This window comes from Vicia villosa, linkage group LG1 (genome assembly GCF_029867415.1).
Source record: "Vicia villosa cultivar HV-30 ecotype Madison, WI linkage group LG1, Vvil1.0, whole genome shotgun sequence".
Lineage (NCBI taxonomy): Eukaryota > Viridiplantae > Streptophyta > Magnoliopsida > Fabales > Fabaceae > Vicia > Vicia villosa.
The window spans coordinates 209785008-209857096 of record NC_081180.1 but is presented as its reverse complement, the minus strand read 5'-3'; the positions used below and the strand labels follow the sequence as shown (position 1 = coordinate 209857096).

At 36.3% G+C, this 72089-nt stretch overlaps 1 protein-coding gene and 1 long non-coding RNA gene across 3 annotated transcripts; both read left to right on the top strand.

Moving 5' to 3' along the window:
- The first annotated feature begins 14714 nt into the window (after window positions 1–14714).
- On the top strand, window positions 14715–32317 carry LOC131644833 (integrin-linked protein kinase 1-like). 2 transcript variants are annotated; one of them, XM_058915428.1, is made up of 12 exons: window positions 14737–15278; window positions 17354–17428; window positions 17534–17629; window positions 17711–17796; window positions 17881–18001; window positions 18152–18231; window positions 18342–18404; window positions 18530–18636; window positions 18788–18873; window positions 19852–19973; window positions 20239–20350; window positions 20593–20951. In XM_058915428.1, the coding sequence occupies exons 1-12, from the start codon at window positions 14961–14963 to the stop codon at window positions 20698–20700; spliced, it is 1374 nt and encodes a 457-aa protein (XP_058771411.1). In that variant the 5' UTR covers window positions 14737–14960; the 3' UTR covers window positions 20701–20951. The 2 variants fall into 2 exon arrangements, with proteins under 2 accessions (XP_058771412.1, XP_058771411.1); XM_058915429.1 differs by lacking the exons at window positions 18788–18873; window positions 19852–19973; window positions 20239–20350; window positions 20593–20951 and adding an exon at window positions 31912–32317 and having other exon boundaries at window positions 14715–15278.
- Window positions 24392–31905, top strand: LOC131644834 (uncharacterized). Its single transcript, XR_009296725.1, has 3 exons — window positions 24392–25121; window positions 28410–30373; window positions 30527–31905. It is a non-coding gene; the product is annotated as an uncharacterized LOC131644834 (long non-coding RNA).
- Window positions 32318–72089: the final 39772 nt, after the last annotated feature.

Genomic DNA, 72089 nt, shown 5'->3' with positions numbered 1-72089 from the left:
CTTCCATAGACCCATGTTCTGATTCTGCTTCGACCATCTTCTGATGTCTTGCCAGACCATGTTCTGATGTTGCATGCTGAACCCTTTGAGACAAAGCTTCTGAGCGCTGAATTATGCGTACTCTTTATATAAATTTCCTGAAAGGGAAATTGCATTGGATTAGAGTACCATATTATCTTAAGCAAAATTCATATTATTGTTATCATCAAAACTAAGATAATTGATCAGAACAAATCTTGTTCTAACATATTAGGGTTACAAGCGAAGCTTAGAGATTTGTTTTCCTTACCCTTTTATGCATGCTTTTGAGTGATGTAGAAATACACCATTAGATCCTTCCGACCTTCTCTGTCACGACACCATGAATCATTAACACATAATTATACTAAAGATATTAATGGATCAAAGCTTAACTCAATCACTCTTAATATATTTCCACTACTTCTCTCTCTACTTTTAATACTTGCTCTAAGTAAAAAACTGAATTCAACTCAACTCATATTATTATTTTATCTACTTATGCTTAAATTGAAAGAATATAATTTATACAAAAGTCACATCTAAGTAGTAAACACTGATACTCTTATATTTATTATTTGTTGTAATAAAAACATGTATACTTGCATGTGATACCTTTGAGAAGCGAACAATTGCCTTGACATTTTTTTCGTTCTTCAACTTAATCAAGTTGTATTTCACCCTTCCATTACTATCAATCTAATCTTCACGAAACTCGATCTTTATCACCCTTTTGTTATCAGTATCAGGAAGTAATTCATTCAACTTATTAGTCACATTGGTGAGAGATATGGTGCCATCTGGAAGCTTGAGTTCAATCGGAGAGTTGTTTCCATTATAATACACTTCTATCTTAATCAGAAATTGAGGAAGAGGCATTTTTTTAGATGTATTTTTATATAACATATGCCCATATTTATACAAACGAAAATTCATTCTAGACCACACAAATTTCTCAGTGCAATCAAAACCCTCCAAATATGCCGACAAAATCATGATCGTTGAAAAATTATAAATGAATACAATACCAGAAATTTCATTATACCACTAAATTTCTAATATTCAGTGGTAAATTTGAAATTTCTAGAAAAATTACCAATTATGGAAATTTCGAATGTACTACCGGAAATTTCAACTATTAGAAATTTTGTTTGCTCTATCGGAAATTTTGTTCGGAAAAATTGTCCCACTCCACCAACGACATTTCTAGAATAATGAAAAATCGAGGTGCGGGGTATAATTTGGGGGGTGGCAAGTAAAATTCTCACCCCTATATCACAAAAGAACTCGAGCCTAACAAGAAAAGAAAAAGAAGCCATGTGGGTTCAATAGACTATTTCTCAAAATAATTGGCAATTTCTTAATCCACCCCTTGATACTCTTAAGCACCTGACGTAATTTCATTTATGTCCCCTGCTCCCAGAGATACATATCCGAACGCACATTGTTTTTTGCCAAAATTTGATTTTTTTCTGGAGCTACATATACAGGAGTATTTTAAACTGGTAAACGTTGAGAAAAACTTCAAAATAATTCAATTTAGGGAATGTTCCAGATAGATACCTATGGAATCAATAAATATGGGGTATTTCCGTGGATATAGATAAAAAAATACCCTATATTTATTGGTTTCGTGGATATAGATACGGAAAGACACTAGGGCGGACGTTCAGACTCACAGATTACACCTCGCTCGATGATATCATTGATGAAATTCAATATTGCCTACCTTACAGAGACAAACGAAAGGTTGTGAAGCTCGAGTATCGTTCACCTTCAATTGACAATGATGGGAACATCGTTTGCCACAATGTTGAGCTCAAGAACCGAGAGGATGTTTTGTCAATGTGGCGAGCGTATTTCGGTTTCGAAGAGAAAATCCCACTCGAGTTGGTAGCGACGGTACGAAGAATGGTCGAGCAAATCTTAGAGATGTGCAAGCGTGCGTCGGACTATTAAAATATAATATTTAATTTTCTGTTGAAATCATCAATGTAATGCCGATTTTATTTTATGAATGTTGATTTTATCGTTTCAATGTTGATTTTCTAGTATTTTGTTTTTGGTTTTCTTCCGTAAATATGCATACGGACGTATATCGTAAATGTAGCTCCGAAATTTTTTAACTTTAAATAAAAAGAGGTGCGTCCGGAGATACTTTCTCCGAAAACAGAGAGGTATTTTTGGAAGCGCACTTGATGTCTAAGAACCCTTAAGAGGGTAAGAAATCCTTAAATAATTTATTTTATGAAACAATAAGTTTTAACTTAAATAATTTATTAAAACAATAATTTTTAACTTAATTATAAAAAAATAATAATAAAATATCTAAAATAATATATAATATAAATAAATTTAAATTAATTTTTTATTTTATTAAAAAACAATAAAATTCATTGAAAAGAAAAACTAGAAGTGGAAAAAGGGGCATGCCCGCTCGTTTAGGTCCGTCCCGTAGAAATGGGATGGGACGGGACAAATATACTTATGAATACAGACCTAAAACCTTGATCCGCTACGCGCTAAAAGTGTTAGCGTGGCAGGGCGCACCTGTAGGCATCGCTCTTTTTATGTTTAAAAATACAAAAAAATTATATAAATACTCTGTAAAAACCTCCATAGACATCGCTGTTTTTATGATTAAAAATAAAAAAAAAAGTATATATAAATACATGTGTCCGCAAAAACCTCCACAAAAAGATGGAACTAATGTGAGAGCCTAAATCTTTAGCCCGGACAATGTCCTACACCCAAAGAAAAACCGAAATAGACTAGTACAAAATCAAACTAGTTTGGCGTGTTAGTATTTATAGTGGAAAGTTGGTGATTCCTTTTATATCCACAAATCTTTTTGATAATTCAATGATAGTTCCCCACTTGATAACGCCCTTTTTTGGATTGAATTGAAAAAATATAACAAAAAGTAATAATAAAAAACCCTACCCATTATTCTTTCTCTATCATTTTTCACTACCCAGTCTTCAAAATCTGATTTTTCAGTTTCTTGGTTGTTCAATTTTTCGATGGAATCGAAAAACCTACTAGGTTTAAGCTTGGGAAACAGTCGTCGTTAGCACCGAAACGAGATAGGGAGGAGGATGAAGTTCATCATGAGGGTGATGCTACTATTGATTCTGGAGTTAGGTTGATGTATTCGGCGAATGAAGGTGATGTTGATGGGATTCGTGAGGTGTTGGAGTCTGGTGTGAGTGTGAATTTTAGGGATGTTGATGGACGTACTATTCTTCATATTGAGGCTTGTTAGGGGTTGACACATGTTGTTGATTTGTTGCTTGATAAAGGGGCTGATGTTGATCCTAAAGATCGATGGGGGAGCACGGTAATTCTCTTCTAATCTCCTTAGTTAGTGATTTTTTAACTACTGATTTAGTTTAGTTGACTTATTGGTAAAGATTCAGTGCAAAGTTTACTGAGGTAGAGGTGTGAAATTCTGCCATGTGTCATTAGTGTAAGATAGATTGGTTGAGGTTTTGATACTGACTTGGTATAGGGTTGTTATTCATTTTCAAGGAATGTTGATATAGGAGAGTAGAGAGAAAAACATGTAGATTCTGTGGTAAGGAGGGGAGGGTAGATAAGATAAAGGGGAGTCAAAGAGCTAGAGTAGAGAAAGATCTAGAAAAATTATACGAGAAGTTATTAAAAAAATCTAGAGATTAACAATTTGGAGAGAAACATGATTCTGGATAGAACATTTTGGCGGAAGTTGAACCATATCGCCGACCGTATTTAGTAGGATAAGGCTTAGTTGATCCATGTAGCCAACCGTATTTAGCATGATAAGGCTTGGTTGTTATTGTTGTTGTTGGTATAGATTTAATTTGCATTGCAATGGTCTAAATCTGGCTCTAGCTTTTTGGGCAGTTTTTTAGTTTCACATGGGATGAGATATGACATGAAAATGATTTTATAAGTGGTAGGGCATCCTTTCCTTACAAGCTGATTTTGTTGGAAAAAGTTAAACACATTCAAGTTTTAAGATCGAATAAGAGTTTATCCCAGATTCGTTAGATTGTCTGCTATCATGAGAAGCGATACAACCTGAAAATGAGTTTAGGTTGGAAGACACTGTCACCTTGCAAGTCAGTTTTTTCCAGGGTAAAGTTTGCCTCCTCCCCCCCAATACTCTAATAAATGCCTGAATACATCTCTGTCATAATGTGTGTTGAACTCGGATGACTGTCATTGTTCAAGAGATAATCATACACAATAGTTAGATTGGTAGACTATTGCCAGTGTTATCAATGGCGGATGGCCAAAATCCCGCCATATCGGCCGCTTTGCAGCCCCGTTATTGCAGATTAAGGTGGAAAAACCCGCAAAAGAGGCCGATATTTACCATTGCGGCCAGCCCAAAAACCGCCATGTATATCCACCATAGCGGTAATGGCTGCACATAATGCCAAGACGGATTATGTTGCTACTAGGAGTCTTTGGAGAGCCTTCAGAAGGGAGATACATTCTGACTTTCTGAAGCTTCAAAAAGCTTGTGAAGCTGAAGCTCCTGGTCCTTTTGGTTTCTTAAGGGACTTTGAAGATAGCTATGTCTTTCCCATCAGGAGTTGGAAATCTCTTGAAGAGAAAGAATTCATTGATGAGCTCGAGGAAGTGCATCCACTTGATATGGTTGTGTGGAAGCCTCATTACATCGTTCTGACTGGAGACTTTCACACTATATTCAAATGGCTTAGGGAGAATCCCTTTGAGAAAGCGCCAAATATGGTATATCCAGAAGTTGAATACCCATCAGAAGTTGAGAATCCTCTTATGGACAATAGCTTTGATGCTTCTTCTGCTGGACCTTCTGTTCTGATGAACACCATGAAGGTTCTTCAACAGAATCAAGCTGATCTTGCTTCTCGTCTTGACAAGCATGAGGATACTTATAAGGATTTCAGAACTTTTATGAAGATGCAGACAGAAAGCACTACTGAGATTCAAAACCTTCTGGCCAAGATAGCTTCTAAGCTAGGCTAGTCGTTGCGAATACAAGACCACACTCACAAAGGTATTTTTGATCCATGGCAAACTCCACAAGCAAACAAGCAACAAGGCACAAGCAGAAGAACTCAAGGAAAAGCAAGTATTGGCCACTCAAGACAAAGCAGGTCGACCTGCTCTGTATCTAGGTCGACTCAATACAAGTAAAACAAGAAGGATTCAGAAAAACAACAGACAGGTCGACCTACTCACAACCCAGGTCGACCTAAATTGGTGAAATTTACACATCCTACTGTTAGGTCGACCCACACAACAACTAGGTCGACCTAAACTGAAGAAAAGTCCCCAAAACGTATCTCAACAGGATTCTGGTCGACCTAAGCCTTCAACAGGTCGACCTAACTGGGAAGAATTTCATCCAAAGTTAATTTAGCTCTGTTAGGTCGACCTAAGCACTACAAGAGGTCGACCTATTTGATCAAAAGTGCCAAATTGCTGATCTGCTACGCTCCAACTGATCAGCTCTCATATATATTATCTAAGGTTCATTATTGCAGTTCTCAACACCAACAACTTAAAGATACACAAAGGCTTCTCATCTTCAATCATCGACACAACTCCAACACAACTATACACAATCATTTTTGTGTTGAGGGTTTGCGTTCAAGATCGATAATGTCCATGGAACGGAATTGAAGATTCCTAGTGGGTGAAGATTTATGGGGTTTTTGGTGAATAAAACCCGAGGGTTTTGTCTTCCATGGATTGGTGAATCTTGGGAGTTTTTATCAAGAGTTTTCCTCAAGGATCCATCTGAGTGTGAAGATTGAAGAAAAAGGGTTCAAGGCAATTCAAGACACTGCAGAAAAGGGATCAAGTGAAGCTCTTGGGATATCTTGATCTGGCTCAAGATTAAGGGGGAAGAAAATTCAAAGGATCGATAAATTTGGTTTATTGTTTATCGCTTTGTTATTTTCTTTGTATAAACTGCTTTCAACATTAATGGAAGATTTCCCAATTTCAATTTGGAATTGGGGGCAGACGTAGTCGTAGCGAGGACGATCGACGAACTGCCTGAACAAATATCGTGTTCTTGTCCCTTTTATCTTTTCATTTACGTTCTGTTCATATTTGGTTATAATTGCAAATTGATCAATGATTCAAGTGTTAAAATTGTGAATTAAGAACTTGCATAAACATCAAAATTCACCACACCTTGAATCACCATCAATTTGAACATTATCACCAAGTGTTTGTATTTTTGCTTCTTCCATTATCACTGCATTGCAAACCAAAGTTTATCAAATTAGAAGTTAATCGATTTTTTGTAGTAAAACATATTGATTCGATAACATATCATTTCTTTGTTAATCTCAATTATCTTGTGGTTTTATCACATATACAACCCTTGCAATAGCGGTCTGGAATAGACGCAAGTCGATTCAGAACCGCTTTCGCTTTAGTTCGAAATAATTCCGAAAAACTCTGAGAGATCTATTCACCCCCCCTCTAGATCCTTAGGCCAGCGTCTAACAGTCGTAGTGTGTCTTGGTCTTATATGTTTTTTTGTTTCTTGCATCAGTTTCTTGCATCTGCTTCTATCCCTCTTGTACTTCTGATATATTTTTTTAATCAATGAAATATTATCTTCTTCACTTTGTCATACCCCGAAATTTGCCCGATCAAATATACGTCTGTTAATCCATCAAGGTTCAAAATCAAGAGTCATGGGGTTTGACATTTCTATTGTCAAACTCGCTCTCTTATAAACCAGGTTGAATTAAAACAAAGGCATAATTAACGGGTGTTTAGGTCCCAAACGTTGGGCCCAATTATTACAAGGGTTGTACCATTTTGGGGGTATTTTTGGGTTTTACTAATATTTGTCTTGATTATTATTATTTTTATCGACTAACTATCAGTATTTAGCATTATTAATTCTTATTAATATTAGAATTATTATTAGGTAGTATTAGGCTTTAATTAATTAGGTTTATTATTTTTAACTAAGTTTTATTAATTATATATTATTAGAATTAGTATTAATATTACTATTTAGAGCTAATATCTATTGATTAGTATTATTATAAAATTATTATTATTATTAGTGTCAATTATTGCTATTTATCATTATTATTCTACTCATTTAAAATATTAAGTAGAATGCAAAAATTATGAAATAAATAAAAAAAAAGGCTTTGTTGTTAAAAATCCAAAGATTCCAAGGAATGCCCAAAAGAAGAAACGTGAAAGAAATAGAAGGGACCAAAAATAGCAAGTTTGAAATCCATGAAAATTAAATCTTGATTCTTCAATTGAAAAGGATTTTGATTGAGTTTCTTGACCTAATTAAATGATATATAAAGAAAAAGAGCAATTGCATACGGGGGGTTTTTTGGTTGACAAGGGTGGCCTCCAAAAAAACGCGATGAAGAAAACTTCAAAAAGTGGGAGAAAAGTTGGTTTTCGGATTCAAGGATTTAGACCGATTCCAGAATTTCTATTGATCCAAACACACTCCTGAGTCATCTCTGAGGGTATCCCGATCCTTTTCCAGGCCCAAAGCTCTCGGAGTTAAGACCAATTCGTCACGGTTTGGCCTTCCTTTTGAAGCTTTCGATTTCATAGATTTAGGCATTGTAAATGTGATTTAATCGCTTTTTCGTGTTCATAATATTGGTTGGAATGTTTTAGAATCGTTTAATTGAAGTTTCGCTGCAGATTCATTGTTTCACCATTGCTAGGTTTCTAAGCTCTCAAATTGGGGGATTTGATTAGAGGCCGAATTAGCCTAAATTGATGATCCCATCATGATTAGGAGATGATGATTACATGATCTGGGCTTTTATTTGGAGTTTATTGGTGTTAATTCGCGGGATCCGGAGAAGGAAGCTTACGGCGACGGAGGAAAACCGTGGCCTAAAGGCTCTGGGTTTTTTTCTGAAAAAAATACGACAACGAGGAAGAAGCCCAGATGACGCGCGCGTTCTGTTTTGAAATTTTTAACTATTTTTCTTTAATACGTATAGTATGTAGCACGTGTATGGATCAACGTGGAGGATTAGCAGAGATGGCTGAAGCATATGGTTACAAATCCAAGGTCCTAGGTTCGATACCCAGGATGTGCAATTTATTTTGCAAAGTATTTTCTTGTGAATCCCATGTGTCTCACACGCGAAAGACCACCGTGAACCCTCGCTCAGCACCGTCAGATCCGTACCAAGCAAAGATCCAACGTATCAATGTTGAAGGCTCACCATGGATCATCAAGGGAATACCACACAGGATTGCTGCCCAGGTTTTTCAATAATTCTTCTATTTTCATTTTATTATTATTAAGATTAATGAGTCTTTTGCATACGCACGCATTTGCATTTTCATGCATTCATACATTTACATTGGCATTTCTACCTTCGCCCGTATCCACACTTGCCGTGCTAGCCGATTTCTCGAGACTCACAAAGAAAAAGGATCGTAGATCGGGGTCGATTGAAAAAGAGTTATCTGTATTAGAATTAATTCGCTCGAGGCGAAGAAATTCGACTTAATGTATTTACCACGTTTTTAGCGGTAGCGTTTGATTATCGCTCAAGGCATAAACCAATTCGCGTGAATTTTCATTGTGTTTTGAGTAATTGATTGGTGTGACATCGAGAGTCGACCAATTCAAAGATGTGATGAAATGTGAAATCCATCCATGGTATTTATTTGCGAAAGATTGAATTTTTTTATTTGAGAAAAAAATTAATGTACTCCAAAACCTAAGTTAAAGAAGTTAGTAATGGTAGAGAAAAATAATTGAAGCCCAATAGCCTAAGTTATAAACCAAAATAAAATCTAATTGACATTCCTTAAAATATTAGTAACATAAAAAAAAAACTAGCAGTGTGAGTGATAGTATGCACCGCCCCACCACTTGTCCTTCTTTATTAAATTTTTATAATGATTCTAGTAATTTACCCGTGCGTCCGCACGGATAAAAATTACTTAGTAGTATAAAATTATACTACAAATTAAGAGTTAGATTTATGTATGTTTATGTATATTTAGTTGTTTAAAATTTAATTGGTTGTGTCCCATGACATTTTATATTATATGATTTTGAGATAGATATTGTAAAAATCATAACAAAATGAAATAATAATCTTATGTAGCAATGAATGTATATAGAATTGTCATTCATTTGTGTATTTATATAGAATTGTTAATAACAATAAAATAGGTATCGTGTTGATAGTACCCGGTAATAAAAATAGAAAATTTGGCATTTGCAAATAAGAATTTTATGTCACAAATAAAGACAATTGGTAATTAAAATAAAATAGATATTTTGCTGATAATGCCCCGTGAGAAAATAAAAATTTTGATATTTGAAAATAAGAATTTTATGTCTCAAATAAAGACAATTGTTAGCTAAAATGAAAAATGTATTTTGTTGATAGTGGCCCGTCAGTAAAGTAGAAATTTTAATTTTTTTTTTAATAATTATGGATAATATTTTAATAATCATAAAATAATTATGTTTTCATTGAGTGAATTTTTACGTGTTCCTTTTCGTCTATTAAGAAAGATTCAATTTGTTAATTTATTTATGTTTAGAAAAATAAAAAGGGAAAAAGAAATTGAGGGGAAAAAATTAAAATAAAAGTGAAAATATTGGAGAGAGAACATGTGAAATAAAGGTGAGACAAAGTAAAATTTAATGGTCAATACACATGTCACTTGGGCATTTGTTTGAAATGTTATAATATTGGCTTGATTATGAAAAGACAAAATAAACTTTTTTGCTTTGTAAATTTTATATGAGTGAAGGTCATTTTTAGTAGAATAGTGGTATCTTTCATTAATGGTTAGATAGTAGATGACAAGTGGTATTTAATTTTTTTAAAAAAAAAACAACCTAACATATAAACCAATGTATCAGACCTGCTAATATTTTCGTTTCCCTCACATTTACTTTTTCTTCAACTTTTTCCAAATTGCTTTTCACACAAAATTTCATCCAAGCAAACTATGCATTCATAAGCAAGAACAAAAATTGAAGCAAAAAGGAAAAGAGATCCATATCTGAATCGATTGTGCGGCCGATAAGAGCAAGGCTAGTGATGTGGAGCAATTGCGGTGACGCAAAGAACAGTGGTCGGCGTTTGGTGCGGATCGGAGAGTTCGGATCGGAGGGATCTGTTGCTGGTCATATGGCAGTTTTGCGGTGTCGTCGTCGGCAAACTCAGCAACTGATATATTGCTTGCTATTAGAAGTAGAATCGGCTAACTGAGTATCAGAGTGCGTAACATTATGTTAATACGTAAGCTACGACAACTAAGTAACAGCCATCGTCATTACAATAACAATTATAAAATGGTTAATAATAATAATAATAATAATAATAATAATAATAATAATAATTATTATTATAATAATAAAATTATTAAAATTAATTAACAATAAAAAGGTTAGGTTAGTAATAATAAAATAAATAACCATAATAATAAAATTTAAAACCTAAGGCTAAATTAGAGTAAATTTAAATTTTTTTAAAAAAATCCGCAGCAGAGTCGCAAGCTGTAGCAACCTGCCTAAAAATTAGAGCCGTCACCCGCTTTATTTGGGCAAGTGAGAAACCCTTAAAATTAATGAAAGATTGAGATTTGGGTAAGTAGGTTAATTAGGAAAAGGGAAGGTGTTAGACACCCTTTGCGTCCCTTGTACTCAAGGGCACCCATTTAGCCTTTAGGTTTTTTAGGTTTTCATTGTACAAGAAAGAAGGTTATAACAAATGTATACGAGAAAAAAATATTATATTAAAATTAAAATATAACCTTTAGGTTTTGATATGGTCATCGAGACAACAATGACCAATGGCCACAAACCGTGTAAGGCGAAAATATGACCTCACCAAAAACATTTTTAAGGGAAAAAACACTGTAAAAGGTTCTTTAAAATAATTGCAATTGTTCATAAATTTAAAAAAGGGTGGCCAAAGGGATAAAACCTTAAAAGTTTTAATATGGTCATTGTTAGATCGAGACAACATTGGCCAGAAACCTCTTTTTTATGGGAGGCTGCCCATTGTCAGATCGGGCCATTGTCAGATCGAGACAACAATGGTTAGAAACCCCTTTTTTATGGGAGCCAGCCATTGTCAGATCGAGACAAAAATGGCCAAAAACCTTTTTTTAGGGGAGCCGACCATTGTCAGATCGAGACAACAATGGCCAAAAACCCTTTTTTGCCAGAAACCCTTTTTTGGGGGAGGCTTCATAGGTAATCATCGGCCGTAAGCTTTGAGTTTGAGTTGAGATATTTGAGTTTGAAAAAGGGAAAGGGTTTGTCGGTCAGTTAATCGACAACGGCAGATTAAGGATGTTTAAGTCAAACCCTTAAAGGGAGAAGAAAAAAAGCGTAGAAAACGTAGTTGTGTGAAAAACGTAGTTTTTGAGTGTATGTGAATTTGTGAAAAAAAGTACGTGAAATTGAAAGAAGGTCCTGGATAGGATTGTCAAAGATCCTATTTATAGTGTTAGAAAATTAGGTTAAAACACACAAGAGAAAAAAGCCCAATTCTATCATTTTAGAAATTAGTAACAATAAAATAATAATAATAATAATTAGTATAATAATATTGAATAATATTTATAATTAGAATAAATAATAACTATTTGTATAATAATATTTATGTTAATAAATGATAAATTAGACTAAGTTAGTATATTTATTTTGATAAAAACAGACTTAGTTAAATAATCAATTAAAATTGGTATATTAAACTAATAATTTATAAAAAAAGATTTAATCTAACAATTCATAATAAACTCAAGTAAAGTCCTATATTTTTTGAAAAAATATGTATATAAATGTTTTTTAAAAAACATGCATTAATTTATTAGTTATATTTACCCAAAAAATAATAAAAACCTATTACTTAGTAAAAAATGTATGTTAAACATGCACAAATAAAAAGCTAATTTTAGTGGGCCAATGTTAAATTGGGTCCACACAAATGTTCCACATACCCCAATTTGAGAATAAACCCCGTGTAAAAATAAATTTAGATGGTAACCGATAGAATAAAAGACAGGATAAATTTTTGGGTATGACATCAGCTGAAACCAGCTTTATGATCAGTATCGAAGAAGATGATGAAGATCAAGAAGAAGCAACCAGCAAGAGCGTTGTCTCTTAATATGCTTATCAGAAGATCAAGAAGATCTCATCCAGAAGTTCAAGAATAGAAGACTACAAGATTATGTATTATTCTTGTAATTAATTGTAAAACACATAGAGTTGCTGCTCGAAGTGTGTTATATCTTAGGAAACTTCTGATAGAATGTTTAGGCTCCAGAAGTGACTTCTAGTCAGAAAGTCGTAAACATATGTATTAAGAATAGGAGACAATATGCTTAGCTGAGAAGCACCTTTAATCTCCAGAAGATAGATGAACGTTATATCCTGCTAGGATCCCTAAACAGTTCATTATCAGAAGTTAGTCACAACATTTGGCTGTGCAGGAGTCAGTCACAGCAGGCAGTTGTGCATGTTACTAGTGTGATGAACGTTATATCCTGCTGGGATCACTGAACAGTTCAGTCAACTAGGGGTTAGTCACAATAGGTTGGTTGTGCAGGTTTAGTCACAGTGGATAGACTGTGCAGGGTGCTTGAGTCAATGGACGTTATATCTCACGGAGATCATTGAACGGGTAATTGTCCAGATGGTTAGTCACGACGGAGGATCGTGCAGGTGTAATCATGATTTGGTTATAGTGGATTAAGACCTTTGTTGAGAGGCAAATCACCTGAAGAAGGTGGACTGGAGGTAGCCTTAATTAGAAGGTGAACCAAGATAAAAATGAGCGTGTCTTTTACTTTTTGCACATGTCATTTTAACTTAGAACTTCCAAGCTTTAATCTACAGAACTGTACTGAACTCGTCAGAAGTTCTGATATGCTTTAGAAGTTAAAATGAACATCGTATTGGTTATGTAGTTCTACACTTCATGCTTCCGCAACATCAAAGCATAATCCAATAGATGATTAAGTGAAAGAAAAGACATTAAGGAAAAGAAAGAGAAATTTTAATTGATAAAGAACACAATTCAATCTCCCCTTTCTTGTGTTTTTTCTCCACCTTTAGCAAGTAAAATTCTCACCCCTATATAACAAACAAACTCGAGCCCAACAAGAAAAGAAAAAGAAGCCATGTGGGTCCAATAGACTATTTCACAAAATAATTGACAATTTCTTAATCCACCCCTTGATACTCTTAGGCGCCTAGTGTAATTTCATTTATGCCCCTTGTTTTCGGAGATACATATCCGGATGCACCTTTTTTGGTCAAAATTTGGTATTTTCTCTAGCATATACAAAGGTATTTAAAACTGGTAAACATTGAAAAAACTTCAAAATAATTCACTTAGGAAAATATTCCGGAGAGATACCTCCGGAAACAATAAACACGGGGTCTTTTCGTGGATATAGATACAAAAAGATTCCATATTTATTGGTTCCGTGGATATATAGATACAGAAAAAATACTAGGGCAGACGTTCAAACTCACCAATTACACCTCGCTCGATGATATCATTGACGAAACCCACTATCGCATACCTTACGGAGACAAACGAAAGGTTGTGAAGCTCGAATATCGTTCACCTTCAATTGACAACAAAGGGAACATCATTTACAGCAACTTTGAGCTCAAGAACTGGGAGGATGTTTTGTTGATGTGGTGAACATATTTCGGTTTTGAAGAGAAAATCCCGCTCGAGTTGGTAGCGACGTACGAAAAACGGTCGAACAAATCTTAGAGATGTGCAAGAGAAATGTAATATTTAATTTTCTGTTGAAATCATTAATGTAATGCCGATTTTATTATATGAATATTGATTTTATCGTTGCAATGTTGATTTTCTAGTATTCTATTTCTGATTTTCTTCCGCAAATATGCATACGGACGTATTCCGTAAATGTAGCTCCGAAAAATTTTGACGTTGAATTAAAAAAAAGTACGTGCGGAGATACATCTCCGAAAATAAAAAGATATTTTTGAAAGCGCACTTGATGGCTAAAAACCCCAAGAGGGTAAGAAATCCTCAAATAATTTCTTTTATGAAATAATAAGTTTTAACTTAAATAATTTATTAAAACAATACTTTTTAACTTAATTATAACAAAATAATAATAAAATATCTAAAATAATATATAGTGAAAAAATATTAAATTAATTTTTATTTTATTTAAAAAAAAACAATAAAAATCATTGAAAAGAAAAACCGAAACAAACTAGTACAAAATCCAACTAGTTTGACGTGTTACTATTTCTAGTGGAAAGTTGATAATTCCTTTTATATCCACAAATCTTTTTGATAATTCAATGACATTAGTTCCCCACTTGATAACGCCCTTTTTTGGATTGAATCAAAAAAATATAACAAAAATAAAATAAATAATTAGTACTAGTTTCTTAGAAATCAAACGAAAAAAAATATAGTAGTGTTATAAATATTTTTTAATAACGGTTAATAAATTTCCATGAATATTCTTATGAGATCTTAACATTAAAATATAAGGGAAATAATTCAACTTATGTAAACTTTTTTGGTGTATATGTAATTATAATTTTCATATTTATGAGACCATATTAAATATCTATCTACCCTACACGGAAATCGTCGGCGAATTTTAGACATAGCCGCCACAGCGCATGTTAGTCACAGTCCCATACCCTACGCCGCGTTGTTTCAATCACCACTAGAGCTGGCATTTCACCATACACGTCACGCGCTAAATCAAACGCGTAAAATCCACGTCTTCCTCTTCCTTCTCAAAATTTCAAACATTTCCACGTTGAAACTTCGATCACAAGTTGCACACATAGTTTTCAACTAAATAAAACCCTACCCATTATTCTTTCTCTATCATTTTTCACTACCCAATCTTCAAAATCCGATTTTCCACTTTCTTGGTTGTTCAATTTTGTAATGGAATCGAAAAACCCTACTAGGTTTAAGCTTGGGAAACAGTCGTCGTTAGCACCGGAACGAGATAGGGAAGAGGATGAAGTTCATCATGAGGGTGATGCTACTATTGATTCTGGAGTTAGGTTGATGTATTCGGCGAATGAAGGTGATGTTGATGGGATTCGTGAGGTGTTGGAGTCTGGTGTGAGTGTGAATTTTAGGGATGTTGATGGACGTACTGCTCTTCATATTGCGGCTTGTCAGGGGTTGACACATGTTGTTGATTTGTTGCTTGATAAAGGGGCTGATGTTGATCCTAAAGATCGATGGGGGAGCACGGTAATTCTCTTCTAATGTCCTTAGTTAGTGATTTTTTAACTACTGGTTTAGTTTAGTTGACTAATTGGTAAAGATTCAGTGCAAAGTTTACTAAGCTAGAGTAGAGAAGATCTAGAAAAACTATACGTGAAACATGATTCTGGATAGAACATTTTGGCGGAAGTTGAACCATATCGCCGACCTTATTTAGTAGGATAAGGCTTAGTTGATCCATGTAGCCAACCGTATTTAGCATGAGAAGGCTTGGTTGTTATTGTTGTTGTTGGTATAGATTTCATTTGCACTGCAATGGTCTAAATCTGGCTCTAGCTTTTCGGGCAGTTTTTTAGTTTCTCATGGGATGAGATATGACATGAAAATGATTTTATAAGTGGTAGGGCATCCTGTCCTTACAAGCTGATTTTGTAGGAAAAAGTTAAACACATTCAAGTTTTAAGATCGAATAAGAGTTTAGCCCAGATTCGTTGGACTGTCTGCTATCATGTAACCCTTTTGGGCCATCCCTAGGCACACTTCAAATGTCCAGATGTCCGGTCTTGGGTGTTAAGAAGTTTATAAGTGACAAGAGATACAACCTGAAAATGAGTTTAGGTTGGAAGACATTGTCACCTTGCAAGTCAGTTTTTTTCAGGGTAGAGTTTGCCCCCACCCCCCAATACTCTAAGAGTCTTGATTTTATGTTGCCTTGCTAGTCTTGTACTATGGATTCACTCTTTACATTGTAATGACTGGATAAATGATTAGGCTCGATCTTGAGTTCCTAAGAATAAATGCCTGAATAAATCTCTGTCATAATGTGTGTTGAACTCGGATGACTGTCATTGTTCAAGAGATAATCATACACAATAGTTAGATTGGTAGACTATTGCCAGTGTTATCAATGGCGGATGGCCAAAATCCCGCCATACCAGCCGCTTTGCAGCGCCGTTATTGCAGATTATGGTGAAAAAACCTGCAATAGAGGCCGATATTTACCATTGCGGCCAGCCCAAAAACCGCCATGTATATCCGCCATAGTAGTCATGGCGGCGCAATTTGATAACACTAACTATTGGACGTCTAGATTTGGAGAAATCAGAAAACACACATTCTTACTTCCTTATATAATGTTTCGTTGATTTGGATTATTTTCCATCTCAATTCAAGGCGATCACTGATCTCAATTCCAGCCCATCACTGATGTTGGCCGTCGGTGAAAATTAAATGGCTTGTATTTTAAACTTGATTTAGTGAAGTCAGAATAGCAGCCATCCATTCTTCATTAGCAGTTGAGATATTGACTGCAGTGACTTCAAAATTTGGCGACTGCAAACAATCTAGGTTCATGTTTCATGACACAGTTATAAGCCTCAGGAGAACCACAAACCTTTGAGTTCTATTGCAGCTCCCCAAAATTTTATTTGAAAACTAATTAAATGAAAAAAATAAAATAAAAATAGGGAAAAGGAGAGGAAATTAGATATCCCACTTGCCTTACCTGTTAGAATTAGAGCCATTGTAATGTTTTATGCACGCATCTTGTTTATTGCGGGGAGGTTGGCTAAATCATTAGCTTTGAGATCTTGAGGTTCTTTTGAAAAAGGAAAAGTTAAATGATTAACTCTATATGTGCGCAGCCTTCTTGGCAACTTAAAATGAAGAAGAGTGGTGTGTGCGCAACATTCATTTGGCAGTGTGATTTTATATTTCATATGATTTTAAAAAATTGTTTTGTTTCACATGGTCTAAGTAATTCTCTCCTTAAAACACCTTTGTATGATGGGAGTGTAAACATCAAGAGGGTATAACTATTGTGAAAATGAAAAAATGTCTTTCATCTAGTGCTTCAAATTGTTTTGGGTTTTTTTCAGTTTGAAATATTAATCATGAAGGTTCCTTATCTTAGCTTCATTGCAATGAAATTATGTTTGCTGTTTAGCTTGTATCACACTTCTGCTGATTTTATCATAGGATATTTCACATTTGTAACAACAACAATCATGGAGTCTTCTGTATGGACTGAATTAAAAAAATAACTTATTGCTTTTATGTATATAGTTACTGAACTGGTTAGTAATTTCGTGTCTCTTAAACAGCCACTTGCAGATGCTATATTCTATAAAAACAACGACGTGATCAAACTATTGGAGAATCATGGAGCAAAGCCTCTGGTATGTGTAAAATTGAGGATTGTTGCACTTATTTATCTTGACTTATCAGTCTTTTCTTCTGAATTCTGCTAATGAGTGCCAATAAATGTGAATATACTATTTCAGATGACCTCTATGCATGTTGATCATGCACGTGAAGTCCCGGAATATGAAATCGATCCTAAAGAACTTGATTTTACCAACAGTAAGGAAATAACAAAGGTAAACAAATCGCTAGTCAATCTTCCAATTCCATTGCATATACAGGATTCTTCCATCCTCTGATCTATTCTTAAATGACAGGGAACTTTCTGTATTGCGTTGTGGCGTGGGATCGAGGTTGCGGTAAAAAAGCTCGGGGAAGACGTCATAATTAATGAGGAGAAAGTGTGAGTTGTATATGAACCTTGTGCAGAGATAGTTTGGTTCTGTTATATGCTTTCACGATAATTAATATACTTTAGTTCTAACAGGAAGGCTTTCAGAGATGAGCTTGCTCTGTTCCAGAAGATTCGTCATCCAAATGTAGTCCAATTTCTTGGTGCTGTGACTCAGAGTAGTCCAATGATGATTGTGACAGAATATCTTCCCAAGGTTTTGTTTTGTCCTATTTTCTTTTTATGCATCCAAGGTTTTGTCCTATAGTCTCAAGGGGCATGATTTTGGGATGCTAGTTTCATGTAATTCCATCGTAATATGATAGAAAATGTTCCTTTCTAAATCTCATTTGCCCATGTTGTGCAGGGAGATCTTCGTGATTTCATGAAAAGAAAAGGAGCTTTAAAACCAAGTACAGCTGTTAGATTTGCACTTGATATTGCTAGGTATTTGACACACTCATGCCTTAGATTTTATTTTTGTTATTCTCTATTGTGATGTTTGTCTTTTTTCTCTATTAAAGTGTCACTTAACACCCCTTTTTTATATTATGCAGGGGAGTGGGTTATTTGCATGAAAATAAGCCATCACCCATTATTCACCGTGATCTCGAGCCTTCGTAAGTTTCTTTGTTGAATTATTGTTTTTCCTTTATTCTTATATGTGAAATTCATATGTCTGGATGAATCGTATGATATATTTACACATTTTTTTCATCAATGTTGCTTATGAGTAAGCTAACAGTAATATATTGCGGGATGATTCCGGCCACCTAAAAGTTGCAGACTTTGGAGTTAGCAAGTTGCTAGCAGTTAAAGAAGACAAGCCTCTAACTTGCCAAGATACTTCTTGTGGGTGTTGCTTTTCTTTAGAATTATCATTAATGCACACTTGAAATATCTGAATGTCTAAATACTATTTTCTCTTATTCATATATAGGACATTGTGATATTTTTTATGCACTAGTTCTAAAACTAGGAACTTTGTTATTTTTGTTAATAGGTCGCTATGTGGCTCCTGAAGTTTTTAATCAAGAGGAATATGATACTAAAGTGGATGTATTCTCATTTGCACTAATTCTACAAGAGGTAACTAATTTTAGCATTTCATCTTTTTATGGAACTATACATTGTGCGAATAATATATTTACGTACATGAGAATATTTATTGTTTATTAATATTATTGTACATATTTCTCTATAAAACTGAAAACAAAATACTAGACAGTTGTTACTGATACGAGACTAAAAGCGCATATTTGTTAAACAAATAAAATCTTTGAGGAGCCAAAACCAATTTATCTTTACTTTTATAAGAAATAAAAATATATTTAACCCTTATTTATGTGAACAATTCTGAGTATATCATGTGAACAAATGCATTTCTTAAATCTTGAAAATGGAAACGGTAGCTCCCTTTCTAGAGGAAGAGAATGTAATGTAACCACTGTTGTCGATGGCGGAATATGGAAGGTAAAATATACGCCATATAAGCATGCCATTGCGGTCTATCATATATGGCGCTGCCATGGCGGGGTATCCCTTCACAAATTTCCCATGGAAATTATGAAAAAAATCCACCACCCCATGATGTCCATTTAACAACAATGAATGTAACGGAGTGGTGTTTGTTGATTAATGAATTTTGGGTGGGAGAAACAAGACTCAAATCCTGGAAATGATGTGTACATATTTTGACTCTTCTTTCTTGGATCCTACTGATCTATGTAGAGCATCTCTCTTTCTTCTTTCTGTCTACATTATATTATATATTTTTTTTTTTGATCAATCTACATTATATTATATTATGCCATGCAAATTTAAATCTCCTTAATTTGATGAGTTGGTTCCCTTATTTCCTATCAAATTCCAATCATTTCAAGTTTTCAACTATAAGATAAGATGGCATGCTCTTCTGCTATTGCTCTGTGACTGCTTTTTGGCTTGATTTGATGAGTTTGGCTTGACACATTATTGGTGTGATATGGAATTATTGTAGCTTTCTTGCAAATGAGTACCTTCATAACTTCATGTAATCATTACCGATGTTTACTTGCCCCACTTTAGATGATTGAAGGCTGCCCTCCCTTTTCTGCAAAGCGTGATGATGAGGTTCCTAAGGTTTATGCTTCAAAAGAGAGACCGCCCTTCCGAGCTCCTACTAAGCATTATTCTCACGGAATTCGAGAGTGAGTTTTCTACTATACTTTTTTGGCGATATTTAATACTATCTTCATCCTTTTCTATAAGCACCTTAGGTATTTTTCACATATATTAAGAAAAGTTGGTTGTATAATTAATATTTACATTTGGTTTATAAATTTTACTAGTTAGATGTGATCAAAGTTCAAACATTACTAATTAATATTTACATTATGTATATAAATATTTTCATAACTTTTCTGCCAAATTTTACATAAATTACAATTTGTTGCTAATAATATCTGCTTACAGGTTGATTGAAGAGTGTTGGAATGAGAATCCAGGAAAGAGGCCAACATTCAGACAAATAATAACAAGGCTGGAATCCATCTACAATACAATTGGTCAAAAAGGACGTTGGAAGGTGACACTACTATCTTTCTTACATTATTGACAATTTGATACTGTTTCTTTACATATCGACATATACTAGTTCAAAACTATTTGAAACTTGGTTGAATACTGAATTAGACACTGTTTGTGTCGAGATATACTATTGCCAATTTCAAGTTTTCTAGCATGTAAAAGATTTTACTAATTACAAAATATGTGGAGGAATTGTAACACTGATACCATTTGCTTCTATGCTCCTTGTAACATCTGCAGGTTAAACCATTGAGGTGCTTTCAGAATCTGGAAGCTTTGTTGAAGAGAGATCGTTCTAAATTAAGCAGTCGGGGCAGTTCATCTCGCTCCTCTACTAGCCGTATATGAAGGAGGAAGATTGATGTTATTCTGTATAAACTTCAATATTGGATTAAAGATACAAAACAAATTTCATTTCACTTGAGATGGAGAATTGCAATGTTTTCTCATGTGTATTCCCAGGTGCATGATTGTGATTTTAGATTCCAAGATTCTTCAATAATTTGTATCCAAGTTCATGATATATATGGCCATAGAATTGCTTGTAAGCAGTAACAAAAGAATGTATTCTAGGAATTTGCTATATGTCATGTACATTATGTACTATGCCTCAGAAAGAGATTTTTTTGTATATACAATTTTCTTTTCGGAGTGAAAGTATTTGTATGCACTTTGGTATTTACAGGAATTTACATCATTTAAAATTTGACACACTCTTCAAAACATAATAATTCAAAACTTATATTTTTCATAGGAGCATAATTTTAACGTTCACTATATAAAACTTTTTAAATACAACATCTCTATTTTTATATTCCATGGGTCATTTTCCTTCTATTCATCTAATTAAAAGTCATGGATTCCTATTGATTTACTTCTTTTATGTCTCCATTAATTCATACATAACTATAACTATGACACCTAATTTAATTTCTCTAGAAATGAAATTGACTTTAGGCTCTTAATTAAATTGATGATGTATTAATAAGTTAAATCGCTAAAAGAAAAAGAAAAGAAACAATCAATTTCTTAACAATAATTATAGAGATACAATTTATTATCTAATTTGAACAGGTCTAAGGCCCTATAACTGCAGCATGGAGAAGACAAATAATTCATCAAATCGTGAAGTAGGAGTGTTATTATGGGCTAAAGCACAAGAGAATCAGATCTAAAAACTATTCAACATCTCTCCTCGCATCTTACGCTCGAAATTTAGTAGGTTGTTATTACCACTCTATTATATAAAGAATAAGCGCAACATTTTTTAAGTTCAATTAGAATTCAAACTTCATTCATTTATCTTACTCTCATATTGACTCGAGCATTGAAGTACTAACCTTGCAGACCAGCTTCGTTCTCACTATATCAAAAGCTTAAGTCCACCGTTGTGATATGCTACCTTTGTTCTTTGATCAATTCTGGTTCCTTTGCAGAATAATGGCGCCGTATGTGGGAAAGGACATTAAATTCCCTCGTTTCCACATCAAATATTCATCTCTCGATTCATCAAACCGAAGCTTCTTCAGGTTAGTGATTCAGATTCCTTAAAATCGATCACCAGATCTTTATTCTCAATTTACTGTGACTGTAGATCAACTCCAATGATCACTTTCTCATGTTTCTGATCTCCAGATCTTTCAACAATGGCAGGTCTAGTGGCACTCACTCTTCTGTGCTACGTGAGGCCGCTGTAGTTGTTTAAATCGTGATAAATCGACCGCTTCCTCCTCAAAACAGAGCCGATCAGGCCATTGCGAACACTCTGCTACATCAAATTCGTCTCTAGAGGTACATCAAATCGAGGATTTATCTAGGGGAAGGGAAGCATGTCAAGACAGTCGACTCACAATTCCTTATAGTTCTCTATAAGAGCACCTATAACTGCATACTCAACAGACCTTTCACGATGGCTCTAGATATTATAACTTCCCTGATTCACCTTAAGTTGAAATTCCATATTCTTCATGATAAACCAATTAAAGTCAATGTCGGCCTCGTGGGAGTCAAGAGGATTTACCAGAAATTGCAAACAAGATCAAAAGGAAAGAGAAAGCGAGGCCATGGAAATCAACATAGCATCCCTCACCAGTCAGCCAAGTGTGGAACCATGTTTGTAGGTTTAGTAATCAAAGAAGCTCTGTTGAAAAGCCAACTAAAATATAATAAGAATATAACTAATAAATTAAGTTAAATAATATAATTCTACTCTCTAATTAATCATAATCCTATCATTGTCGCCGGGTTCACTTGAACCTTGTCATCAAGGTTCTAAAATAGCCTTAAAATAGATAATGTCTTGAAGAAACCAAAGCTTTAACTCCATGATATTAAACCCAACATTTGTTCACCTTGAAGAAATAAACCTAATTTATCTTTGGACTAAATAATCATCTATGAGAGAGAAAACAAGCCTGTGATGTTTTTTTTTAAGAGACATAAAAAGTGATGCACGTACTATTTTGTGCAGTAGTATGATTAGGTGGTAGATAGTGTTGCAAGTTCTCTTTGAAATTAATGGACTGAAAGACATAATGAGTAGAAACCCCAAAAAAAAATTTCCAAACATTTTTCTTCTTTTAAGGGCTAAAAGACTCGGCTCATTTAACAAAATAAGAGGAAAAAACTTTGTAACCGTAGTTTGAATCCAGATTTCAAGTGACGACTCTGTAATGGAAAGACAATCGACACTAGAGCGTGTTTTTGAAGGTGAAAACAGAGAAGATAAATTGTTAACTGGAGTCGCAAATTATTTCTATTCATCAGTTTTTCCTCTATCCCATGGAAGCCATTGAAGTGAAAATGACATCAATTTTCCTCTATCCCATGGAAGCCATTGAAGTAAAAATAAAGTAGAGAAACTTTGTAATGGTAATAAGGAAGAAGATGAATAGGTTGAACCTCTTGAATTTCTGATTTTGAGATAACGAAGTGCAGCAGAACAAACATGTAAAGTTCCGCCGGGATAAAAAATAAAGAGTAATTCTTGTGAAAGTGACACTGCTATAGTGACGGCGCACGCCTTCGCCATTTGATGCACCACTGTGTTGATGAACATTGTACTGGTTGGATTTCTTTTTTTCTGGTGTGTTTTTTGTATTGAAAGATATTTTTAGATAATTGATGGTTTCATTCACGTTTTTTTCTTCTAGTTTTTCTTTCTTCGAGTGTGATTCTGATGTTAAACCATACTTTAGAGAATGAACGATTTGAGTCGTAATTTTTTGGTCAGAATTTGGTTTTTCTGCTACATATACTTTTGATATATTTTTTTTTGTAAGCAAACTGTGATGCCTTGAGAGAAAGGCCAAAGGCTTGAATTTGTTCTTTCAACTCTTCTCTAGATTTGGTTGAGATCTCATAAGTTTCAATCAAATATTGTTTTAGAGTTTCTAGTTGTGAATAAAAATCTTGAGATGAAGGTGTTGAAATATGGTTAGTTGTTTTGTGTGTGACAATGGACTCATAAGGATAAGAGAAGGTGAATGGTGGTTGTTGATGTGGAGCAGAAATGATGTGTTGTTGTTGGTACGACATAAAAGTTGAAAATGGAGGATTTAAGGATGGGTAATAACATGTAGGATATGGGTTACCGGATGGTGGAACAAAAATGAGATAAAATTGATGGTTGTAGGAAGAATATGTCATGTAAGGAGATTAAGTGTAAGAATGAAAGCACCAATGTTAGGAAGTTAATATAAAACCCTAATAAACTAAAGAAAAACTGTAAAATAAAAGAGATAATAAAAGCTAACTAAGAAAATAAATTTCATTTTTTTTCATTGATATCCGAAATGTGTCAAAGACACTACATTATATAATGTCACTAATTGATCTATAATGATTATGATTAATTAGAGAGTAGAATTATATTATTTAAGTTAATTTATTAGCTATATTATTATTATATTTTAGTTGGCTTTTCAATTATTATTTAAGTGGGCTTTTAGTGTTTAGTTCTTTTGTTAGAGTATCACATTATATAATTAAGTGTCTTTGACACATTTGAATATTAATGAAAAGAAATAAAATTTATTTTGTTAGTTAACTTTTATTATCTCTTTTATTTTCCAACTTTTCCTTAGTTTATTAGGGTTCTATATTAGCTTCTGTTACTTCATCATCTTCAAAAGCCTTTGCTTATCCCTTGTCCCTATCTTGCAAGAAAATTTGTCCAAATACTAGTGTTATGCTGCTGCACAAAAGCATCCTTGCTGTCCAAAACAGCCCTGCAACAATAGACAAAACAGTCTACAAACTTACTACATAACCACCACCAAACTTGCCCAAAATGTTACTACAAAACCTGCATCAAAAAGTGATAGATCAGTATACTAAATCAGTTCAAAAGCTCTCCCGTTTCCCCCCAAAACTCCCCACAATTCTCCTATAAAATTACATCATTTACAGTAGGAAGAGGAGGAGAGGAAATACACACCAAAACCCTAGTCCTAACTCTCTCCGTCTCGAATCCTCCAAGCCCTCACTCTAAGTCTCTGCTCACTCAACCTACCTCAAATCACTCATAACAACCATAAAATCACTGACCTGCAGTCACCAATAACACAAACTGATTTACACAGAATCACAACAACTCACGCATCAACTTCGACGATTTTCCAGCAACAACACAATATTCATATCGCACAAAACTCAGCCACAACAACGCACAGATTCGCAGAAAAAGAAGCAAATGCACAAAGGAATTAGAAGAGAGAAATTAAAAATTCGAACCTGAGCGGATTCGTCACTACCGTAACATCCGGACGGTAATCTTTCGATCCCTTCTCAAAATCATCGCATAATTATTGTTGTATATCATGTGATATTCTGTTTGATTGTTGTTTTATGTATTGTTCACCATAACTGAAAGCAAGAGAGAGTTCGATTGAGGAGAGGATTAGGGTCTTCTTTTCGTTGTTATCGTTTCAAGCAGAGAGATAGAAGAATGTGAGCCGTTTTTGTTGTTCTGGCTTTTTGGTTCGATTTTTGTTTGAAAAGTGAGAAACAGTAGCAGAGAGATGATATCGAATTTGAGAGAATGGAGCTTCTGTTTTAGAAGAATCAAAGATTTGAGAGAGAGTTGAAGAAGATGAATTCATCGCGAGAAAGTATTTGCTTTTTTTAATTTGTTTCTTTTTTTATTAATAATAAATTATTAATCGTGAGTTATGATAGAGATTAAGGAAAGAGAATTAATAGGGAGTGAGAGAGTGAGGAAGCGGTCAGAAAAGGGAAGGGAACAAGTCGCATTTAATTTACATTAATTCCCTTTTAATTTATGTTGATTTCTGTTTATTTGGTCTATTTAAATTCCTTATAATTTGCTACAATTCAGTTCCGGTGGGTTGTTGTTCAGATTTGTTCTATCTTCTTCAAAATCTGCTGGTGTTCTTTCTTTGGATTTGAATCCTTGGATTCCGATTTTGTTTATTTTGTTCTATTTCACAACCTTGTCGCTGCTTTGCTGTATTTAGTTATGATTTGTTTTGATTTAGGTTTGTTTAGCTTAAAAAAGCTTTTATGCTTGCTGTGATTTAGTACATTATTTAGTACAGGAGTTGTTGGCATTGGTTCCTGTAGATTCTCACGGCTCATTTTTTTATGCTATCGGATTTCGTTCTTGTACGCAGGTTCGCTAGGTAGTGTCGGTTGGGTATGTAGTATGTTTTTACCTTTTTTTACCATTTTTGTAATAGTTGTATTCTCTTTAGAATACCAACTACTTTTAATTTGGTTTGACTGAGTTAGGTTTGGTCCTCTCAATATTTTGTACTATCATTTATTTTATTTAATATATAAGTGGCTTAAAAAAAATTTGAGCATGTAATTAAATATATTTAAAAAAAATCAAAATTATGAGACATTAAGGGGAACGTAGAGCTCCATTCCATGTGTTCTCTCCATTGTCAATTTACTTTTTCTTTTTTTATTTCTAAGAAAATATTTAGATGGACACAACTATAACACGTGGATTTACACACAAACAATCACATATTTTTATTAATTAAATAATAAAATTAAAATTATCTCCCTCCTCCATTATCACAACCACCTTCTATCTTGGCAATTAAAAACGAAAGTAAGTGTCCATGCAAGAATTGCTCTAATGATTAATTGTATTTGGTTTTTTATATAATTTTTTATATCTTCACTGGTCCATTTTATTTATTTTACTTTTTTTTTTTATCTTTATTAAGTGTTTTATTTTGATGTCTTTTCTATTTCAATTTTCATTTTATCTTTTATTTAAAAAAAAAGTGATTATCTCAATATGTGTATAGCCTTCTTGTCTCTTGTTCTGAACTTCAAGTGGAGAAGAGTGGTGGGTACGCAATATTCATTTGGCAGTGTGATTTCATATGATTTTCAAGAACTGATGTTTTGTTTCACATGACCTAACTAGTTCTCTTCTTAAAACCAGGGCCGGCTTTGGGCCAGGGCAAACAGGCCCACGGTCCAGGGCCTCAATTCCATGTTTTTATTTTTTTATGAACTCATGAACTTTCAGAAAGATTATACTAATATAAACTAAATAAATCATATATAAATTTTTTCAATTTTTAAAAAATAAATTTTGAATAATATATATAAGTGATATTTATTTTATATTTAAAAAGATATATCATATGATAAATTCATTTATTATTTAAATTTATATGAAAAATATAATATATTATTATTTGCGTTTAATTGTATTACTTTTTATTTTATAAAAAAATATATTATTAAATTTTATTTTATAATAATAAATTAAAATTTAAAAAATTTAATATTTGTTCAAGGACTCTAAAAAGTTGGGACCGACCCTGCTTAAAACACATTTCTATGATGGGAGTATACATATCTTAATATTAATCACGATGGTTCCTTATCTTAGCTTCATTGCCAATGAAATGATGTGATACAGCCTGTATCACATTTCTGCTGACGATGGATAAGCCTGTATCACATTTCTGCTGATTTTATTATAGGATATTTCACATTTTATAACAACAACAATAATGGACTTGTTATTAATTTCGTTTGGTGAGTGTAAATTGAGGATTGTTGCACTTATTTATTTTGATCCATTAATCTTTTCTTCTGAATTCTGCTAATGAGTGGCAATAAATGTTAAGAAGTGTGGTCGGGCCTAACTCAACCCTACAAAACCGGCTTGTAGGGTGAGGATTGCCCCCACTTATAAGGACATGTTCAGACCATATATTGTCCGATGTGGGACTCTTTAACACACTCCCTCACGCCCAGGACTAGACAATTGGAGCGTGAAAATAAATGGTGGGTGGTCCGATAGCGGAAACCATAGAAGATGTTTTTTTTTTTGAAACTATGTACTAATTGATAATGATATGCACAAGAGTTTGATATATGACAAGAAAGATGCAGGGATGTTGGATAACCACGTAACACTATTGTTTAACTAGGTGAGGGCAACACAGGATCCTTTATCTTGTACAATTATTGTGATGTAAATGGAGTAAGACAATCATAAACACCACGTAGTATTTGAGAAGAATCACTTGTGGGTGTCCTGGGTTGAGAAGATTCACTTGTAGGTGTCCTGGGTTGAGAAGAATCAAAATTGCCCTCTCTTAATTTTTGAAGTGCTACAAATGATTCTCTTGTGGCAGACATGGCTTCAAAGTAGCAAGTGCAATATGCCAAAGCTACAGGAATAGGTCGAAGCATTTCCCCCCAAACTGAAGGAGGCTCCTTAAAATTCCTACTCCAATGCAAATCTGACAAGGATGCTGTCAAGGTACCATAGTCGCTAGCTGCCTTCTTCAGTAGTTCAGAGAATTGTCTCTGATATTCTACTTCAACAGGAACACCTTCTATGGTTTCCGCTATCGGGCCACCCACCATTTATTTCCACGCTCCAATTGTCTAGTCCTGGGCGTGAGGGAGTGTGTTAAAGAATCCCACATCGGACAATATATGGCCTGAACATATCCTTATAAGTGGGGGCAATCCTCACCCTACAAGCTGGTTTTGTAGGGTTGAGTTAGGCCCAACCACACTTCTTAACAATAAATGTTAATATTCTGTTTCAGATGGCATCCAGGCTTGTTAATCATGCACGAAGTCCCTAAATATGAACTTGATCCTGTAGAGCTTGATTTTACCAACAGTGTGGAGATAACAAACAATTCCGTTGCATGCACATGATTCTTCCATCCCATGATCTTTTCTTAAATGACAGGGGACTTTCTGTATTGCGTTGTGGCGTGGGACCAAGGTTGCGGTAAAATAGTTTGGTTCTGTTATATGCTTTAACAATAATTAATAATTAATATACTTGAGTTCTAACAGGGAGGCTTTCAGAGACGAGATTGCTCTGTTCCAGAAGATTCCTCATCCAAATGATGATAAAAAGTGGTTTCTATCTCTTATACACTCTAATTTTATTGTTTTACCTGGAACATGGAAATGAGTTTTTGATGATAAAAAGTGTTATTGTTTTTATTTTAGTTTGATACCTTTCTGTTTTTCAATGACTCATTAACAAGGAACATGTTATAATTTTTATAAGATGTTTGTAATGTTTTATTTTTTTGTTTATTTTCCAGATAGCTATTTTTGTAATAATTTGCGAATGACTTTACTTACAAATGCATCTGTTGCAAGAGTTCAATTCATAGTTGGAGTATTCAGAGCTTTCAAAACTAAAGGTTTCGGGTTTTAAAAGATTAGCAAAAAAGTATCCATAAACATATCACCAAGCTAGTTGACTCTAGCAAGTCAAAACATATAGTTTTCTTTATTTTTCATTTGAATTTAACACTCGTTTCCTATCTCGTTAATTTTCTTTATGTTCAAACTATTTGAGTTCTACATTGAGTTCCAACCTCAATTAACCTCAATTTGCGCGTAGCCACCCTGAGCATCTCTTTTCAGAGACAACGACATTGTTGTTTTCACAGGCTCGACTCCTATGCGGCTATGAGACTTGTGCATTTGTCGAAAAAGTCAAAGCTATGAGACTACCTTTGTTAGAGAGTTTACTGAAGGATGAGCGGTGAAACCACAATAGAAGTAATGAGGTGATCCTCTCTATCTATATGATTTTGACAAAGTTTGCAAAAACCGATACAAATGATGAATATTTCACTAAACTCATTCCTTTGGTGAGGAGTGCAAACAAGTGGATCAGGTAATTCATAATTCATGCTATGCATTTGTCTTTTTTTTAATTTTGTTTTTAATTATGAATTATTAAATTAAATCTTATTAGTTACTAATATTATTTTGAAAATTAAATCTTATTAGTTATGAATAAGATTTAATTTAATTATTCATAACTAAAAACAAAATAAGAAAAGAGATAAATGCATATGATGAATTAACTGATTTGTATTGGTTTTTGCAAACTTCTCCTAAATATTCATCATCATTTGTATTGGTTTTTGCAAACTCCTCTAATTTGCACTTGAGTGTAATGAAATATTCATCATCATTTGTATTGGTTTTTGCAAACTTCTCCTAAATCATATAAATAGAGAGGATTACCTCATTACTGATTTAACCGTTCATCTTTCAGCGCACTCTCCAACAAAGGTAGCCCCATAGCTTTGACTTTTTCGACAAATCCACGAGCCTCATAGCCATATAGGAGTCGAATAAAGGAAACTGTATGCTCTGGCTTTGCTAGAGTCAACGAGGACCGATATTTTTTTGCTAATCCTTTGAAACCGGAAACCTTTAGCTTTGAAATATCTGAATATTCTTGAATTTCTTGGAACGGTTGCATTTATAAGGTTCGGTCATTGGCAAATTATTACAAAAATAACTATCTGGAAAATAATAAAAAATAAAAATAAAACATTACAAACATCTCATAAAAATTCTGACATCTTCTTGTTAATGAATCATTAAAAAACAAAGATGATTCAAACTAAAACATTAACACTTTTTATCATTAAGAAATCCTTTCTATGTTGCACATAAATCAATATAATTTCTTGGTGCTGTGACACAGAGTAGTCCAATGATGATTATGACAAAATATCTTGCCAAGGTTTGTCCTTTTTTTTTGCATCCAAGGTTTTGTCCTATAATCTCAAGGGACATGATTTTGTGGTGTATTGTAGGATGTTAGTTTGATGCAATTCCATAGGAATGTGTGTGATAGATGTTTCTTTCTAGATCTCATTTCCCCGGTGTTGTGCAGGGAGATCTTCGAGATTTCATGAAAAGAAAAGGAGCTTTAAAACCAAGTACAGCGGTTAGATTTGCACTTGATATTGCTAGGTATTTGACACACACATGCTTTAGATTTTATTTTGGTTATTCTATTTGCAAGTTGCAACATTGTATCACGAAATCAGCACTTGGTCCCATTCAAGTGGGATGTGCTCTGATGTTCAGCTGATCAGTCGAGTTGGTCATAAGATCATCTCGATATTTGTTTCAATCCTCCCTCCATATCTCTCAGCCTAGAGAATCTCATCTAATGAGTTTGATTAAAGAGAAAGACCGAGCGGAAGAGATATCTGCTAAAGAAGAAAGTGTGTTAAGAGAAATGCTTCAAATTCTCTGCCCCTGTGCCCAGTGTTTCCCGATATAGGAAAAGTAGTGTTTTAGGAATAAGAAAGTAATAGAAATCAAGAAAAACTATATAAAAGGTAAGAAGCTAATATATTATAATTTAAAAAAAAACATAATTAATTACATAAATATGTGTTCATAGGCTGATTAAGTGAAGCCCATGTTTAATTTGGCTAAGTAATGGTCCAATCTGTTTGTCCAGTAACTTAAGTGTGTGAATATCACGCACAAAAAGAAACAAGTTATTAAATTAAATTATTCAATTAAATTATTCAAATATTGTTCTTGAACAGGTTTCTTCTCAAAAATGTTCTGATTGCATGTCCTAAGAAGCATCATGGCTTTAACATTTATCTCTAGGTTTATACTTTCTGGATAAAAATATGCATTATGTTGTAGAGATAACTTTTCAAAATTCACGTATGTGAATCATGTTAAGATGAGACATCTACTTGGTTCTGATTCTTTGATGTCTCTACTGCGATGTTTGTCTTTTTTTCTCTACTGAAGTGTCACTTAACACCATTTCTTTTTATATTATGCCGGGGAGTGAGTTACTTGCATGAAAATAAACCATCACCCATTATTCACCGTGATCTCGAGCCTCCGTAAGTTTCTGTTGAATTATTGTTTTTTCCTTTCTCCTTTTATGTGAAGTTCGAATGTCTGGATTAATCATCTGATATATTTACACTTTTTATCAATGTTGCTTATGAGTAAACTAACAGTAATATATTACGGGATGATTTCGGCCACCTAAAAGTTGCAGAGTTTGGAGTTAGCAAGTTGCTAACAGTTAAAGACAAGCCGCTAACTTGCCAAGATACTTCTTGTGGGTGCTGCTTTTCTTTAGAACTGTCATTAATGCATACTTAAAAAATCTAAATATCTAAATAGTATATTCTCTTATTCATATAGGACACTGATATTTTTTATGCAGTGGTCTTATATATCTTGCTTCATGGAATAATTTTCTAAAACGAGGAACTTTGTTATTTTTGTTAATAGGCCGCTATGTGGCCCCTGAGGTTTTTAATCAAGAGGAATATGACACTAAAGTGGATGTGTTCTCATCAGAGTTATCATTCCCGACCGCGACGGCCCCTATAGCGGCGCGGCCCCCACCCGCGCGAAATGCAGGGTGCGGTGGCAGAGATGGTGTAGCAGACGCTACAGGCGCTTTCTCGGGTCGCGGATCGCGGGGTTTTCCCGGGCGGAGCAGCTCCGGGTTTAAAAGTGTGGTGCATCTGTTTCGTTTCGGTTTATAAGAAAAAAATCCTAATTTTTTAAAATGAAGAAGAGAAGAAGATGAGAAGAAGCAAGAAGAAGAAGAAGCAAGAAGCAAGAAAAAATCCTAAGGCTTTGTGCATACATCTTCAAAGGCCTCCACTCCATCCAGGTTAGGCTTTATAGCTTTCCATTTACAGTCTTCATTTAAATTACTGTCAAATATAGAACTGTTTATATATTGTTTAGAACTACATCTGAGTGTAAACCATAGGGCAGTTAAACTATATACATATTATAGGACTATGGCCTGGGATTGAGAATGTCTTCCCGGTGAAGGCTCTTTCCTAATTAGAGATCTTTAGTTCAAACCCTCAAGATGAATTATTTCCGGTGAAACATCTTGAAAAAAACCTTAGAACAAAAAATAGGATACATCCACCCAAGAGGAATTATTCCCGGTGAAACCTCATACCCTTTTGCTTAGAGCCAAAATAAGTTCAAAACTACATAGCTTTCTCTTGTGCTATAACAAGGACCCTCGATGACCCTCGATTAGCCTCCTCTTGGGCTTTGTACAAGGACCCACAGACTTCTTAAAAGCATTTTCAACTTCCTCTTGAGCTTGTATACAAGGACCCATCAGGTTTCTTATAAACATAGGAACAGGTCTTTAGTTACCCTTTAGCCTATCCTGGTGAGTTTCTTCCATTTTAAACCAGACTTTAAACAAGCTAAGTTTGTCTCAATCTCATATTGAGCACACCTTTTGGAATGAGAGACATGGACAGTCTCTGTCACCCTTATCTTCATCAATATTCCTTAGCAGAGTCTAGGATCCATATTTGCTTATCCTCAGCAAGAGTCAGCCTTAATCTTGGGCTTTAAAATAAGAAGTCTCATTTTGATAATCTTTCTGCCATCAATAAAACCCCTGGAAAGGGTCAACCTCCAATCTCAGTCAATAAAAAGAGTTAAAAACCCCTGGAAAGGGTTAGCCTCCAAAATACTCCTTTAAAATAAAACCCCTGGAAAGGGTCAGCCTCCAATCTCAGTCAATAAAAAGAGTTAAAAACCCCTGGAAAGGGTTAGCCTCCAAAATCACTCCTTTAAAATAAAACCCCTGGAAAGGGTCAGCCTCCAAAAATCAGTCTGTAATAGATAAATCCTCCAGTAGAGTAAAACTTCCCCCAGTGAGTCCTTCACTATTAGGTAGCCACAACCTTGGGCTTTGTACAAGGCAGATAAACCACATTTCCTGTGTCAAAGATTCATAATCTCAAGGATCTTTTCCCCATAGAGTCATCCATACTCATGTTTCTTTAAGAGTCAGCCATAACCTTGGGCTTTGTACAAGGCAGAAAATCATGTTTTCCTTAGCCAGAGTAGCCACAACCTTGGGCTTCATACAAGGCACGAATTAATGACTTCCACAGTTAAAAGTTAGCCACAAGCTTGGGCTTTGTACAAGGCACAAAATAGAGTCATCCATAGTCTTCAAAAATTCAGTGTCTTCAGCAGTTAGCCACAACCTTGGGCTTCCTACAAGGCACAAAATAGAGTCTCCCTAAGTAGAGTCAGCCACAATTCTGGGCTTTGTACAGAACACCAAATAAAATCCATCAAACAAATACTTTCCAACTAGAGTCAGCCTCAATTCTGGGCTTTGTACAGAACACAAAAACTCTTTAGTTTAAATCCATCCCTAGTGGAGTTATCTCCCAGAGTCAATAAAATAAATCAATCAAAAGCCTCAAGCTTGGGCCTCATACAAGCCAGCTAAAAAATCAAATCTTTCAAACAATAGATAGACATAGCTCATCTTCATAGGTAGATATTTCTCTTATCTCACCATAAACAAACAATCATTTCAAATAATCATCATTTCAAACAAATCATCATTTCAAACATTCTCCCATTTAGGACTCGTGAAAGGCATGCTCTGGCAACACACCCAGACTTGTACGACCCTTCCCCTAATTTGGTTGAGAATCTTTCATTTAAGAGGCATTTTGGCTGCCATACTTGATCAACCAAGTAGGCTCCCCCTCTTAATGAAACATCTTTTTTTTAGCTTTTCTGTCACTTTAAAGAAGTTTGTGGTGGAATAGTAGAAATACCTCTCTGCAAAGATGATTTCATGTCTCTTTACTGTAAACAGAGATTTAATTCAAGCTTCAACCTTGAGCTTCAAGCAAGGCACCAAAAACCATTAATTTCCCTAATTAGTTCCCCGAACTACATTAAGCTCTGACTTCCATTAGGGATATGTAGGCATGAGGTTCACAAGGAATCTCAGCGAGCTAACAAAATACCAAAAATAGTCAGTTTGTCTGTCTTCTTTTTAATTCAATTTAATTCTCTCTCCTAACACAAAGAAGAAACTTTCCCAATAACAAGCAACAAACACAATCACAATGACACAAAGAAGGTTACCGTAGAGTACTACGGATATGTAGGGTGCTTAAACTCTTCCCTATGTATAACCGACCTCCCGGACTCCAGAATTTCTAGTCTAGGTGAATCCCCACACTTAGCAAACTCCTAGGGTTAATTTGAGATCTTTTTCCCCTCTCCTACTCATTAGGACAATTAAAAAGTTCGTGTGATATCGTAGGAAGAACTGAAACAAAATTCATCCCGCCGCGGGCGCATTCTCCTTCCAAATTTCGCGTGAAGGGTCTAGCGTGCCGTCCTCCCAAGTGAAACGGGGAGGTAAAAAAACGACACCACACAGTGCTCTACCAACACCATTTGTAGGAGTCACTCTCAAGAACACATGATCTCCCTCTTGAAATTCAAGTGTCCTTCGTCTTTTGTCATGGTAGCTTTTCTGGCGACTCTGAGAAGCCTTCATCTTCTCTTGAATCAATTTAATCTTCTCTGTGGTCTCTTGTACAATTTTTGGTCCAATCACAGTACTCTCACCAGATTCATACCAACACAAAGGTGTTCTACATCTCCTACCATACAAAGCTTCAAATGGAGCCATACCAATGCTTGAATGAAAATTGTTGTTGTAGATAAATTCGATCAACGGCAAATAGCCATCCCATGCACCACCTTTTTCCAATACACAGGCACGTAACAAATCTTCCAATGACTGAATTGTCCTCTCAGTCTGACCATCAGTTTGCGGATGGTAAGCAGAACTCAACCTTAATTTAGTACCCAAAGCCTTCTGCAAACCTTCCTAGAATCGAGATGTAAACCTTGGATCTCTATCTGATACGATACTCGAAGGAATACCATGCAGACTTACTATCTTCTCAATATACAATTGAGCTAATCTCTCCATCGGATAATCCATTCTCATCGGTATAAAGTGAGCAGACTTCGTCAACCTGTCCACAATAACCCAAATAGCTTCACAATTCTTCACCGTCCTCGGTAAACCAGAAACAAAATCCATAGATATACTATCTCACTTCCATTCAGGAATAAATAACTGTTACATAGCTCCATACGGCTTCTAATGCTCAATCTTCGACTTCTGGCAAGTCAAACAAGCATAAACAAATTAAGCTATCTCCTTTTCATTCCATGCCACCAAAACAGCTTCTTCAAGTCATGATACATCTTGGTAGCACCAGGATGAATACTCAATCCACTACGATGTCCTTCCTCAAGAATACTCCTTCTCAATTCGGCAACATCAAGGACATAAACACGATTGCCAAACCTCATTATACCATTCTCGTCGATTCTGAATTCACCTCATTTACCTTGGTTAATCAGAGTCAACTTATCAACCAACTCTACATCAGTCTTCTGACCCTCTCGAATTTCCTCAAGAATACCACTAGTCAGCTTCAGCATACCCAATTTAACACTGTTAGGAGTGTCTTCGCATACTAAACTCAAATCTCTGAATTGTTCAATTAAGTCCAACTCCTTCACCATTAACATAGACATATGCAAGGACTTCCTACTCAAAGCATCGGCAACAACGTTTGCTTTACCCGGATGGTAATTCAGTCCAAAATCATAATCCTTGAGAAATTCTAACCATCTTCTTTGTCTCATATTTAGCTCTTTTTGTTCAAATAGATACTTCAAACTCTTGTGATCGCTAAATACTTCAAACCTCAAACCATACAGATAATGCCTCCACAGCTTCAACACAAATACAACTGCTGCCAACTCTAAGTCGTGAGTCGGATAATTCTTCTCATGCACTTTGAGTTGTCTTGACGCATAAGCGACTACCTGTTGATTCTGCATTAGTACACCTCCTAACCCCATCAATGAAGCATCACAATAAACAACAAAAGATTCCGCCAGATTCGGCAAAATCAAGATCGGCGCACTAGTCAACCTCTTCTTTAAATCTTGGAATCCTTCTTCACATTTCGAATCCCAGATGAACGCTTGACCCTTCCTAGTCAACTTAGTTAATGGCAACGCTAACTTTGAAAAGCCTTCAATGAACTTTCTATAATAACCCGCCAGACCAAGAAAACTACGGATTTCAGAAACTGACTTCGGAGCTTCCCACTGAGACACAGCTTCTACCTTTGTTGGATCCACGACGATACCATTCTTGGAAATCACATGTCCAAGGAAACTCATTTCGCTTAACCAGAAATCACACTTCGATAGTTTAGCATACAGTTTCTTCTCTTTCAGCAATTGTAATACCACTCTAAGATGTTTTGCATGCTCATCTTCATTCTTAGAATATATTAAAATATCATCTATGAACACCACTACGAACTGGTCGAGATAAGGATGAAAGATCCTATTCATATATTCCATAAAAACACCAGGTGCATTAGTAACTCCAAATGGCATCACAGTATATTCGTAATGACCATACCTCGTTCTAAATGCAGTCTTCTGAATATCGTCTGTCTTCACCCGAATCTGATGATATCCCGACCTCAAGTCAATCTTACTGAACACACACGCCCCAACCAGTTGATCCATTAGATCATCAATCCTCGGCAACGGATACCGCTTTTTGATAGTAACTTCATTCAGTTGTCTATAATCCACACACAGCCTCATCGAGCCTTCTTTCTTCTTTACTAGTAACACTGGTGCACCCCACGGTGAAATACTAGGACGAATAAATTCCTTCTCAAGTAACTCTTCCAATTGACTATTCAATTCAGCCAATTCCGATACCGACATACGATAAGGTGTCATCGACACAGGACTAGTTCCCGGAATTAACTCAATAGCAAATTCCACTTCTCTCTCAGGTGACAACTCTCTAACATCTTCTGGAAAGACTTCGGGAAATTCGCATACTACCGGTAATTCACCACTCATCACTTTCTCCTTCACTGCCATAGATGCAATCAACATAAACACCGCATCCCCATCCTTAACCGCTTCATCTACCTGCCTAGCAGTCATCGCCAAACCTTCCCCACTCACATCTTCCGGAAAAATAACCGTCTTCGAGAAACAATTGATATGAACCCGATTGAATTACAACCAGTTCATTCCCAGAATAACATCGAGTTGTTCCAACGAAAGGCACACTAAATCCATTCTGAATTCTCTACCAAAGATATCAATTGGACAATTCAAGCAAGCAAACAAAGTAGTCACTGAACCCGACGCATGAGTGTCAATAACCATACTTTCATTTATATCAGATATTTCTAAATTCAACCTTTTAGCACAATCCATAGAAATAAAAGAGTGTGTCGCGCCAGTGTCTATAATCGCAATTAAAGGAATGCCATGGATAAAACACGCACCTTTAATTAACCGATCCTCTGGAGTAGTCTCGGAACCAGATAAGGCGAACACCTTACCACCAGCTTGATTCTTCCTCGGCTTAGAACACTTAGGACTAATATGGCCCTCTTCTCCGCAGTTGAAACAAGTTACAGTGTTTCCTTTGCACTCAATAGAAATGTGACCTGCCTTTCCACATTTATAGCACTTCTTTTCTTCACTTTTGCACTCGTGAATGCGATGTCCAGGTTCTCCACACTTGAAGCACTTAATAAGGGCACTTGAGTCTCCCCCACTAGGCTTCTTCCAGCCTCCAGCTTTCTGGTTACCTTTACCATACGGCTTACCACGATCCATATGCTTCTTCCCTTTCTTGTCGACTAACTCGCGAGAGTGTGACGACTTCAGCTTAATATTGTCCTCTTCAAAGATTCAGCTGCAGTCAACCAAATCAACAAACCTGCGAATCCTCTGATATCTGATACCCTGTTTAATCTCATCACGGAGACCATTCTCAAACTTAACACACTTCGAGAACTCGCTAGCCTCATCATTGTTGTAGTGGACATAATACTTCGCCAGTTCAACAAACTTGGACGCATACTCCGGCAGAGTCATGTTACCTTGTGTCAGCTCCAAAAATTCGACCTCTTTCCTGCCTCTAACATCCTCATGAAAGTACCTCCGCAAGAATTCTCTCTTGAACACAGACCAAGTAATTGCAACACCAGCAGCTTGCAGTTCATCCCTACTAGCCATCCACCAATCATCAGCTTCTTTAGACAGCATGTGAGTACCATATCTCACCTTCAGATTTTCATCACAATCAATCACCCGGAAGATCCTTTCAATTTCCTTCAGCCACCTCTGAGCACCTTCGGGATCGTGAGTGCCTTTGAACAACGGAGGGTTGTTCCTCTGAAAACTGTTCAACTGCCTGTCAGCACTAATTCCAGCCCCATTGGCATTCTGTCCTAGTACACCAGCAATCATACCCAGAGCCTCAGCAATCGCGTCGTGGTTTCTTCCTCCCCTCCCAGCCATTGTTCTGCTAAATATAAAACAATATTTATTAGAACAAGAAGTATCGATAGTGTCAACCTGACACTAATCACATACGAGGGATTAACCGACACTAAGACTCTGACTCAAACGACCGACTATGCTCTGATACCACTATTGTGACACCCCTCTAATACCCCGCATAAATATTTAACAATACTCAGAGTAACATGAAAAAGGGCATTACAACTTCCATATAATTAAACAATACTCATGTCATGCCATAAAAGAGAACGTCAAACCAAACTTATTCAGATCATCATGTTAACACAGCGGAATTATTTTTAACATCTGAATAATAAAACAACCAGTCATAGACTTAAAACACCAACATAAGCAATCCACCCAAATAAAAAGAGTTTAACAAGTAACTCTAAACAACGTTCCCAGTGTTACACGACCAGAGCATGACACGGACCCAACCGACTCTAACGAATTACTTGACGAGCTAATCCTCACCAAGTACAAGAGCTACTCCTCAATCTGAAAAATAACAACAGTAAGGGTGAGTCTCATTCACATTTAACTAATGTTATAAGATATAGATAATAAAATATCAATCACATATCATTCACCCAATTACAGTTACGATCAGATTCCCAAACACACAGTTAATCACAACCAATACACAATCACACGTATTATAACATTGGACAATCTTCCATTCATGTTATAATAACACAAGTAACCTAATGCAATGCAACTACATGCATGTGGTACCAAAATCTGGGATAACCCATCTCACCGATCCACCATAGTCAAGGATACGGCAACACCCACTCACTAATTCCACACAATGGGAATTAGCTACCACTGATCCACCATCATCAAGGATCAACCACGTAATGATTATGAAATGCATGTATCAACCATAACATGCACATCATCCACATAAACCAACCAAATGTCAAAATCATCAACCAATACAGTAATCAATAGCCACACACAGTTATGCTATACTAAACCAAATAGAATACATATTTTACATCAACAATGTATGTATAACAAACACCAATTACAACCACGACCTCATAACGGTAAACATTCATTAATGTACCTGTACGCATAAACCACCACAGTTAAATAAAATCGAGTGTTTTCAAAATAATTTCGGCTCACGACCCAAAAACACTATTTTATTATGCAAATCATTTGATTAGTTTTACTATGCTCAAAACGGCACCAAAATATGATTTACGGTTTAAAAGTTATGCCTTTTTAAAACTTTCCAAAATGGCCTGTCACTAACAGCACGCGGCACCAACATTGGTTCGCGGCGCGAACTGAGCGAGTAAAACTTTCCAAAATGGCCTGTCACCAACCTTAGAGGTGAGTATGTGTAGCAATCACGTGTTCAGATTCAGATATTTATCTTTGAGTTATGATTTGCTAGCGATTGATTGATTATCTTTTCACTCCCTATTTACTAACCACGCAGATATATATCATACAGAAAAATAAAATGCGGAAAGTAAAAATCCTACGCTATTACAAAGCTTCGGGAATGGGGGGTACATAACCAAAAATCGGGGGATGCGAAAAGTAAAGTGCGAGAAATAAAGCCTAGTTAACTATTACATCAAAAACTGAATAAGCGACCTATACACCTTCTAGAATTTAAATAATAAAATTTAAATAAATAAAACTTAAGTGGCAGTAATTAAATAATTAAGGCAAAAATTAAAAGACAGAAATATTAAACAGAAACATTCGACAATCAATTTGCGTGTTTTTTAGAAAATTCAATTTGATTACCAAAGGCAAACCTAAACCTTAAGGGTTAAAAAAAAGGAGACCCAAGAGTAAAATCCTAGTTGACGGACAACACCTACCTAAATGTGCGATCTTTTTAGGGTGAAAGGCAAAGATAAGTGATGAAACTTAAAATTAATTGAAAACCTAAAATTGTTAACTAACTATCCTAATTATTTAACTAATGAAGATTATTAAAATTAAACTAAATTATTTGACCTAAATTAATTAACTAAATTAAAATTAAAATTAGATTAAATTGTTCACTAAACTCAAATTAATAATGGAAAAAAAAAAGCAATCCTAATAAAAAAATTATTAAAGACTAAACTAATTGTTAAGATTAAAACCTAAATTTAATTATTTGTTTGATTATTGGTGAATTATAATTAGCGATTTAAAAACTATGCATTAGATTTATAGTTAAACAAAAATTAACAACAGCAAGAGATAACCTGGTGAGAATTCGCTGTGGTCCTTTGCTGAAGGCTTATGGTGCGTCCCACCTTCCTGGCTATTGGATATGAACCATGCAGAAAATCCGACGGCTGGATCGTGATGATGTATCGTAGGCGTACGTGGGAAGAGAGCGCTGGATCTGCAAGGCAAGGAAAACAAAGAAAATTTGTAAAAACCAGGGATCGAGCCCAGGTTTGCTACGTGATGGATACATCTCCCCAGCCAACTGCACCATTTAATTTAGTCATTAATAGGACGGTTAGTAAAATACAAATACTGAAATATTAAAAGCAAATGGAATTTCCAAGGCAGTCAAACAAGTGGGTCCCATAGTATTGCTGCCAACGAATCAAGTGAAGAGAGAGAGGTCAGAGATGTTGACTAGCCACTCATGATGCTCCACGCGCGGTCAGAGAGAGAGGAAAAAATCAAACTTGTTGACTCGCCAATGATGGCCCTCCACGCGTGCGGTCCTTGATGAACGCTACTATTCATCTTCTTCATGGCATTCACCTACGGATTTTGTTGTAAACATAGCTGCGATTTTACATGCGGGCATTCCTTCAAATTCTGCACACCTTAAGAACTCAACGAAACGAACGTTAGTAAAGCAAAGTAAATGCCTAGATCAATTACTCATGGCCTTCTGAACCGATTGGCATGGTCTTTTGGGTCGGATACGGCTCCCACCATTGAAAACGAAAGCTTGGAACTTGCAAGCCCTAGCCATGGTGGAACTCCATTCTCACGTTAAAGCTTCAAGGAAAATGTTCTAAACACATCCAAACATGATCATGAACACATATATGCATACAAAAACTATTGAAATTGCGTGAGCTTAGAGATTTCGAAATTTAAACATGTACCAACTTATGGAGATGAATGGGATCGACCTGGAGTGCTTTCGCCTTCCACCAACAATATTATCAGACTCCCAAGAACCTCCAGAAGGTGAATGAGCGTTTGGAATTGGAAAACGCTTACTGAAAAAAGCTTTAAGTCTTGCTCGCGTTTCTTTGATAATTTTCCAAATTGAAACCCTAATGCCCTATCTTTTTTCAGCCAAATTTTTCGTCCCCTAATGCTGCATGTATTGTAGTATATATAGAGGGAGTGAATTAGGTTAGAAATCATGAGAAAATACATTGTATTCATGGAAAATATTTGATTGAAATATCCATCCAAAATTGCTAAAATTGTCTCAAATCTTGATCACCAAGTCATGAACGAATTTGAGATGATTGGTTGAGTATATTTGATTGATTAATTGATCCAAATTAAATCCAAAACATATCTTTCATTATTTTTACCATTTTATTTAATTAAATCATGAATAAAATGAATTAAATCCATGAAATAATAAATAAAATGATAAAAAATTTGAAATATACTTTCCTAGGGCGTGGATGGGCTTTGGATAAAGATTAGATAAAAAGAATTCAAGCCCATTTAGAAAAAATTGCATTTTGGGCAATATCTCTCTTTGTACATCCTTTGAAATTTGGTGAACTTGTGCATCTAGCCATCTTTTCATACTTTAACATTTTTCCATGTTCTTGGACTCTTTGGAAAGCTTGAAGAGTCCTCTAATCAACCATTTTTGTTTCATCTCAATTGATTCTACCATGTTCATGTTATGGTCTTTGAGAAAAAATGACTTTTTCGCGATCCTTTAGAGGGACCTGTAATGTTTTGGGTCATATCTCTCAAATGGTGCATTTCTAGCCTTGGCATGTGAGAGACAAAATTGTAGAGAATTCAATTTCCTTCAAATTGCGCTTTGGATGGGAAATTTCTGATGTTCCATGTGAAAGTTATGGCTGGTCAAAGTTCAGTTGACTTTTATGTCAAAAACCCTAATTTAGAAACTTTAGGTTCTTGATGATTATGGAGCTTTTCTTGATGAATCATGATCAATCCTTGATCAAATGATGAATGCTACTCCATAATGAGGATGTTGACCAAAAATCAGAAGTTTTGACTGTAGTTTGTCCATAGTTTGACTTTTAGGTCAACTAGTCGATTATTGATCGTTTGAGCAGTTGACTGAGTAATCTTTTGAATCAGGGTTTGAAACTTGTCCTGAGGATACTATGAGGCATATGAGAGACCATGAAGTCCACTTGAGGTGTCAGAAGTTGATTTTTCTTGGAAAGAAACGAAACCCTAGTTTTGGTCTTCATTGTTTAGGAGGAGAGTGAACATGCTTGCAATTGGGTATCATATGGGCCTGAGGAGACTGCCTGAGCCAAGATATCTAAAAATGTGATGGGAAAATTTTGGGGTATGACAGCTGCCCCTGTTCAATTCTCTTATATGTGAAGATGTAGATTGGCTTGTGTGCCTGTCGGAATCTGAAGGTAGAAGAGGATTGAACACTAGAATACCCAGGAATTTGCCCTGGTTGAAGCAAGGACTTTTGAGAGAGACGGGCTTAAAGATGCTGTCCAGGTGTTTGGAAAATATGTATGATTGAGATGGGCTTAAAGATGCCATCCAACTTGATAGACTTGAGAGTCAGAAATACGTCGTATGTTAGACCATTTCTTTAGGTTTAGTCATAAGTTAGACTGGGTCTAGTTTGCATCAGCAGATGTCTGGAAGGCCGTGCGTTAGGATGAAGGATGTGTCGTACATCAGATCAGATCCAATTTGCATCCGTAGATGTCTGGAAAACCGTGCGTTAGGCTGAAGGATAAGTCGTGCATTTAGACTAGATCCAATTTGCATCTGTAGATGTCTGGAAAACCGTGCGTTTGAAGGATAAGTCGTGCATTAGACTAATCCAATTTATTGAGAAGTATTTGAATGTTGATCGTGTCATTACTGTTCGTAGTAGATGAATTAGATCTTTGAGAGTTGGTCGTGTCAGCACCGTTCGTAGTAACTGAATTAGACTTAGGAAATAGTTGATCGTGTCCACACCGTTCGTGATGATGGAATTAGATCTCTGAGAGTCGATCGTGTCAGTACCATTCGTAGTAACTGAATTAGATATTTAAATGTTGATCGTGTCATTACTGTTCGTAGTAGATGAATTAGATCTTTGAGAGTTGGTCGTGTCAGCACCGTTCGTAGTAATTGAATTAGACTTGGGAAATAGTTGATCGTGTCCACACCGTTCGTGATGATGGAATTAGATCTCTGAGAGTCGATCGTGTCAGTACCATTCGTAGTAACTGAATTAGATATTTTGAAAATGATCGTGTCATCACCGTTCGTGGTAAATGAATTAGATTTTCGAGCATTGACCGTGTCCACACCGTTCGTGATGATGGAATTAGATCCTTTTGTCGTGTCAGCACCGTTCGTAGCAACTGAATTAGACTGAAGAGGTAATTGATCGTGTCCACACCGTTCGTGATGATGGAATTAGATCTTTAAAGGTTGCTCGTGTCAGTACCGTTTGTAGCAACTGAATTAGATCTTGGAAAGACGATCGTGTCTACACCGTTCGTGATGATAGAATTAGATCTTCGAATGTTGATCGTGTCAGTACCGTTCGTAATACCTGAATTAGATCTTGGAAAGACGATCGTGTCTACACCGTTCGTGATGATAGAATTAGATCTTTGAATGTCTCTTGATTATCTCTGAGCTATCTTTGGAAGATATCCAAAATTAAGTATCAGAATGAAATATCTGTCTTGATTATCTCTGAGCTATCTTTGGAATATATCCAAAATTAAGTATCAGAATTAAATATCTGTCTTGATTATATCTGAGCTATCTTTGGAAGATATCCAAAATAAGTATCAGAATTAAATCTCTGTCTTAATTATCTCTGAACTATCTCTGGAGAATACCCGGAACTAAGTATCAGAATTAAATCTTCGTCTTGATTATTTCTGAACTATCTCTGGAGGAAACCCAAAATTAAGTATCAGAATTAAATCTCTGTCTTGAATGAGTGTCAGAATTAAATTGTTGACTTGATTATATCTGCACTATATCTAGAAGATGTATAAGTAGACTGCAAAAGAAACATTAGTTTTATGCAATGTCGTGATGCATGCATTGTAAATTTTTTGAAATGAATGAGAGTGTTATGCATATGTAATCAGACGTATGTATGTTATGAATTCACTATGATATATGATGTATGAACATGATTTATGCTATTTTGAAGTATCTCGATTGAGAAAATAAATCTATTTGTCTTTGTGATTTTGATGTCTGATCTTATTTGAAGATGCTCAGCTGGGAATTTATGATTCTTGCTTGGGGATGATCAGTAACTTGATGGACCCTGATTTGGGACAAAAGTATTAGTAACCCATGTTGGAGAAGAGCAAAGTGTTGGGGAACCAGTGGTGTTGAAGATGTAAACTCTGTTGGGGAGTCATGTCTTTTGTCGGGACGAGTATGTTTGAAGATATCTTCTTGAGAATTGCTCTGTGGGGATATGATCTTGTGAAATCGGAGATGTGGGAAGGCATGGATGCCTTGATCATTGCCCCCAGTATTATAGTAACTACCATTCCTGGATTTGATTAGGACACACCGCTGAGCATTGATCAAGATGTCAAACCGGATTTGCATAGATTTGCCCCCGCTAGTAGATGTAACGCCCGTATAATTTTAATATTAATTTAATTTTATTATTGAATTAATAATTAGAATTATTAAAGAAATTGTGGAAATAATGAATAAATAAGGTTCTGGCATTTGGGCCATGTGTGGAAATAGTAAAAGAAGGGGGGTGATTTTGTAAATCCTTTTACTAATTTTATTATTATTTCATAAACATTAGGAATTGGGAACAAAGAAAGAACGTGAAAGAAAGAAGTCGGAGGAACGAGGAACGTGAAGGAGAACGGTAGAGGGAGAGACCAAGAATCAAGAATTGTCTAAGGTAAGGGGGGACTTGTCTGATTATCATCTATTATCGGGTTAGGGGTTGATAATGCTGAATAGATGTAGAATTCGGATCGATTGAGTCATATGATAGGTTTAGGGTTGTGTCAATTGTATGATGTTTGATCTCTATGTGTGAATCTATGATGTCTGTGTTGTTATAGTCCCAATTGATGCGTAATTGGTGCATTATGAGACGTAAATTGTGTTGTTTGGGCAATCTATGTATCTATGTTCGCACTGGTATGTATTGGGGGTGTTTGGAATGCATAGAATGCTGTTTTCTGCAGGTTGGGGTTTCTGAAATCGCCGGTTCGCGCCGCGTGCACAGGGATGGCGCCGCGAACAGGTGGGCAGAATGCCAGGAATTTATGATACGCACAGGTCGCGCCGCGTACCTGTGTTGGCGCCGCGAAGGCGTAACTTTTTCTCGTTCCGCGCCGCGTGTGGATGTGTGCGCCGCGAATAGCTTGGCAGAAAGCCAATGAGTTTTTGGGACGCTCAGTTCGCGACGCGAACTGGTGATAGCGCCGCGTGCTGTTGGTGTTTTGGGATATTTTCTAAAAAGTTCAAAGATGCATAACTTTTTAACCGTTGGTCCGTTTAATGTGCCGTTTTGAGCTGAACGAACCTTATAGGATAATCTATATGATGATGATTGGTTGGTTTTAGAATGATGATAATACATGTATGCTATTTCTTATCGATGATGATGATTGGTGCAGATACATGTATGTTTTCTATATGATGATGATAGAATTGTGATTGAATGGTGTTAATATATATGAACATACTTGATGATGATGATGATATTGATGGTAATAATAATGATAGTATAAGTATGTTATATATGTTGCATTCATTCACATTCATTGATGATACTGTATCCATAAGGGTGTGTTGGATCAGTGAAGGGCATGATTCCCATTGTGTGGAATCTGTGCTGGCAGGGCCGAATCTTGATGATGTTGGATCGGTCATGGGTTATTCCCATTGGATGATGTTGGTACCACATGCATAGTGTCAGTTCATTCATATGCATAATTTATAACATGATTGGATGTATTCCAGTGTTGTAAATGTTGATGATGTGTTGGTTGTTGTTTGACTTATTGGATGTCTGTCTATGAAACAGTTGGGTGAATGATGCAACTGTGACGTGTTAATGCTTATAACCTTATAACATTTGTTAATTAAGACGAGACTCACCCTTACATGTTGTCATTTTCAGATTGAGGAAAGCGGCTGTTCGACTCGGTGAGGATTAGCTCATGAGTCAGTGTTTTTAGTTAGCGTCAGGTGTCATGCTCTGATAGTTGTAACACTGGGAACGCTTATTTGTAGTTTGATTGTAACTCTATATTTATTTGTTTTGGTTGAAGTCTGATACATTAGTGATAATGTTGACTTGATGAAGTATTTCCGCTGCGTAGAACATGGTTTTGATTAATGAATGATGATTTCAAGTGTTTTCAGTAATGCATGACATATGCCGAACGTATGTTTTCTTTTATTTTTGAATTGTGACACCCTTTGCATGTTTACTCTGATTTAATTTTGTTAATTACCGTGGGGTATTAGAGGGGTGTTACAATAGTGGTATCAGAGCAGGTCGGTCCGTCCGGCCAATTGTTGAGTCAGTTGAGTTGCGCGACAGTTGTATATTGTGGGCATTTTATTCCTTGGTACGCGACATGTGAGTGAATCACTGTCGGTACTTGATCGTTTGTTGCAGGTGTTGGATTGAAACAAGTGGGGGAGAAGCTTCGCTTCTCGGTTATGTTTCAGTTGTAGGAAGATTGATTCAGTAGGCTGTTGTTGGCAACAGTGCGAGCGTTGTTGGAGTTTGTTGTTTCCCGAATTGAAGGTGACTTGGAATTAAGATTTCACTGGTAATTGAGTTGGAGCGTCCTGAAGGAAGATGATTAGAGGTATTTGGTGATTAATTGTAGCAGAGGAAAATTAGAAAGTTGCGATGTGTCAGCTCTGCTGGTGTGCTGCGAAGTTGTCAGTTAAGTAGCCTTGGGTCTTGGGAGAGGACCAGTTGCAAGTTGCAAAGAGGATTGTGGTCGTAATGTTTCAGAAATCGCGCTTCGGCGATGGGAGGTGTTGCTCAAGTTATAACAACGTTTGGAAGTGAAGAAATATGATAAGGAGCTGTTTGGAATGTGATCGAGTTGAAGAGAATGAGTTTTAGAGTGAGATTTTCGTAAGCAAAACGCAGGAAAATTGCTGAATAGCTGCGGAACTTCGAAAATTCATAACTGGAGTTCTGGACATCCGAGTTGAGTTCCGTTTGAAGCGTCGGAAAGCTAACGAGATGAACTTTGTTATAAAAATGGTTGCAGCAGCTGTAACATATTTAGTTGTGACAGGATGACGTTGGAAAGAGGTGAAGTTACGGTTACTCTTGTTCTTATAACTAGACTTGTTTATTGGTACTGCACGGGATGTCAGTGTCAGTGTCGAATGGATCGAAGGAATAATTAGAAGGCTTGTTGAGGAGTAATTTTAAGAATTGAATTTACCAATTGAGAAGTTTGGATATATCGTATAGAGTGTCGCTGCATGATGTCGGTGTTGCATTTTTCGGGCGATGACTGGAAAATTCATATCATGAGTTCCGAGTGTCGGATTGATGTGCCGTTTGAACCTACGAAGAGGAGAGATTATGTTATACCTTATGGGAGGGTTATAAATACAGTAGGTTGATCCTTTGAGGAGATAGTCTGAAGTCGGTTAAGGAAGCGTGAAACTTGTCGAATAAGAATGCCTACTACCGCGATTGTTTGAAACAAAAATCGAGTAGAATATGTTGTCGAGGAATAAGTCGATGAGATATTCGGTAATAAAGATGATTTGAATGCCGATGGATTTTAGTGAAGGGTGAATTAGTAGTAAAGATGGAATAAACTTTAGAACTCTTGGAATCGTATTTGTGATGGCAAAGTAACGATAAGTATAAAAGAAGAATTTTAGAGGATTTCTAACATCTGTTGATGTTGTTAGAACAAGATTTGTTCTGATCAATTATCTTAGTTTTGATGATAACAATAATATGAATTTTGCTTAAGATAATATGGTACTCTAATCCAATGCAATTTCCTTTTCAGGAAATATATAAAGAGTATGCATAATTCAACGCTCAGAAGCTTTGTCTCAAAGGGTTCAGCATGCAACATCAGAACATGGTCTGGCAAGACATCAGAAGATGGTCGAAGCAGAATCAGAACATGGGTCTATGGAAGCATCAGAAGAACATGAGATCAGAAGCACTGAAGTTCTGATGGTATCACGCACAGAAGCACTTCAAGGTCAGAAGATCAGAAGATGCTTTGCACCAAGCTGTTTGACTCTGATGATATTCAAACGTTGTATTCACAAACATCAGATCAGAAGGAAGTACAAGTGGCAAGCTACGCTGACTGACAAAAGGAACGTTAAAAGCTATTAAAGGCAACGTCAGTAGACACAGCGTGAACAAGGCTCGAGGTAGTTGACAAAAGCGTATAACATTAAATGCGATGCTGTACGGAACACGCAAAGCATTAAATGCACTCAACGGTCATCTTCTCCAACGCCTATAAATATGAAGTTCTGATGAGAAGCAAGGTTAACGATTATGAACAAAACAACTCATATTAACTTGCTGAAACTCTGTTCTACTCAAAGCTCAGAATCTTCATCTTCATCAAAGCTCACTACATTGCTGTTGTAATATATTAGTGAGATTAAGCTTAAACGTTAAGAGAAATATCACAGTTTGTGATTATAGCTTTTAAGAAGCAATTGTAATACTCTTAGAATTGATTACATTAAGTTGTAAGAAACTAGAGTGATCGTGTGGATCAGAATACTCTAGGAAGTCTTAGAGGTTATCTAAGCAGGTTGTAACTAGAGTGATCGTGTGGATCAGAGTACTCTAGAAAGTCTTAGAGGGTATCTAAGCAGTTGTTCCTGGAGTGATCAGTGTGTGATCAGAAGACTCTGGAAGACTTAGTTGCTGACTAAGTGGAGAACCATTGTAATCCGTGCGATTAGTGGATTAAATCCTCAGTTGAGGTAAATCATCTCTGCGGGGGTGGACTGGAGTAGTTTAGTTAACAACGAACCAGGATAAAAATAACTGTGCAATTTATTTTTATCTGTCAAGTTTTTAAAGCTACACTTATTCAAACCCCCCCTTTCTAAGTGTTTTTCTATCCTTCAATTGGCATCAGAGCGCCGGTTCTAAGGTGCAAGCACTTAACCGTGTTTAGAAAAGATTCAGGAAGAGAAAAACGCTTCAGTAAAAGATGGCTGATGAAACTGCAAAGTCTACATCTACATCTGGCTCTTGTGAGCAACACAACGGTAACAATGGTTATACTAGACCGCCGGTATTTGATGGTGAAAACTTTGAATACTGGAAAGATAAACTGGAAAGTTACTTTCTTGGTCTAGATGGTGATCTATGGGATCTTTTGATGGATGGTTACAAACATCCAGTAAATGCCAGTGGCGTAAAGCTGACAAGGCAAGAAATGAGTGATGATCAGAAGAAGCTTTTCAGGAATCATCATAAATGCAGAACTGTTTTGCTGAATGCTATCTCTCATGCTGAGTATGAGAAGATATCTAACAGGGAAACGGCCTATGACATATATGAGTCCTTGAAAATGACTCATGAAGGAAATGCTCAAGTCAAGGAGACTAAAGCTCTCGCCCTAATCCAGAAGTATGAAGCCTTCAAGATGGAGGATGATGAAGACATTGAAAAGATGTTTTCAAGATTTCAAACTCTTACTGCTGGATTGAGAGTTCTTGACAAGGGATACACCAAGGCTGATCACGTAAAGAAGATCATCAGAAGCTTACCCAGAAGATGGGGTCCTATGGTGACTGCATTCAAGATTGCAAAGAATCTGAATGAAGTTTCTCTGGAAGAGCTTATCAGTGCCTTGAGAAGCCATGAAATAGAGCTGGACGCAAATGAGCCTCAAAAGAAAGGTAAGTCTATTGCATTAAAATCCAATATCATGAAATGCACTAACGCTTTTCAGGCTAGAGAAGAAGATCCTGAAGAATCAGAATCTGAAGAAGAAGATGAACTGTCCTTGATCTCCAGAAGGCTAAATCAACTCTGGAAGAACAAGCAAAGGAAGTTCAGAGGCGTCAGAAGTTCAAAGAAATTTGAATGTGGAGAATCTTCTGATGACAGGAGATTTGACAAGAAGAAGGTCATGTGCTATGAATGCAATGAGCCTGGACACTTCAAGAATGAATGTCCAAAACTTCAGAAGGAAAATCCCAAGAAGAAGTTTCATAAGAAGAAAGGTCTTATGGCAACCTGGGATGAGTCAGAAGATGATTCAGACTCTGAAGATGAGTAGGCTAACTGTGCGCTGATGGCAACAGAAGATGACGGATCAGAATCTACATCAGAATCAGATTCTGAAGAGGTATTTTCTGAACTTACTAGAGATGAGTTAGTTTCCGGTCTAACTGAACTTCTGGAATTCAAGTCTCAGATTAGTCTCAAATACAAAGAGCTGAAAAAGCTATTTGAATTTGAAACAAAGAAGCTTGAGTTGGAGAATTCTGAATTAAAAGAAAAACTTTTAAAATTATCCAATAATGTTGGATCTCCTTCTGATTCAGAAAAATCCACTCCTAGTCTAAACCATATTCTGAAAGAATATGATTTAAGTTTCAGGAAGTTCTTATCTAGAAGTATTGGCAGAAGTCAGCTAGCTTCTATGATATATGCTGTGTCTGGAAACAAAAGAGTCGGCATTGGTTTTGAGGGTGAAACCCCATACAAACTTGAACCTGTTGATGAAATGAAATTCACATACAAGCCATTGTATGATCAGTTCAAGTATGGCCACTCCCATGATATTAGGCACACTTCACATGCTCAAAGTTTTCACATAACACACACCAAAAAGCATGTGACACAACCTATGAAATATCATGAAACTCACATTAAGAATTATCATGCTGTTCCTCCTATTGCTTACAATGTTAAACCCAAGTTCAATCAGAACTTGAGAAAATCTAACAAGAAAGGACCCAAGAAAATGTGGGTACCTAAGGATAAGATTATTCCTATTGCAGATATCTTTGGCTGCAAAAAGGACAAAGCACAACATGTCGTGGTACCTGGACTCTGGATGCTCACGACACATGACAGGAAGAAGGTCTATGTTCCAAGACTTGGTGCTTAAGTCTGGAGGAGAAGTCAAGTTTGGAGGAGATTAGAAGGGCAAGATAATTGGCTCTGGAACTATAAAGTCTGGTAACTCTCCTTCCATTTCTAATGTACTTCTTGTAGAAGGATTAACACATAACCTCTTATCTATCAGTCAATTGAGTGACAATGGTTATGATATAATCTTTAATCAAAAGTCTTGCAAGGCTGTAAATCAGAAGGATGGCTCAATCCTATTTACAGGCAAGAGGAAGAACAACATTTATAAGACAGATCTGCAAGATCTTATGAGTCAGAAGGTGACTTGTCGTATGTCTGTTTCTGAAGAGCAGTGGGTCTGGCACAGAAGATTAGGTCATGCTAGTTTGAGAAAGATTTCTCAGATTAACAAACTAGATCTTGTCAGAGGACTCCCTAATCTGAAATTCAAATCAGATGCTCTTTGTGAAGCATGTCAGAAGGGCAAGTTCTCCAAACCTGCATTCAAGTCCAAGAATGTTGTTTCTACCTCAAGGCCATTAGAACTCTTGCACATTGATCTGTTTGGCCCAGTCAAAACAGCATCTGTCAGAGGGAAGAAATATGGATTAGTCATCGTAGATGATTATAGCCGCTGGATGTGGGTAAAATTCTTGAAACACAAGGATGAGCCTCATTCAGTGTTCTTTGATTTCTGCATTCAGATTCAATCTGAAAAAGAGTGTAAAATCATAAAGGTCAGAAGTGATCATGGTGGTGAATTTGAGAACAGATCCTTTGAAGAATTCTTCAAAGAAAATGGTATTGCCCATGATTTCTCTTGTCCTAGAACTCCACAGCAAAATGGAGTTGTAGAACGAAAGAATAGGACTCTGCAAGAAATGGCCAGAACCATGATCAATGAAACCAATATGGCTAAGCATTTCTGGGCAGAAGCAATAAACACTGCATGCTATATTCAGAATAGAATCTCTATCAGACCTATTCTAAATAAGACTCCTTATGAATTGTGGAAGAATAAAAAGCCCAACATTTCATATTTCCATCCTTTTGGATGTGTATGCTTTATTCTGAACACTAAAGATCATCTTGGTAAGTTTGATTCCAAAGCACAAAAATGTTTCCTTCTTGGATATTCTGAACGCTCAAAAGGCTACAGAGTATACAATACTGAAACATTGATTGTAGAAGAATCAATCAATATCAGGTTTGATGATAAGCTTGGTTCTGAAAAACCAAAGCAGTTTGATAATTTTGCAGATTGTGATATTGATATATCAGAAGTTGTTGAGCCAAGAAGCAACGTATCAGAAGCAGAGCTTCTCAGAAGCAAAGAATCTGAAGATCAAGTATCAGCTTCTCTGGAGAATCTAAGCATTTCTGAAGAACCATCTGTCAGAAGATCATCCAGACTCATTTCTGGTCATTCAGAAAATGTCATTCTTGGAAAGAAGGATGATCCAATCAGAACAAGAGCATTCCTTAAGAACAATGCAGACTGTCAATTAGGCCTTGTATCTTTGATCGAGCCAACTTCTATTGATCATGCTCTAGAAGATCCAGACTGGATAATTGCTATGCAAGAAGAACTGAATCAGTTTACAAGGAATGATGTTTGGGATCTTGTTCCTAGACCAGATGGATTCAATATAATCGGTACAAAATGGGTCTTCAGAAACAAGCTCAGTGAGAAAGGTGAAGTGGTAAGGAACAAAGCCAGACTGGTGGCTCAGGGTTATAGTCAGCAAGAAGGGATTGACTATACAGAAACCTTTGCACCAGTGGCCAGGTTAGAATCTATTCGTCTATTAATTTCATTTGCCACTCAACATAACATCACTCTCTATCAGATGGATGTTAAGAGTGTCTTCTTAAATGGTTATATAGATGAAGAAGTTTATGTCCATCAACCTCCTGGTTTTGAAGACTCTATGTCTCCTAATCATGTTTTTAAACTAAAGAAATCGTTGTATGGATTGAAACAAGCTCCCAGAGCTTGGTATGAACGCTTAAGTTCTTTCCTTCTGGATAATGGTTTCACTAGAGGAAAAGTGGACACTACTCTCTTTTGTAAAACCTTTAAAAGGGATATTTTAATTTGTCAAATATATGTAGATGATATTATTTTTGGAACATCTAATGCTACACTTGGAAAGGAGTTTGCTGAGTCTATGCAGGCTGAGTTTGAAATGAGCATGATGGGAGAACTCAAGTATTTCCTTGGAATACAAATAAATCAAACATCAGAAGGAACGTATGTTCACCAAACCAAGTATGTGAAGGAACTTCTGAAGAAGTTTAATCTTCTAGACTGCAAAGAAGCCAAAACTCCTATGCATCCAACATGCATCCTAGGTAAGGATGAGGTAAGTAAGAAGGTAGATCAGAAGTTATACAGAGGTATGATTGGATCTCTTCTATATTTGACTGCTTCTAGACCTGACATTCTGTTCAGTGTTTGTTTGTGTGCTAGATTCCAATCAGATCCTAGAGAATCTCATTTAACTGCTGTTAAGAGAATTCTAAGGTATCTGAAAGGTACTACTAATGTTGGCTTAGTTTACAGAAAATCTAAAGAATACAACTTAGTAGGATTCTGCGATGCTGACTATGCTGGAGACAGAATTGAAAGAAAGAGTACTTCAGGATGTTGCCAATTTCTTGGAAGTCATTTGATCTCCTGGTATAGCAAGAAGCAAGCAACTATTGCCCTATCAACAACAGAAGCAGAATATGTCGCTGCTGCTGGTTGCAGTACACAGATGCTCTGGATGAAGAGTCAGCTAGAAGATTATCAGATATATGAGAGTAACATTCCTATATTCTGTGATAATACTTCTGCTATATGTTTATCTAAGAATCCTATTCTTCATTCAAAAGCTAAACATATTGAGATTAAACATCATTTCATAAGGGACTATGTTCAGAAGGGTGTTCTATCTTTAAACTTTGTGGATACAGACCTTCAATGGGCTGATATCTTTACAAAACCCCTGGCTGAAGATAGGTTTAAGTTCATTCTGAAGAACATCAGTATGGATTTATGCCCAGAATGAGAAGATGAGAAGTTCTTATGTATGAGTATCTTCTGAAATGAAAGTGGATTATTTTTTTTCAGAAGTTCTGATTGAAATCGTTTAGAAATTATGATTCGGTTATTACTAACGTTTCATTGTCTAAGTTGATTCAGAACCTCTTTTAAAGCAAACACAGCTGTAACGTTTTATCTCGGGATGGTAAACCTGTCGTTACTGTTCATGGATAAGCGCGCGTGCAGTTGAAGGGACGCCGACCATAGGTAACTGTGCTAGTCACCTCATTTGTCTTTATTATCTCTCCTCATGTCACGTAACATTAAATGCTATCCATCATTTGTTTCATTTTATTTTCTTTTAAATACTCTCCAAACGCTTCTCCTTCCCTCTTATATTTTCTCTATTACACTCTGTCTTTGTTTTCTTTCTCTATCTTTTTGCATTCATATCAAACCCTAGCTGTTCATTATCTGCAAATCCATCATGAACTCTTCATCAAGCCCAGGAAACCATGGAAATGATCAAAACAAAAAGAGAAAAGCTGTTGAAACATCTTCGTCCAAACCCAAAAAGATAAAGATCACCTATGACCCTCTCAAGGTGAATCCATTCGAAGCAAAGTTGTCTGGAAACTATTCTAGACGTGTGTTTCAACCCCCTGGTGAAAGCCCTCCATCATCTCCATCTTCTTCCTCATCTTTTTACCTTCAAGACTCAACTTCCTCTTCATCTAACCTTTCCTCTCCCTCAACCCATTCCAAAGAAATCTCTTCATCTTCACCTGCTGAGAATGTTGTTTCTGATAGAGATTGTGGAAGATCTGCATCAGAATCAAGTCTCCCTGACCCCTCGCCTGGAAGCCCAAGAAGCAGTAACTTATGACAGGGTTCAAGACATGCTGGCGCAGATTTTGTCTTAGCTAGGGTCTTAGTCTTTGGTCTTAGTAGTTTTCTTTCCTTGTTGCATCTGCTTGTTAAACATCTTCTCATGTAATATCTTTTGATTATAAATGAAAAGTTTCTTTGTTTTACATTTCATTGATTTTGGTTGTCGTTTTATTCATCTGAATCTTTTGAAATATTTTTTTTGATGTTATGACAAAAAGGGGGAGAAGATAAATGATAAATGATTTGATTAATCTATCAGTTGCTGGGTAAAGCTCCCACACATTTACTAACAAGAACTGCAAGTTCTATATGGTTTAAGTGTTTTGCAGGTATAAAGAAGTGAAGAGAATCTTCAAAGCAAACACAAGAAGCAAAACCATAAGAAGTGTTATTCTGTAAAAAGAATAAGCTCATGGAAACTGAAGCAAGCTGAGTGCTGTCAAGCTTCAGAAATCAGAAGCAAGAAAGAAGAATGAATCAGAAGCACTGATAATAGAATTTGATCCATATTTGTCTATTTGCTCTGACAAAATTCTATTTGCTCTGATACATTATTTTAGCCTATATGGCTCTGATACATATCATGTGTTCTAATATACATTTTATGTTCTGACTCGTTCATGCTGACTTTTGTCGTTTAGTTTTTGTTTTGTAACATTTCAGGATGTAGAGATGCTCTGATGATGCTCTAGTACATTCAACAATGTTCTGATACAAATCTAGCATGAAGTGATGTTGGTAGAAATTCAAAGCTCTGAAGCTATCCGAGGGAAGCAGAAATCAGAAGCTGTGAATGTTCTAAAGATCCAGAAAACTCAAGTTCTGAAGCTGTCCTAAATGGAAGCAGAAATCAGAAGCTGTGAATGTTCTGAAGATCAAAGAAATTCAAGTTCTGAAGCTGTCCTAAATGGAAGCAGAAATCAGAAGCTGTGAATGTTCTGAAGATCAAAGAAATTCAAGTTCTGAAGCTGTCCTAAACGGAAGCAGGAATCAGAAGCTGTGAGTGTTCTAAGGATCTAAAGAAATTCTAGTTCTGAAGCTGTCCAATGGAAGCAGAAGTCAGAAGCTATGAATTCTCTGAAGACAGAAGCTTATGTGATCGTCTCTACCGAAATAATCAGGGAAGTCTTTTATTAAAGTTCTTCGAGTATTTATTTCAGGGGGAGATTATTTATCTCAGGGGGAGATTGTTAATCTCAGGGGGAGACATATTCATATGCTTATGCTATAGCTGTGTAATTTGTCTTTTGCCGTCTGCTCTTTCTGATCGCAAATTCATATCATTTATATATGTTTTTGTCATCATCAAAAAGGGGGAGATTGTTAGAACAATATTTGTTCTGATCAATTATCTTAGTTTTGATGATAACAATAATATGAATTTTGCTTAAGATAATATGGTACTCTAATCCAATGCAATTTCCTTTTCAGGAAATATATAAAGAGTATGCATAATTCAGCGCTCAGAAGCTTTGTCTCAAAGGGTTCAGCATGCAACATCAGAACATGGTCTGGCAAGACATCAGAAGATGGTCGAAGCAGAATCAGAACATGGGTCTATGGAAGCATCAGAAGAACATGAGATCAGAAGCACTGAAGTTCTGATGGTATCACGCACAGAAGCACTTCAAGGTCAGAAGATCAGAAGATGCTTTGCACCAAGCTGTTTGACTCTGATGATATTCAAACGTTGTATTCACAAACATCAGATCAGAAGGAAGTACAAGTGGCAAGCTACGCTGACTGACAAAAGGAACGTTAAAAGCTATTAAAGGCAACGTCAGTAGACACAGCGTGAACAAGGCTCGAGGTAGTTGACAAAAGCGTATAACATTAAATGCGATGCTGTACGGATCACGCAAAGCATTAAATGCACTCAACGGTCATCTTCTCCAACGCCTATAAATATGAAGTTCTGATGAGAAGCAAGGTTAACGATTCTGAACAAAACAACTCATATTAACTTGCTGAAACTCTGTTCTACTCAAAGCTCAGAATCTTCATCTTCATCAAAGCTCACTACATTGCTGTTGTAATATATTAGTGAGATTAAGCTTAAACGTTAAGAGAAATATCACAGTTTGTGATTATAGCTTTTAAGAAGCAATTGTAATACTCTTAGAATTGATTACATTAAGTTGTAAGAAACTAGAGTGATCGTGTGGATCAGAATACTCTAGGAAGTCTTAGAGGTTATCTAAGCAGGTTGTAACTAGAGTGATCCTGTGGATCAGAATACTCTAGAAAGTCTTAGAGGGTATCTAAGCAGTTGTTCCTGGAGTGATCAGTGTGTGATCAGAAGACTCTGGAAGACTTAGTTGCTGACTAAGTGGAGAACCATTGTAATCCGTGCGATTAGTGGATTAAATCCTCAGTTGAGGTAAATCATCTCTGCGGGGGTGGACTGGAGTAGTTTAGTTAACAACGAACCAGGATAAAAATAACTGTGCAATTTATTTTTATCTGTCAAGTTTTTAAAGCTACACTTATTCAAACCCCCCCTTTCTAAGTGTTTTTCTATCCTTCAGATGTGAGGAAGACTTTGTTGAAATTCCGAGTGGAATGATATTTGGACGTGAAGGATGCCATGGAATTTGGATTAAAACCACGAGTATGAATGTTGTGCTATTGTGTTGCGTAGGAAGTCTTTAAAATGTAGGTGCTAATGATGAATGAGTTGGATTTAATTGGACAATTTAGAGACTTGAGTTAGTATGCGAAGGCACTCCTAATAGTGTTAGCTTGAGTATGCTAGAAGATGACTAGTGGTATTCTTGACGAGATTAGAGGAGGTCAGAAAGATGATGTTGAGTTGATCGATAGGTTGACTTTGAATTACCAAAGTAAAGGCGGTGAATTCAGAATAGACGATAACGATGTAATGAGGTTGAGTGATTGGATTTGTGTAACTGATGTTTTGAGCTTCAGAAGGATATTCTAGAAGGACACCGTAGTGAATTATTGGACTACGACAATGTTAATGAGTTTAAGTGCTAACTCAGAAAGGACACTATTATGTAGTGACGACAGTTTATGCTTAAATATGATTGTCGGCTATCTATTGACAAATTGAGGACTTGATCACCCTTAATCTCTTGTTGGTAGTAGACGAACATCATATAGAAGAGATAAGCTTGTTTTGTTACCTTAATGGTATAAGATGTGATGAATACTAAGCCGTGAGAATAATCACTCACTATGTTGTGTGAACTTATGAAGAAGTGAATATGTAAGAGTGCAACATATTGGACGGTGACTTAAGACGGGTAATCGGAGTCGCACAGCAAAAATATGATGCGGAGTAGTGTGCAAGTACTATTCGTGAGCAGTGAGGAATTAATATGTCGGAAGCCTACATAGAGAATATGTATTGATCTATATGTTGGATTTAGAATCCAGTGGATGTAAGGATGTCGTGTCGGAGAATTATAAATCTTTTGAATAATTGCTGAGATGAGGAATATGTTATTATGGTTGTACGTAGTTAACGAGTATGTATTCGGCGAAATTAAAACGAAGGATTGATAATATACGATGCTGTAATAATTTTGTGCTGTTAATGAGGTGATATTGTAAATTCCAGATATAATGAGGAATTATACTCTAAGAAGGATGAGGTTGATTTAATTCTTAGAGAAGAGCGAGACTCAATTTGAATTATTTTGTAAGAAATGGTGTATTGAGGCTGACGAGTGTTATTATAATTACTTGTGTGCACTTGTTCTGATAGTTAGGATGTTTAAATAGAGGAAGTAAATCAGGAATTGGTTTTCGCTGGATGCGAGTAAGGATTGCTGAGTAGTGAATTAGTACCATGGATGGTAAAGAATGATTCGTGAACAAATGAGTAAAGAGGGCCAGAGTTGGGCATAACTCATAAGTCTAATTGGTATAGATGATTGTGATGAGTAATCAGAGTAGTGCGGAAAAAGAGGAATGTAAAGTGTTAGATAATTGATGGTTTGACTTAAGAGGAGTCAAATAATTGGAATTCAATAGTATGGGAATATGAGTATTGAGTTTCTTGAAGGAAGCAGTTGGCGAAAAGTGTAAGTATTATTTTATCGCTCAGATGAAAGAGTGTGTCTAAGGTTGGTATGTTTGGTAGATGGAATGCATTACTGCATTGTTGATCAAGTGTGATCATACTATGGATTGTGTAATTGTATTACTCAGTAGTTGAGCGTATTGTATAGGTTGTACCTCAATGTTCTATTGTTGTTAACCTTTTGGAGATATAGCGAGTGGTATCCTTTTGAATGGTCAAATGCGACATAAGAACTGGGATTTGAATGTGTGAAACATGTCTCCTGTTGGTATGTCAGATGGATTTTGAGGATTGACTAATGGTAATGTTAATTGGGAGCTGGAGAGAGTCAGGTGAAGGACTCTTATATGAGCTGGCTACTTGAGGTATGTTTTCGAGGACGAAAACTCTTTTAGTGGGGGAGAGTTGTAACGCCCGTATAATTTTAATATTAATTTAATTTTATTATTGAATTAATAATTAGAATTATTAAAGAAATTGTGGAAATAATGAATAAATAAGGTTCTGGCATTTGGGCCATGTGTGGAAATAGTAAAAGAAGGGGGGTGATTTTGTAAATCCTTTTACTAATTTTATTATTATTTCATAAACATTAGGAATTGGGAACAAAGAAAGAACGTGAAAGAAAGAAGTCGGAGGAACGAGGAACGTGAAGGAGAACGGTAGAGGGAGAGACCAAGAATCAAGAATTGTCTAAGGTAAGGGGGGACTTGTCTGATTATCATCTATTATCGGGTTAGGGGTTGATAATGCTGAATAGATGTAGAATTCGGATCGATTGAGTCATATGATAGGTTTAGGGTTGTGTCAATTGTATGATGTTTGATCTCTATGTGTGAATCTATGATGTCTGTGTTGTTATAGTCCCAATTGATGCGTAATTGGTGCATTATGAGACGTAAATTGTGTTGTTTGGGCAATCTATGTATCTATGTTCGCACTGGTATGTATTGGGGGTGTTTGGAATGCATAGAATGCTGTTTTCTGCAGGTTGGGGTTTCTGAAATCGCCGGTTCGCGCCGCGTGCACAGGGATGGCGCCGCGAACAGGTGGGCAGAATGCCAGGAATTTGTGATACGCACAGGTCGCGCCGCGTACCTGTGTTGGCGCCGCGAAGGCGTAACTTTTTCTCGTTCCGCGCCGCGTGTGGATGTGTGCGCCGCGAATAGCTTGGCAGAAAGCCAATGAGTTTTTGGGACGCTCAGTTCGCGACGCGAACTGGTGATAGCGCCGCGTGCTGTTGGTGTTTTGGGATATTTTCTAAAAAGTTCAAAGATGCATAACTTTTTAACCGTTGGTCCGTTTAATGTGCCGTTTTGAGCTGAACGAACCTTATAGGATAATCTATATGATGATGATTGGTTGGTTTTAGAATGATGATAATACATGTATGCTATTTCTTATTGATGATGATGATTGGTGCAGATACATGTATGTTTTCTATATGATGATGATAGAATTGTGATTGAATGGTGTTAATATATATGAACATACTTGATGATGATGATGATATTGATGGTAATAATAATGATAGTATAAGTATGTTATATATGTTGCATTCATTCACATTCATTGATGATACTGTATCCATAAGGGTGTGTTGGATCAGTGAAGGGCATGATTCCCATTGTGTGGAATCTGTGCTGGCAGGGCCGAATCTTGATGATGTTGGATCGGTCATGGGTTATTCCCATTGGATGATGTTGGTACCACATGCATAGTGTCAGTTCATTCATATGCATAATTTATAACATGATTGGATGTATTCCAGTGTTGTAAATGTTGATGATGTGTTGGTTGTTGTTTGACTTATTGGATGTCTGTCTATGAAACAGTTGGGTGAATGATGCAACTGTGACGTGTTACTGCTTATAACCTTATAACATTTGTTAATTAAGACGAGACTCACCCTTACATGTTGTCATTTTCAGATTGAGGATAGCGGCTGTTCGACTCGGTGAGGATTAGCTCATGAGTCAGTGTTTTTAGTTAGCGTCAGGTGTCATGCTCTGATAGTTGTAACACTGGGAACACTTATTTGTAGTTTGATTGTAACTCTATATTTATTTGTTTTGGTTGAAGTCTGATACATTAGTGATAATGTTGACTTGATGAAGTATTTCCGCTGCGTAGAACATGGTTTTGATTAATGAATGATGATTTCAAGTGTTTTCAGTAATGCATGACATATGCCGAACGTATGTTTTCTTTTATTTTTGAATTGTGACACCCTTTGCATGTTTACTCTGATTTAATTTTGTTAATTACCGTGGGGTATTAGAGGGGTGTTACAGTAGAGACTTTGAAAAGATTCGCCTCGCGAGGACTTTATGAGGCGTGCACTATGGGCGACATGCCCCTAGTAATCATAGGCCAAAGACAATATCCCATGTTGGTTGGGAAGTAGATTCAGCTTTACTTGGATGCATGCCCCTGATTGTTTTTGGCATCTTTGAGAGATTCTCGGAATCTTGACTTGGGTGCCCCAGATTGATCGGGACATAGTTTGAAACCCACTTGGGATTTGACTTTGACTGTTTGGCATTTGAGAGATTCTTCGAATCTTGACTTGATTGCCCCAGATTGATTGGACAAAGCATGTCATGCCCCTTGTATTCATTGACTTCTAGTCAACTGAGTCAGTTATAAGGGATGTTGCTGCTGAAATAGTTCCGTCTGTCGGGATGACTTTTAGTCATTAGTCGTACCCTGGGCAGATTATTTCTGATGCTAACATTTGAAATTATGTAGAAAAATATGTTTAATAATGAATTCATGAGATGCAATGCATATGTCTGTCTTGAGTTTGTTGAAAACATTAAAACTGGATATGTAAAAGCATGATGTTTATAAAAACGTGATGTTTGTAAAAAATGAAGTGTCAACTCAGCATTTGTGGTAAACCTTAAGGAGTCAGGATACCTTTTTGGTGATAGTATGCTTTCGAACTAACCATGATTCAGTTAGGACTTTCAAGGGTTGTAACGTGGCTTGGTTCACGGTTTAGGAAACAAAGGATAATGGCTCAAAATTTGATTGTACCCACCCCTCTTCGTGATGATCTTCAGTCCTAAGCTCAGTTAATCCAACTTATGCATTCAGGTTCCAAGAGACTTTTGGATTTGCCCCTTTGATAATGATGATGGTTCACAAGCAAAGAGAACTTTTGAGATGGCAGTCACTTCTTCCTTTTGGTAGTCACAACATTGTGTTGTTCGGGAATTTATTGACTTATCTTTTTTCATCTTTTTGATATCCCTAACTTTTGCCTGAACTGTCTATTTTGAGCTTACAGTCAGCGGGATGCCTTGATTTTTGCATAAGTCTTCTTTTTGATTTTTGACTTAGCAGGCTTTTCTTTGTATATATGTTTTTCATCGTTTTTTTTAAAGATATTGACTGCCTTGCTTAATGATTGATGAACCATCATTGGCTTTTGATTGACCTCTCCAACACTTCTTTGATGTGTGTGGATGAACGTTGGTGATTGAAACCCTTGTTGAAAGGTATACTGAATGATTCTCTTAAAATAGAATGCACAGCCAAATTAACTGCGAACTACCCTGCCCCAGGTTATGATCAAGGGTTGTAAATTAGTACAAGAAAGAAACTTCTACTCCTTAGGCTCAACGGGGTTGACGAGGGATTAGCATCCTTATATCTCCACTGTTTAGGAATTGAAACAATGCCTGTACATCGTCAGCATAGTCCGCTCAAAAGCGTACTGTAAGAGGTTGTGGTATCGTTTTCGTCATCCTCCCTCAAAAGGTATACAGCTTTAGCAGGAGTTGAGTATCATAAAAAAGATGCAGTTTAGATGAGTGATAGCGAAATAAATTATTCAAGACAAACATATGCAATGCACTGATGATGATCATTACGACAAATAATGTCTATCGTAAGTCGAATGTTTAAACAAACAGAAAAGAAATATGCAAATGAAAGTAGATCTAATGATCCAAAAGTTCGTCCGTCTGGACGTCAATCAGTATTATCATGACTAGGCATAAGAGCAATGATCACCACAGGAGTTTTCAGGAGGGTTGAATTTGTCATTGATTAGACCTTGGATCTTATTCTTCAATGTCCAGCAATCGTTTGTGTGATGTCCAGGACTGTTGGAATGGTACGTGCACCTCACATTGAGTTTATATCCAGGAGTGGAGGTGTTAGAATTCTTAGGAGCATCCCTCAGAGTAATCAATTTGATCTTCAACAAATGTTGTAATTCTTGAGCCGACGATATTGACTTTGGTGAATTGACGCTTAGGTGCATCTGGCTTGCATCGTTGTTGTCGAACTGGTGTAGAGATTCAGAGTATCCGGGGTTCAAACTTCCAGAATGTGTATCTGATAAGAATGTTTCAGAATGTCCGGGGTTCGAGCTTCTGGAATGTATATCTGATTGGAGTGTTTGAGAAGTCTGGGGGGTCAAGCTTCCAGAATGTTCATCTGATTGGAACTTTCAGAATGTCCGGGGTTCGAGCTTCCGGAATGTATATCTGATTGGAATGTTTCAGAAGTCTGGGGGTCAAGCTTCCAGAATGTTCATCTGATTGGAACTTTCAGAATGTCCGGGGTTCGAGCTTCCGGAATGTATATCTGATTGGAATGTTTCAGAAGTCTGGGGGTCAAGCTTCCAGAATGTTCATCTGATTGGAACTTTCAGAATGTCCGGGGTTCGAGCTTCCGGAATGTATATCTGATTGGAATGTTTCAGAAGTTTGGGGGTCAAGCTTCCAGAATGTTCATCTGATTCGGATTGATTTGTTGATGGTATTTTTCTGACCAGTTGGTCGACATTAGAAAATAGTTTGGCCGCGTCTTTGTCTGAAGAATTCTGACTTTTGTCTTTGAATGTCCTTCTTTGAGAATCAAGCTCACCATATCGAGTGGGTCATCGCCTCTGATTCAAGATATCTCTGAATTTGAAGGTACATGGCTAGAGGAAAATAAATCCTCTTGCCCCTTGATGGGTACTGAGCCTTTGAATTGGAAGGCATAAGGCCAAAGGAAAATAAATCCTTTTGCCCCTTGATAGGTGCGGTGTCTTTGATTTGGAAGACAAATGGCTAGAGGAAAGTAAATCCTCCTGCCCCTAGATAAGAATTCCGTCCTTGATAAGAGCACATGAAATTGTGCGCCCTAAATCCCTAAGATCCTTGAAAGGGTTAGTTTACATGTGATGTTATGATGTTATGATGTCATGCAGATGCAATGCATTAAGTAAAGCATAAGGTCAAATTGTCCTACAGGAAAATCCTGCAAGGAAATAAAGGGTTAAAGCATAAGGTAGTGAGGACGAATTGTCCTACAAGCAAATCCTGCAAGGAAATAAAAGGTTAAAGCATAAGGTAGTGAGGACGAATTGTCCTACAAGCAAATCCTGCAAGGAAATAGAAGGTTAGATAACAAACAAGTCACACAAGAGTCCTTAAGTTTAAAGGCTTGCATGGAGTATGACCAGGTGACTACCCTTCCCCAAAGGTACTTCTAAGGATAAGGATGATATCAGCAACGGGTTCTACCAAGTTACTCAGAATTGTCAGCCCCTCCAAAGCACCCTCGAACATGGTACATGCATACCACGCAATGATACTTTGAGAGAGAACCTATCTGAGTTGGAGTATCGCGTAGCGACTATGCCCTTAACATGCATCAAGAGTAGTCCCCCCACTACATTCCTAAAGGCCAAGATGGGTTAAAGGTGACTAAAGGTCCTTAAGCTCCGACTCACCTACAGATATCCACACGAACCTCTCTCATGCAAAAGAGGTATGCAAACACCCATAGAGGCCTAACTTAAGCGTGAACTCTCATATTGACCAATCCCAAGCATGCACAAGGGAGGTCACCATGACTATGCCACTCCTATCTTAAGGTGCACTCGAATCCGGGTATAGGATTCATCTTCCATTCAAATGCCCAAACAACCTTGAAAGGTAAAGCAATCAAAACAAACAATTTATTAAAGTGAACTAAACTCTAAGGTAACCCCTCTTTTTAAGTATCCCCACCAGAGTCGCCAGTTCTGTAATACGGTGAACTGACTTTATTGAAAATGTCGCGGTAAGCAAGAGTCGCCACCGACTTTTATTTTATCCAATTGGAAAGGCAAAAAGAACAGGAAAGACCTTTGAAAGATTTTGAGTTCGGGGGGTAGGTTATACAAAGGGAAGGTGTAAAGCACCCATTGCATCCATGGTTATCCATGGGCTCTTAATTGCTTTAGCTCACTTGTTTGTTTTGAAAAGTTTGAAGTGTCGTGTGTGAATAGTAAAAAGATTTCGTTTAAGGACTTTAGCTTGTAAATAAGCGTAGCCTTGTTTTGAATAGTTTTGAAATAGGAGGTGTGAAAAGTAATTTGATTTTGAATGTGTGAGTAAGCAATTGAGAACTACCTACCCTAAGTTGTCTTTCTTGTTCTTTAAGTCTTTCGGGCGAAAGGATCCATCCATACCATGAGAGGGCAGGAAGTCTTTCAATTGGATGTGCGGGTCATCGAAGGGTCATCGTGGATAATCGTTCGCCACAAGACTATCCCTACCATAAAGAGGGCAGGTAGTCTAAGGGAAGGATATAATAGTCATTTAGGCAACAGTAAGGATACCTTAGCAATCGAAGGGACTATCACCATTTAATCGAGGGACGAGATCATATTTATCGTAGGCAACTCGAAGGGACTATGATCTTTTATTCCGAGGGACTATGATGATTTTGAATCGAAGGCAGCAGGTGCTAAGGTATCCCTATATTCGAAGGGACTTGACTATTTAATCGAAATCGAAGGCAACAGGCAACAAGAGGGGAAACCTTAGAGGTGAGTGTGTGTAGCAATCACGTGTTCAGATTCAGATATTTATCTTTGAGTTATGATTTGCTAGCGATTGATTGATTATCTTTTCACTCCCTATTTACTAACCACGCAGTTATATATCATACAGAAAAATAAAATGCGGAAAGTAAAAATCCTACGCTATTACAAAGCTTCGGGAATGGGGGAAAATCGGGGGATGCGAAAAGTAAAGTGCGAGAAATAAAGCCTAGTTAACTATTACATCAAAAACTGAATAAGCGACCTATACACCTTCTAGAATTTAAATAATAAAATTTAAATAAATAAAACTTAAGTGGCAGTAATTAAATAATTAAGGCAAAAATTAAAAGACAGAAATATTAAACAGAAACATTCGACAATCAATTTGCGTGTTTTTTAGAAAATTCAATTTGATTACCAAAGGCAAACCTAAACCTTAAGGGTTAAAAAAAAGGAGACCCAAGAGTAAAATCCTAGTTGACGGACAACACCTACCTAAATGTGCGATCTTTTTAGGGTGAAAGGCAAAGATAAGTGATGAAACTTAAAATTAATTGAAAACCTAAAATTGTTAACTAACTATCCTAATTATTTAACTAATGAAGATTATTAAAATTAAACTAAATTATTTGACCTAAATTAATTAACTAAATTAAAATTAAAATTAGATTAAATTGTTCACTAAACTCAAATTAATAATGGAAAAAAAAGCAATCCTAATAAAAAAATTATTAAAGACTAAACTAATTGTTAAGATTAAAACCTAAATTTAATTATTTGTTTGATTATTGGTGAATTATAATTAGCGATTTAAAAACTATGCATTAGATTAATAGTTAAACAAAAATTAACAACAGCAAGAGATAACCTGGTGAGAATTCGCTGTGGTCCTTTGCTGAAGGCTTATGGTGCGTCCCACCTTCCTGGCTATTGGATATGAACCATGCAGAAAATCCGACGGCTGGATCGTGATGATGTATCGTAGGCGTACGTGGGAAGAGAGCGCTGGATCTGCAAGGCAAGGAAAACAAAGAAAATTTGTAAAAACCAGGGATCGAGCCCATGTTTGCTACGTGATGGATACATCTCCCCAGCCAACTGCACCATTTAATTTAGTCATTAATAGGACGGTTAGTAAAATACAAATACTGAAATATTAAAAGCAAATGGAATTTCCAAGGCAGTCAAACAAGTGGGTCCCATAGTATTGCTGCCAATGAATCAAGTGAAGAGAGAGAGGTCAGAGATGTTGACTAGCCACTCATGATGCTCCACGCGCGGTCAGAGAGAGAGGAAAAAATCAAAGTTGTTGACTGGCCGATGATGGCCCTCCACGCGTGCGGTCCTTGATGAACGCTACTATTCATCTTCTTCATGGCATTCACCTGCGGATTTTGTTGTAAACATAGCTGCGATTTTACATGCGGGCATTCCTTCAAATTCTGCACACCTTAAGAACTCAACGAAACGAACGTTAGTAAAGCAAAGTAAATGCCCAGATCAATTACTCATGGCCTTCTGAACCGATTGGCATGGTCTTTTGGGTCGGATACGGCTCCCACCATTGAAAACGAAAGCTTGGAACTTGCAAGCCCTAGCCATGATGGAACTCCATTCTCACGTTAAAGCTTCAAGGAAAATGTTCTAAACACATCCAAACATGATCATGAACACATATATGCATACAAAAACTATTGAAATTGCGTGAGCTTGGAGATTTCGAAATTTAAACATGTACCAACTTATGGAGATGAATGGGATCGACCTGGAGTGCTTTCGCTTTCCACCAACAATATTATCAGACTCCCAGGAACCTCCAGAAGGTGAATGAGCGTTTGGAATTGGAAAACGCTTACTGAAAAAAGCTTTAAGTCTTGCTTGAGTTTCTTTGATAATTTTCCAACTTGAAACCCTAATGCCCTATCTTTTTTCAGCCAAATTTTTTGTCCCCTAATGCTGCATGTATTGTAGTATATATAGAGGGAGTGAATTAGGTTAGAAATCATGAGAAAATACATTGTATTCATGGAAAATATTTGATTGAAATATCCATCCAAAATTGCTAAAATTGTCTCAAATCTTGATCACCAAGTCATGAACGAATTTGAGATGATTGGCTGAGTATATTTGATTGATTAATTGATCCAAATTAAATCCAAAACATATCTTTCATTATTTTTACCATTTTATTTAATTAAATCATGAATAAAATGAATTAAATCCATGAAATAATAAATAAAATAATAAAAAATTTGAAATATACTTTCCTAGGGCGTGGATGGGCTTTGGATAAAGATTAGATAAAAAGAATTCAAGCCCATTTAGAAAAAAAATGCATTTTGGGCAATATCTCTCTTTGTACATCCTTTGAAATTTGGTGAACTTGTGCATCTAGCCATCTTTTTCATACTTTAACATTTTTCCATGTTCTTGGACTCTTTGGAAAGCTTGAAGAGTCCTCTAATCAACCATTTTTGTTTCATCTCAATTGAGTCTACCATGTTCATGTTATGGTCTTTGAGAAAAAATGACTTTTTCGCGATCCTTTAGAGGGACCTGTAATGTTTTGGGTCACATCTCTCAAATGGTGCATTTCTAGCCTTGGCATGTGAGAGACAAAATTGTAGAGAATTCAATTTCCTTCAAATTGCGCTTTTGATGGGAAATTTCTGATGTTCCATGTGAAAGTTATGGCTGGTCAAAGTTCAGTTGACTTTTATGTCAAAAACCCTAATTTAGAAACTTTAGGTTCTTGATGATTCTGGAGCTTTTCTTGATGAATCATGATCAATCCTTGATCAAATGATGAATGTTACTCCATAATGAGGATGTTGACCAAAAATCAGAAGTTTTGACTGTAGTTTGTCCATAGTTTGACTTTTAGGTCAACTAGTCGATTATTGATCGTTTGAGCAGTTGACTGAGTAATCTTTTGAATCAGGGTTTGAAACTTGTCCTGAGGATACTATGAGGCATATGAGAGACCATGAAGTCCACTTGAGGTGTCAGAAGTTGATTTTTCTTAGAAAGAAACGAAACCCTAGTTTTGGTCTTCATTGTTTAGGAGGAGAGTGAACATGCTTGCAATTGGGTATCATATGGGCCTGAGGAGACTGCCTGAGCCAAGATATCTAAAAATGTGATGGGAAAATTTTGGGGTATGACACAAATCATGATTACAACTGCACGATCCTCCATCGTGACTAGCAACATGCACAGCCAACTACTGTTACTAACCCTGCACAAACTACCTGCGAGTGACTAACCCCTAGATGACTGAACCGTTCAGTGATCCCATCCGGATATAACATTCATCAATCTAGTAACATGCACAACAACGTGTTGTGACTAACTCCCAGCACAGCTACCCGTTGTGACTAACTACAATGGACTGTTAAGTGATCTCCACGAGATATAACATCCATTGACTCCTGGACTCCTGACCTTCACTTGGTCTCCAAGATATTTCCACAATGACCGCAACCAATTGTCTTCTCAAGCTTCTGACCTAAACTGGTCGCTCAAGGCATCATTACCAACTTAACTTGGTTTTCACATTATGCTTCTTAATAAGTAGATATTCTAATTACAAACTGTATGACAAGTAATTTGTTTTAGTTGAATATTCATTGAACTCTTCTTGTCTGCATCTTCTGACTAGCTCCTTGCTTCTTGGTGGTAAGTAGAGTAAGAACATTGTCTTCCAGTGTTGAGTGCTTCTTCAGGTTGATCTTCGTCTTCACTTCCTCAGTTAAGCATATTTAGAATAACAATTATTTATTCGAGGTTGCTTCTTGTTTTGATCTTTCTCTCCTTTTCTTCAAGCAGATTAAGAACATTAGTTCTCATTCAGAATTGCTTTTTGCATTGATCTTTAACTTTCTTCTTTAAGCAGATTAAGAACATCAATTCTTATTCAGGATTGCTTCTTGCTTTGATCTTCAACTTTCGTCTTTAAGCAGATTAAGAACATCAGTTCATATTCAGGATTGCTTCTTGCTTTGATCGTCAACTTTCTTCTTTAAGCAGATTAAGAACATCAGTTCTTATTCAGGATTGCTTCTTGCTTTAATCTTCAACTTTCTTCTTTAAGCAGATTAAGAACATCAGTTCTTATTCAGGATTGCTTCTTGCTTTGATCTTCAACTTTGATGGTGATTCAGATTTCCTCACTTCATCTTATGACCACTTTAGTGATATTCCAATTTTGAGCCCCTTATATTTCTAAAAAACACATCTCCATAATGAATCTTTCTTTTATTTACACTCTTTTAGATTGTATCCGTTATCTTGATCTTTGGAGAGCATATTAAATGCTTGCGTGATGCTTTTTCTACTTTTGTTTTCTTCAACAAGTTGCATGTGGGTTGCTTCTTCAATCATGCTCGGGAGTTGTTCCATTAAGTTGTTGCAGCCGTTTTGTTGATGATGATGTTTCTAACGGCTTCCCATCTGATTCTAAGCTTTGTATTTTATTCAATTTGTATGCTGAGCCATAGATTCTTCATTGGTTCATAAGTGACTCTTTTGTTGTTTGCGTTTTGTATGTCACTGTGTTGCTCTATCGGAACTTCTGATCTTTTTCACATATGATCTTCTTGCTGTAACGGATCTTCATGTATACTGATATTTCTTTTTCAATTCCTTTGAAGCTTCTGATGTGCTTTCTGATTATGTGCTTGTTCTTCTAAGTGGTGTTGTTTCTTATTGTTGCTTCTTTTACTTCTGATCTGCTGACTTTGGCTTGTTTGACGTATTCTTAATCAGAACATCTGATGAATGATGTTTAGCTTCGTCAATCTTCTGGATGTTTGATTTCATATCTGAGACAGTTTCTGATGTAGTCGTTGTACTCTTTTTCTGATGAATCCTGTATAAGACTTATAGTATAGTATCTGCACACTTAATGAAACCATTAGTAATAAAATTGTTACTCACAAAATATATGTCCGTTATCATCAAAACCAGATTCTGAACACAAATTTTCAATCTTGTTCTAACAATCTCCCCCTTTTTGATGATGACAAAACCATGTGTTTTGATGGAACAATTTTATGAGATGATAATAATAATAGGCCAGTGAATATATTACATCTCTTTTTTTCATGTTCAATCAAGTGATTTAATTATCAATGAAATTAGTCAAGCAATTTACTCATCAAAATGCACTTATTCT

Excerpts from the sequence above, each read along its gene's own strand:
- LOC131644833 (XM_058915428.1), top strand. The coding sequence starts at position 14,961 with ATGGAATCGAAAAACCCTACTAGGTTTAAGCTTGGGAAACAGTCGTCG. Across the intron at positions 18,002-18,151 it reads TGACAGAATATCTTCCCAAG|GGAGATCTTCGTGATTTCAT; the intron begins GTTTTGTTTTGT and ends CATGTTGTGCAG. Across the intron at positions 18,232-18,341 it reads TTTGCACTTGATATTGCTAG|GGGAGTGGGTTATTTGCATG; the intron begins GTATTTGACACA and ends TATATTATGCAG.